The sequence below is a fragment of the Glycine soja genome, chromosome 18 (genome assembly GCF_004193775.1).
Source record: "Glycine soja cultivar W05 chromosome 18, ASM419377v2, whole genome shotgun sequence".
In the NCBI taxonomy this organism is placed as follows: Eukaryota; Viridiplantae; Streptophyta; class Magnoliopsida; order Fabales; family Fabaceae; genus Glycine; species Glycine soja.
In genome coordinates this window covers 2,910,451-2,981,244 of record NC_041019.1, presented here as the reverse complement: position 1 = coordinate 2,981,244, position 70,794 = coordinate 2,910,451, and the positions used below count along the sequence as shown (strand labels likewise).

The 70,794-nt window shown below is 33.5% G+C and overlaps 7 protein-coding genes and 1 pseudogene across 13 annotated transcripts; 2 read left to right on the top strand and 6 right to left on the bottom strand.

The window, feature by feature from the left end:
* Positions 1-1,308: 1,308 nt before the first annotated feature.
* LOC114396371 (probable E3 ubiquitin-protein ligase RHC2A) lies at positions 1,309-3,466 on the bottom strand. The gene has a single exon (XM_028358300.1). It carries the CDS (start codon positions 3,022-3,024, stop codon positions 1,891-1,893), a length of 1,134 nt encoding a protein of 377 aa, XP_028214101.1. The 5' UTR covers positions 3,025-3,466; the 3' UTR covers positions 1,309-1,890.
* A 13,120-nt stretch (positions 3,467-16,586) lies between these two features.
* On the top strand, positions 16,587-23,702 carry LOC114394649 (anaphase-promoting complex subunit 2-like). Of its 2 annotated transcripts, none has more exons than XM_028356315.1 (17): positions 16,587-16,968; positions 17,037-17,129; positions 17,225-17,459; positions 18,004-18,296; positions 18,451-18,522; positions 19,288-19,532; positions 19,948-20,364; positions 20,472-20,673; positions 20,823-20,937; positions 21,048-21,130; positions 21,514-21,633; positions 21,762-21,850; positions 21,934-22,015; positions 22,307-22,498; positions 22,671-22,739; positions 22,863-23,036; positions 23,191-23,702. In XM_028356315.1, exons 1-16 carry the CDS (start codon positions 16,738-16,740, stop codon positions 22,983-22,985), a joined length of 2,661 nt encoding a protein of 886 aa, XP_028212116.1. In that variant the 5' UTR covers positions 16,587-16,737; the 3' UTR covers positions 22,986-23,036; positions 23,191-23,702. The 2 variants fall into 2 exon arrangements, with proteins under 2 accessions (XP_028212116.1, XP_028212117.1); XM_028356316.1 differs by having other exon boundaries at positions 16,588-16,968; positions 17,228-17,459.
* A 2,669-nt stretch (positions 23,703-26,371) lies between these two features.
* On the bottom strand, positions 26,372-28,536 carry LOC114396219 (annotated as a pseudogene).
* Positions 28,537-29,471: 935 nt separating this feature from the next.
* LOC114396356 lies at positions 29,472-33,352 on the top strand. 2 transcript variants are annotated; one of them, XM_028358281.1, is made up of 5 exons: positions 29,472-29,624; positions 29,933-31,746; positions 32,231-32,432; positions 32,529-32,725; positions 32,807-33,352. In XM_028358281.1, exons 2-5 carry the CDS (start codon positions 29,949-29,951, stop codon positions 32,884-32,886), a joined length of 2,277 nt encoding a protein of 758 aa, XP_028214082.1. In that variant the 5' UTR covers positions 29,472-29,624; positions 29,933-29,948; the 3' UTR covers positions 32,887-33,352. The 2 variants fall into 2 exon arrangements, with proteins under 2 accessions (XP_028214082.1, XP_028214081.1); XM_028358280.1 differs by lacking the exon at positions 29,472-29,624 and adding an exon at positions 29,669-29,695.
* LOC114396357 (L-type lectin-domain containing receptor kinase S.4-like) lies at positions 31,176-36,734 on the bottom strand. 3 transcript variants are annotated; one of them, XM_028358282.1, is made up of 3 exons: positions 34,479-36,734; positions 31,495-32,408; positions 31,176-31,392 (listed from the first exon to the last, which is right to left on the bottom strand). In XM_028358282.1, exons 1-2 carry the CDS (start codon positions 36,476-36,478, stop codon positions 32,387-32,389), a joined length of 2,022 nt encoding a protein of 673 aa, XP_028214083.1. In that variant the 5' UTR covers positions 36,479-36,734; the 3' UTR covers positions 31,176-31,392; positions 31,495-32,386. The 3 variants fall into 3 exon arrangements, with proteins under 3 accessions (XP_028214083.1, XP_028214086.1, XP_028214084.1); XM_028358285.1 differs by having other exon boundaries at positions 31,176-31,635; positions 34,475-36,734; XM_028358283.1 differs by lacking the exon at positions 31,176-31,392 and having other exon boundaries at positions 31,867-32,408; positions 34,475-36,734.
* Positions 36,735-40,069: 3,335 nt separating this feature from the next.
* On the bottom strand, positions 40,070-44,012 carry LOC114395739 (ribulose bisphosphate carboxylase/oxygenase activase, chloroplastic). Its single transcript, XM_028357585.1, has 7 exons — positions 43,883-44,012; positions 42,665-42,999; positions 42,366-42,468; positions 42,166-42,251; positions 41,255-41,727; positions 40,415-40,711; positions 40,070-40,311 (listed from the first exon to the last, which is right to left on the bottom strand). Exons 1-6 carry the CDS (start codon positions 43,925-43,927, stop codon positions 40,422-40,424), a joined length of 1,332 nt encoding a protein of 443 aa, XP_028213386.1. The 5' UTR covers positions 43,928-44,012; the 3' UTR covers positions 40,070-40,311; positions 40,415-40,421.
* Positions 44,013-54,353: 10,341 nt separating this feature from the next.
* On the bottom strand, positions 54,354-59,294 carry LOC114397693 (probable phosphoribosylformylglycinamidine synthase, chloroplastic/mitochondrial). Of its 2 annotated transcripts, XM_028359869.1 has the most exons (3): positions 59,277-59,294; positions 58,898-58,964; positions 54,354-58,734 (listed from the first exon to the last, which is right to left on the bottom strand). In XM_028359869.1, the coding sequence occupies exons 2-3, from the start codon at positions 58,937-58,939 to the stop codon at positions 54,544-54,546; spliced, it is 4,233 nt and encodes a 1,410-aa protein (XP_028215670.1). In that variant the 5' UTR covers positions 58,940-58,964; positions 59,277-59,294; the 3' UTR covers positions 54,354-54,543. The 2 variants fall into 2 exon arrangements, with proteins under 2 accessions (XP_028215670.1, XP_028215669.1); XM_028359868.1 differs by lacking the exon at positions 59,277-59,294 and having other exon boundaries at positions 58,898-59,190.
* A 7,432-nt stretch (positions 59,295-66,726) lies between these two features.
* Positions 66,727-68,622, bottom strand: LOC114397660 (AT-hook motif nuclear-localized protein 15-like). Of its 2 annotated transcripts, none has more exons than XM_028359812.1 (2): positions 68,364-68,622; positions 66,727-67,939 (listed from the first exon to the last, which is right to left on the bottom strand). In XM_028359812.1, exon 2 carries the CDS (start codon positions 67,917-67,919, stop codon positions 67,011-67,013), a length of 909 nt encoding a protein of 302 aa, XP_028215613.1. In that variant the 5' UTR covers positions 67,920-67,939; positions 68,364-68,622; the 3' UTR covers positions 66,727-67,010. The 2 variants fall into 2 exon arrangements, with proteins under 2 accessions (XP_028215613.1, XP_028215614.1); XM_028359813.1 differs by having other exon boundaries at positions 66,727-67,936.
* Positions 68,623-70,794: the final 2,172 nt, after the last annotated feature.

Below are 70,794 nucleotides of genomic sequence, written 5' to 3'. Positions count from 1 at the left end.
ATTTTATCTTTAACTAATGTGAGACTTTTTTTACAATAGCAAATGCAATTATTTTCATTTCTCACTTACTCTCAAATCTCAACTTCTGAGAAGATGTGTACCAAATTCTGGTTCCAATTAAGTTACATGACAACCCTTTTGGCCAGTCCACACCAGAACAGAACTGAAACCATGCAACTTCGCCAATAATAGTGCTGTCCAAACGGGTACAACTCAGGAACTCATATTTGGCCAAAACAAGTACCATCTCTATAACAATGGCATTCAATCCCATGAATATCGATTGTCCATTCGTTTATTTATAGTTTTCTTACAACCGTAACGGGTTTGCACGTTGCAAAAGGCTTCCAGGAACTGCTATAGAAAGAAAAACATGAGCTTCTTGGCACATCAAATAAGTTCTTTTTTTTTTTCATATTTAAACTGTTAACTATCTTTTCATTTTTAGTTTATCCGTTAATTTTACTAAATACAACCAAAGATGAAGAAAACAATTACCATACATCTTGTCTGTGGGTGAAAAAAAAAATGTAACTTTAAGAAACAAGTGAGCTAATATGCAGGGGGGGTTGCATACTAGTTGTCCTAACTTGCATAAAAGGGCAAGAGACCAAAGCTGATTGGCTTGGTAGGAAGGGTCAGTAGGTTTACTTGGTTGGCATGCTACCTTTATGATAATTGGCAAATCTTCATCTTCAAAATATACAGAGCCAACTACTCATTTGACGCAAAATAGTACGAATTCATAGATGGTAGCAAGCACTATCTATATGAAAAGAATGCGATATAAATATCCTAAAAGCCTGTAAATTTGTACGATAGCAGATTCATGACTCATGAGTATTGCTATTGCTATTTTATACTAATCACAAGTCGTGCACATATAAAGGTTGAGAAACACTCAGATGCCTAAATCCTCTCACCATAGAAACAATTTAGAAAGAGAAAAGAGGACCAGATGTGGGGCTGATTATTTTTTTTTTTTTTTTGCCAATACAAACATGTAAGAAATTGATGTACTGTAAATAAATGTGAATAAAAAAGTTGAAGGTTTCACCCATTAGAGTTTAAAGCTGCCTTGGGTTATTGACTCCCGAATCTCAAGTTCTTTTCACCCAGAATTGCCATGAAAAGAATTCAAGAATGTGGTTTATACTTTGAACTACAATAGCACTATAGTAATAAATTTTTGGACCATAAAAAGATAAAAACTGCTACATGATCAATGAAACACGAACTAAACCAGAAGGGAGACAAACGCAAGTAAAGCCATACAAAATGTTTGTTTAGAATCAAAGAATCGATCGATTGGCTAATAGGAAATTATACAAATTTAGCGAGGTAAAATAGCTCAGCATCAAACTAAACAAGTCATCATCATCAACACAATCAATTCAAGGCAGCAGTATGGTAAAAACCAATGACAAATAACGACACCATGAATTTAGAGGATCATATACCAATGACGAGAAAGATAAAGCATGGAACAAAATAAACAATACGAAGGTGCTTCAGTTCATTATCAAAGTAAAATGAAGTTCATGATCATCATCACATCATGTCCCCCCTCCCCCCAAAAATTCCAAAGATAATACTTCACAATCACGGCCCGAGTCCCTCCTTCAACCTCATTCCTCCCCATTGGTTTCACTTTCTCCCATTGTTGATGCCACTCCCTGCCCCAATCCCCTATTGCTAACACAACGGTTTCCCCATCCAACATCCTGAAAATGTGAGAATCAATCACAAGACATTGCATCCTCGACGACTCTCGATCGATCAATCCCATTATGTACACTTTGACAATGACACGGTACACAGAGGAACCCAGAAACAAAGTTGAGATTTTTAGCCTTTTACCCTCATCAGTCATCGATCCTATTACTACTACTACCACGCTCTCATCCCACTGTTTACATCCATAGACCAAGTCCTCCGAGACCGCAACGAAGGATCCATAGTACTAGAACGAGAGGAACTCGCCCTCATAGACTCTCTACTAGAAGCAGAACGCTGAGTACTACTTCCTCTGAAGCAACCAAACAGATTGCGGAAAAACCTAGTCAACCCTCCACTCTCCCTCCCTCTATTCCCTCTGGACCAAGAAATCCTCCTCGGCTCACCCCCCCCATTGTTAAACCCACCATCCATTTCAGTGTAAACCACAGGAAGCTCTCTCTCAGCACCTCTTCTCCCACCGGAGAATCTACCCACCGCAAACCCTCCACCAGGCAACCTCCAAATCGTCAACCCCACATTCTCCTCCTCGTTCAAGGCAACATTTTGAGACGGATTTTGATTTTGATTTGGATTCGGGGTATCAGCGGGTAACTCGTGGCGACAAACGGGGCAAGAGTTGTGAAGTGCGAGCCACGGTAATATGCATTCAGGATGATATATGTGCTTGCATGGCATTTCTCTAACTGCAGTTCCTAATTCGAAAGCTTCCTTACAAACCGCGCAGTGTGACTCCATGGCTAAATGGGTGTCATCAATTTCGATGGTTGGTAATGAATCAATGGCTGCTTTTGAAGCAGGAGGGTGCTCGTACCGTCCAATACCGTTGATCTCAATCTGAGAGAGTTGTTCCAAGAGTCTGTCGAAGCCAGATCCGAGGAGAAACTCTGACATGCTAGGTGGTAAGGGTCGGAGGCCGGAGCCGGCGCCGTCGTCGTAGAAGAGTTCAAAGCCGCGACTTTCATCCTCCGCGGTGGCTGCGCCGCCGCGGAGGACGATGACGGGGTTGAAGGGGGAGCGGTCGCCGCCGTTGCGGCGGGTGCGGCGGAGGGCAGCGGGGCGGGAGGGGTGGTCCGAGGAAGGGCGCTGGCCGATCATGTACATGGCGGCGGCGGGGAAGCGTTGGCGGCGGCGGGGGTCGAGGTGGACGGAGCGGGGCGGGTGTTCGATTTCTTCGATGAAGCCGCCGTCGCAGTCGGGACAGACGATGGTGTGGTGGGGCCAGACGCGAACGAAGCGGCTGCAGCGGTAGCACCAGTACGAGGATGTCCCGGAAGACATCATCATGATGGGAGGGAGGGACCGTGGATCTCGAAGGAACGGAACAGAGATCCGCACCCCGGATTCAAATTTATGAGGACCAGATTCTCGTACCAAGTACAAACAAACCCACAAAACACAGTTTAAGGATGAGATCGTGGATGGCGTGGTGTTGGGCTTGTTTTTCTTCTCTATGTGAGGGTTTCAGGTTCCTTCTTCCATGAGAGGGGGAGGGAGGGGCGACGGAGCAGGCTCATGTGTCGCGTGGAACAAAGATAACAGCGAAACCGCGTAGTCATGTCTTAGCTTGTCGCCAACCACGTGGCTCTATGTTATTGAACATCTTCGAAACGGCACCGTATTAATGATGAAACGTTGTTTATGAATTATGAGCCGTTTCGGGAGTGAAGCATGGTGGGAGGGAGGGAGGGACTTTTTGTTTCGGACGGACTTTATGATTACGCTCTCTCTGCCTCAACATGGACACATACTAATCATTCATTCCTTCAGTATTTAAAAAAAATATTATACACTGTAATAGTTTTTTTAGAACTAATTTTTCAATTAATATATATATATATAGCAACAAAAAAAAAAGTAGTATAAAGAAGATTCTGATACTAGAATTTAATATTTTAGATAGTATTATTTAATTCAAAATTAAGTATTGTACTCCTTCGTTGTTCAGCAACAATGGATTCCCTCATATGCAGGCCAACCCTTTTAGGATGCTGCTAGATAAGCATCTAATTCTTAGTCAACGACCTTAATTGCTTGCGATACGAGTCTGGTGATCTCCAAACAACAAATGGGATCATGTAAGAAAAATAGATTATATTTTATATTTGAATGTTCTTAGAATAAGTTTCCTTATCCTAAGCCATGACGTGGTTATAAAAACAATTTTTAAATAGAATTTATATTATTAATTAATTAAAAAATATTTTGAGTATTTATTTTAAATTAATTATTATAAAATTCTATGTATTGTCTATATATGACAAATTTTTATTAAATGAAAGAATAAAATACTTTGCATTTAAATTAAAATATTTTCCATATTAAAGTTAATTATTTCCTTAAAGAAACTTTAAAAAATAATGGCAAGATTATCATGGAAAAGTATTTTATATAAATGGAAAAAGAAAGCTATAATTATTAAAAATAATATTTTTCGTAACAAGAAAAAACAATCGTTCTAATTTTAAATAAAGAAAATGAACATTCAAATAAATAATAATAATAATAATAATTTATTATCGAATCCACATTTGTTTTTCTCACTCCCTCCCGGCTCCCATGTCTTACTTTCCTATAAGGAAAAAAAATATAAAAAATGTGAGATTTTTGGATTTTAATACCATATTAACTCTAATTTTAAAAACAAAAAAAAAACACCATATCAACTCTTGTCCTCCCATTTTTGTAAATTACAGCAAATAAATGAAAGCTGCGTTATTTCCTTTCATAAAAAAAATGGCAAGCAGATTAGTTAGACATTTGTTTTAAATATTGTTAAATTATGTGTTTTACTAAAAAAAATATGCCAAATATATTAAATTATTAATTTTTATGCATTGTTAGAATAAAGTATTTTACTTTATTAATCAAACAAAAATCATTTTACATGAGTTTTAAAATAATTATTATAAAAAAACTAAGAACTTGTCATACATAATAACCTATAATTGAATGACAATAAAAAAATACATTAACATTGCATTTAATTAATTAAATTAAAATATTAGTTAAATAATCTTTAATGTATTTTATATAATATTAATATATCAAATATTTTTTATTTTAATACAATAAATATATATTTTTTAAAATTATTTTATGACATTGTTAACGTTCCGTTAAAAATATACATCCCTTATTCAAATAAAAATGATTATTGTTTTGTTTTTTTTCTCTACAAATGGAAAAATGATTCAGTCATTTTCGAATGTAATGGGTCAGGGGACACTGTTTTTGTCAGACACGTCATTAGTTTTATTCTCAAAGGAGCGTTCTGGCGTGCATTTTTTTTCCCTTTCCATCTTAAGGCCGTGTTTGGTTGGTTGCTAGACTTTATTCAAATTTCAAAATCTATAAAACTAAATGTAGAAAGAAAATTGAAATTTATTTTCTCTTTGAAGCTTAGGTTTTGTTATCATAGGCAATACTAGTAATAATTGAATTTGAATTGATTGTCTTAAACTGACCGACCATCTGACTTTACATTACCAAATTATGGAACGTAGTGCCACACACTGCCCTAAATAAACGCTCAGAGAATCTTTTAATACATGTTTCGGTAATGAATGTTACTACTTGTCCATGTACAGATTCAAAAATTAATAATTAATAATTTGGCTCAAAAAAACTTTTAAATAAATAGACAAACAAAAACAAAATTTTCTTTTAAAAGTAAAAAATAATAAAGCAAAAACATTAGAAGTATTTAATTAATTTATTAAATGTTTAGTTTTTTTATTAAATCAAATACTCTTTTTAGTTGTTATCTTATCCTTAAATAATTAAAGAATTCATAATTTTTACTAATAACCAAGTAGAATACATGAATAGTATTAAATATTAAAATATTATATTTTTAATTATTCTTAAGTTAATACTATTTATTAAAATTATACTAAAAATAATAACAAATACTTAATAGTATATATTTTAATTTAATAAATAGTTTTAATAAAAAAATCTCATTTTATTTTTTTAACCAATGTCTTAAAATTAAAAATTAAAGGTATTCACATATCAATCCAATCTAATAAAAATTGATAGACAAAATCACAACTGAACACCTCAAAAAAATATTTTTTATCGGACTAGTCAAATTTTATATTTGATTTTGAAGATTGATTTAGTACAACCCAAATTCAACTTATTATAATTTTGTTTATAAATTTATAATGTGACATGTTTGTATTTGCATTTCTTATATGTTTACATGATTTATACTTATTTGTAAAAAAATTAAGGAAAAAATTGTATTAATTATTTGAGTAAAATTATATAAATATAATTATTAAGTTGTGAAATTTTATTTTTGATAGTATATATTTGAAGGCTATTATTAACTATATAATGAGTTTTAGATGAGATATGAAATATTTTAAATTATATTATAGTTTGTTTAATATTTTTTCTAAAAATAAAAATAACATTAAAATTAAAAATTATCTAATTCAAACTATTTTACAATTAAAGATGTCTATTACTATTAGTATGGATGTTAATAAATTGAGGAGCTGCCTGGAGTTCTAGTTATAAAAGAAAAGGCCTAATATTTTTGGGCACAATTTAAAATGTATAATTTATAATTTATTTTGTAGCATGTGTGTATGAAAGTGGACGTTCGAATTTTTCGTGGAATATTCTGTGTAAGCTGTCAGAGACAGCCTTCTTTATACTTCTTTATATTGTTGGTTTTGTTCTTATCATTGTTTCATTTCACCCATCTCCTCTTGGAGAATTGTGATAAACAAAAAATAATAAAATGAGGAGTCAGGAAGGATGCATAATAATGTGATAAATGAACACATGTTTTTATTATATTTATAGCAGAGAAAAAGGTTTCTAAAAAGTGTAAATAATTTTATATCATTATAAATTCATAATATATAATAAATTTGTTAATTTTTATGATAATAATTATCTTTATTCTTATATATAAATATTTAGATTTAAAATAATGTTTGTTTTTTTCATAAGATTATACTTTTTATATTAATTATTTTTAAACTATAAATATTCTTAATTTAAAGAAGAGAATAAATATATTGATAAATAGTTAAAAAAAGATAAATATTAATTATAAATATTATTTTTTAAAAAATTACGAATTTAAAATAAATTTATTGATATCAACTGAACTAACTATTTTTTTAATCTTGATAAATTAAGTAATTAGATCTTATAAATAGACATGAAAAAAGTATTTTAAATGCCATATTAATAATTATTTGTGATTGAATAAAAATATAAAATAGATCTTATAAATAGACATAAAAAATGTATTTTAAATGTCATATTAATAATTATTTGTGATTGAATAAAAATATAAAAGTATTTTATATTATTAGGGCATACGCATTAAATTCTTTATAGGAACACCTTTAAAAATCATACATTGATAAAGGATTAAATTTTAAAAAAACTATCCATTTTTATATTCTTTATTTGTATGTAACTTGCCCATTCAAATAATTATATAAAAAAAATTATGTATGCAAATAAAACCATCAATTCTACAATATTTATAAGTTTTATAATCTCTAGTCTCATTCTTTTACTTTTTAATTAAAATATTTATTTAGTTTATTTTTTGAATATTTAATTTATAACATATTTTAATTTTACATGTCAAAGATTTTATAAATATATTAAATAATATATTAATTAGAAATTTTGTATAGTTTGAATATGATCAGATGAATTTTTAAATTTTGAGTAAGCTCAAGTATCTTAAATATCTATAAACATCTTGGGAAATCTCATGTACACATGTTTGCAGGGGATATTTAGAAATTTTGAATAATTTACTTATAAAATATATGAGACGTATATAAACACATGTACGCAGAAGCATGTAGCTTAGTGAACTATAGCATTGCATTTTCCTTCAAGTATACATTTTCTCCAACCTTTCCGGTTAAAATTCTACAAACAATAACAAGGAGAAGGTTTTTAAACTTTACAAAAAATAATAATTGGATATTTTATAGGTGATATAAAATCATATACATGCTTTATGCTTAGATATACAATTTGATAATCAATTTCTTTCCTTCAACTTTTTGTGGTCCTATAAAGCATATTACCACTATCAATCTTGGAACTCACTTATCGGCTGCGGTTGCTTGAATGCTCAACTCAATCTTTTCTTTTAGGATTAGTGGGGAGCTCATTAACATATATCGAAGTTTCCGTTACCTAGCTAGCTTGTTAATTTACAAACCACAAATATCTAAAAAGCTGCTATTCTAATCAGGCATACCAAATGAAAGAATCAAGCAAATTAATATCATTAATTTGCAATTACCTATCTATATGATATTTTATACTCAATGTTCATTATCATTTGCTGAGCTTGAATATTGTAATTGGGTCTAGTCTACATCACGTGCTAAAAAATGGTTTTAAAAAAAATATGTAATAGAAAACACGCGGTATAATTGGCAATTCATCTTTGCATAAAGTTTGATTTGACACCAAGAATATTTTTTTTTGCTAATTAATGACTATAAGTCTATAAGATTGTGTTCCGTTGTGGAGAAATAAAAAAGGAAAGAAAATAAATCAAAGTGGGGTTATTTGGTATTTGATAAAAGAGAGCCAAAATGAGTAGAAAGACTTGAATTAAAGTGATTTAAATTTCTCTTTTACTCTTGTGTGAATTTTTTATTTACGCTTGTACTTTCTTTTTTGTCCTTGTGTTCTCTGCTTTGCACACACTAGGATAGTTTCGGGAAAATCGCTTTGTGTTTCTTTCTTCACAAATTCGCTCAATTTTGTGAAGAAATAAAAGCCCATGAATCTCACCTCATTCGTACAAAAATTTATTGTTTATTTCTCCTCCTTCAACCGTAACAAAAAGAAGAAAGTTTCAATTTCTTTCCTTTTTATCAAGAGACTTTCTTTATTCTCATTTGATTGCAACCGGACACTACCTAACTTGAGGATTTCGGCAACCAATAAACAAAAAATTGAAAAAAAAGATAAAATAATTGAAGTTACGGGTGCATGTTGCACCACTTCATTGTTTGCTAATTCTTAATTGGTTTGACAAATTAAAATAGACTTGACTACTCCATTGATTGATCTTGATCATTCTGTATTTGGTTAACTTCAGAAATGATAATTTGTTGTATTCAATTAGAGTGTGTTTGGATGGGAAAATTTAAAATTCTGAAGAATTTTAAATTCTAAGAATTTCAAATACTTCAATTGAAATTCTTTTATTTTTAAAATTTTATGTTTGGATAAAAAAAATTAAAGTTATGAGGGTGAAAAAAATGAATGAAAAAAAAAATATGATTGGTGTGTTAGTTATACGTGTTCCTCTACGCTCACATCCGATCGATATTGCACGAGCTCAGACGGTGTTTCTTGGAGAAGATTGTAAGAAAAAAATTTCAATTTCTCATTTTTTTAGAAGGAAATTGAAATTCCAAATTTTTAGTTGTTTAAAATTCTGTTTTAAAATTCCAAAATTTTAAATTTCACAAAAAAATATCCAAACAATGAATTCTATATTACAGAAATTCAAATTCTCTAATAAATTACTTTCCTCAATTAAAATTATCTATCCAAACGCACTCTTAAGAAAATAAAATGAATACTTAGTGGACAATTAAGAAATGAAGCCAGACAATTTTGTATTTGTTGGAACAAATATTGGGTGGACAATTTAAGTTCTTTCTATATCAAATACTAGTATTTGTTCTACAACCACTGAACAAGATCATCAAGCTGGTTAGCACAATAATTGCCTTCTCTATATGTATGATATATCTATGATGAATATGAATCTCAATTTATTCCTCTTAATAGCAATAACAGTTGCTTTAGAATCAATCTGCAAAACTATATTTTGCATATTTGACTGGAGTGCTAGCTTCAATCCAAGCAAAACTCCCGAAAGCTCAACTACAAACACATAAGATCTCCCTATGCATTTCACAAACCCACCCTTCCAATGACCATTGTTGTCTCTTATTAGGCCACCACAACCTAAAATACTACCAATTCATTTCACTGCTCCGTCAGTATTTTAGCATTACCAACCTTTTGAAGGAGATTTCCATTGGACATAAAGCTAGATTCTCCTTATGAATGTTGATGAATTCCTGCCATTAGTTAAATACATGTATCTAAGCATATGAATATTTCATACCAATAATGTTTATGAAAAAACATAAATGAATCTAATTTATTTATTTATCAATTTATGAGAGGTTCACCACATAAATAGAGAGCAACGACATTGTCGTTTCTCTTAGAGTGTAATGGCTATTAAGAGTCATTGATTGAATGACTGTAGTTGTATCGATTATGATGATTGTTGTGTTAGAAAAAATATTAAATAATACGATAATGTGACTCATGTAAATTAAGGGCCTAAACTTGATTTAATAAAATAAAGAGACCTATTGGCAAATACGAGAAGTTAATAAACTTATGGGAAGTTAATAAACTTCTGATAACTAACTTGATAGAAGTTTATTAATAAAAAGGCAAAGGGTTCTATCTCTGCGATAAGAGTTTTTTGTCCTCTAATTATCTATCAAGAACGTGAGAGGAAAATAAAAGAATGAAAAAGATAGATTGAGACAAAAAAGATTGAAGAACTTATGTCTTTCATGGATTAAGGTAAATTCTACTTACTTTCAAACTGTATGAGGGAATCATAGATTCTAAGATCCTTACAATATGTAATAGATTCATTGAATATAAATGTATGAAATCTATAACTAACATGTGGTATCAGAGCATTAGGTTATTGGATTTATGATTCTCCATGAATGATGTTTCTTCCACACATTGTATGAATCTGATTCCAATTGAAAAATTATTCAAACCATTTTTGTTTTCTGTTGTGCATATTATAATTGTTTTTGAGTTTGGAATGCCCTGAATCCAATTTTTGAATGTCTTGAATTGAAATTCAACATCTTTCTCTTATGTCAATTTCAATTCAAAAATTGATCTTAAATTTACTACAATTTGAAATGAAAATATGCCGAATGCCTTCATATGATGAATGTAATATATTGTTACCCCATATTAGGAATGCCTACAAAATTTGATTTTGGAAATAAAAAAAAATTGTTATTCAAAATTGGATCAAGTAAATGAATTGTAGTAATTTGGATTAAATGTATGATAAATTTGTAATCACCAAAGTGGTCAAATCTTTATGTTTTGTTTAATTCCAAATTAGACACAATTTTATTTCAATTACCCATAGAATGGATGCTAAATTATAGATTATTGGTTGATGGGTTAATTGAAGTTCATTATTATAAGACATTTATGGATCACCCAAAGGTTGATTAGTTGTTCTTATAATTTATGAATATGAATGTTGGTAGTATGTATGCATTATTAGTTTTATTTATATATCCAAAGATAATAAGTATTTCTAATTAATGAATATGCCTTACTAAATAATTTTAAAATTATTAGCATCGGTATGTTTTTTTGTGTATTAATGTATCACCCAAAGAAGAACATTAGTATACATAGAATGTTTATTTGTTGTTTGAATCTGTATTGTATGTTTAATTTATGACTCAAAGTATTAATGTTAAGCATGTGTTAATTGAAGCATCCCTTCCTGTATCTTTGCATTCTCTTGGTATGTTTGTTCCGGTTTTTAATGGGTTAAATTTCTCTGATTGAAGCGAACAAGTCCAATTTCACTTAGGTGTGTTGGATCTTGATTTGGCTCTTCAAGTTGAAAAACCTGCTACTATTACTGATGCTAGTAACAATGAAGAGAAAACCCATTATAAGGCCTGGGAAAAGTCAAACAAAATTTGTTTGATGCTTATGCACATAAGCATAACAAATAACATTAAGTCTGCTCTTCCCAAAACTGAAAGTGCAAAAGAATTTACGAAATCTGTGGAAGAGTGCTCCTAAACTGCTGATAAGTCTCTTGCTGAGACATTAATTAGTACTTTAACCACCATGAAGTTGGATGGTTCTCGTACTATACATGAACATGTCATTGAGATGACAAATATTGCAGCAAAACTTAAGTCTCTTGAAATGGTGGTGAATGAAAATTTCCTTGTGTGATTCATTTTGAACTCATTATCGTCTGAGTATAGCCCCTTCCAAATGAACTATAATACCATGAAAGACAAATGGAATGTGCATGAATTACATAGTATGTTAGTTCAGGAGGAAACCAGACTTAAGAATCAAGGAAACCACTTCATTCAGTATGTGTGGATTGTATTAAAGGCAAACAAACAAAACACACAAAGAAAGAAGCCACAAGAAGCACTCAACTTCTTGAAATTATACACACTGATATATGTGGACCTTTTGATGTAAATTCTTTCAATAAAGAAAAACAATTTATCACTTTTATTGATGATTTTTCACATTATGGGTATGTCTATTTACTGCATGAGAAATCTCAAGCAGTGGATGCCTTAGAAATTTTTATAAATGAAGTGGAAAGACAATTAGACAAAAAGGTGAAAATTGTCATATCAGATAGAGGTGGTGAGTATTATGGAAAATATAGTGAAAGTGGACAACATCCTGGTCCATTTGCTAAGTTCCTTGAAAGGTGTGGTATTTGTGTTTAATACACAATGTCAGGTACACCACAACAAAATGGTGTGTCAGAAACAAGTAATCGAACCTTAATGGATATCGTTAGGAGCATGTTAAGTAATTCATCTTTACCTGTATCATTGTGGATGTATGCTTTAAAAATTGTCATGTATTTGTTGAACAAAGTTCCTAGTAAGACAGTTCAAAAGACACCTTTTGAACTATGTGCAGGTAGGAAACCCAGTTTGAGACACCTACATGTTTAGAGTTGTCAGGCAAAAATTAGAATATATAATCCGTAAGAAAAAAAATTGGATGCAAGAACAATCAGTGGATATTTCATTGGTTATCTAGTAAAATCAAAAGGGTATATATTTTATTGTCCTACCCATAGTACAAGAATTGTTGAAACTGAAAATACTAGGTTCATTGAGAATGGTGAAACCAGTGGGAGTGAAGCTTCACAAATTGTGGAGATTAAGGAAGTTAGAGTACAAGTTCCTTTAACTAGTGCTTCTACTTCAAGAATTTTTGTTCCTTATACTGTTGAACCACACAACAATCAAGAAGAGCAACAAATTAATGATCCCGAGGTTAACAATGAACCTATAGTAGAACAATCACAAGAAATAGTATTAAGGAGATCTCAAAGAGAAAGGAGATCTACTATTTTGAATGACTACGTGATTTATCTACAAGAGTCAGAAAATGACTTAAGCATTGATAATGATCTAGTTTCATTTTTAGAAGCCATTAATGGTGATGATTCAAGAAAATGGTTAGATGCTATGAAATATGAGCTTAAATCAATGGCACAAAATGGTGTATGGGATATTGTGGAATTGCCTGAAGGATGCAAGACAGTTGGGTATAAATGGGTCTTTAAGACTAAGCGTGACTCTCATGGCAATATTGAACGACACAAGGCTTGACTTGTTGCTAAAGGTTTTACTTAAAAAAATGGCATTGATTATAAGGAAACATTTTCTCTAGTTTTTCATTATGATCTTAAGTTGCATCAAATGGATGTTAAAACTGCCTTTTTGAATGAGAATTTAGAGGAAGATATTTATATGGACCAACCAGTGGGGTTCATTGAAGAAGGAAAGGAACACATGGTGTGTAAACTTAAGAAATCAATATATGGACTTAAATAGGCTTTCTGGCAATGGTATCTTAAGTTCAATGATACTATTACGTCCTTTGGATTTAAGGAAAACACTATTGATTGATGTATATATCTGAAGGTCAGTGGGGGCAAATTTATATTTCTTTTTCTGTATGTTGATGACATCTTGCTTGTAACTAATGATCTTGGTCTATTAAGTGAGACTAAGAAGTTTTTCTCTAACAACTTTGAAATGAAAGATATGGGTGAGGCAGGCTGTGTGATAGGAATAGAAATATTCCATGATAGATCACAAGGACTGTTAGGCTTGTCTCATAAATCATATATTAATAAAGTTTTAGAGAGATTCGGAATGGATAATGTTCAGCATCTCCCATTGCAATACAGAAAGGAGACAAATTTAGTCTCATGCAATGTCCAAAGAATGATCTGGAACGGAAATAGATGGAAAATATCCCTTATGCATCTGTTGTTGGGAGTCTGATGTATGCTCAAACATGCACAAGGCCAGATATTAGCTTTGCAGTTGGTATGCTTGGTAGATACCAAAGTAATTAAGGATTGGATCATTGGAAAGCTACAAAGAAAGTCTTAGGATACTTGCAAGAGACAAAAGATCACATGCTTACTTATAGGAGATCTAGTCATCTTGAGGTGATTAGATATACAGATTCAGACTTTGCTGGTTGTATAGATACAAGAAAGTCTACATTTGGTTATGTGTATCTTTAAGCTGGAGGAGCGATTTCATGGAAAAGCGCAAAGTAGTTAGTCATTGCTGCATCCACCATGAAGGCTAAATTTGTGGCATGCTTTGAGGCCATAGTTCAGGCTAATTGGTTGCAGAATTTTATTTCAGGACTTGGAGTAGTTGACAGTATTGCTAAGCCGCTGAAAATTTGTTGTGATAATACCGCAACTGTCTTTTTTTCTAAAAAATGACAAACATTCTAAAGGTGCTAAGCATATGGAATTGAAATACTTTGTCATTAAAGAAGAAGTTCAGAAACATAGAGTGTCAATATAACATATTAGCACTAATCTAATGATTGTTGACCCTTTAACAAAAGGGTTACCGCCCAAATTATGATGTGGATGTTGGATGTTATTATTATTAATAATGTTTATTTGACACTTTGAGCTCATTATTGTGTAAGTTTCTGAAATTTGTGTTTTCTACTTTATGTGTATATGCATGCAAATTATGATGTGGAAAACATATTATGTTTTTGTCAATGAAAGAATGACTTTTGTTTGAACCCATTATGAACTTCTCATTTTATAGTCATATTAAAGAAAAATATAATATAGTAGTATACGGAAGGGAATGTGTTGATTAAATGACATGTAACCGCCATGACTCTTATTATTTTTTATCTTTAATTATGATTAATGATTGAGCCAATTTATCTAAAGTCTTTTAATGCGCATTATGATTTATGTAATTATTAAATCATGAAGTGTTATGGCATCACAAGAGTCAAGTGAGAGAATGTTAGAAAAAATATTAAATAACATGATAATGTAAGTCATGTGAATTAAGGGCCTAAACTTGATTTAATAAAATAAAGGGGCCTATTGACAAATATGAAAATTTAATAAACTTATGGGAAGTTAATAAACATCTAATAACTAACTTGATGGAAGTTTATTAATAAAAGGCAAAAGGTTCTATCTCTGCGATAAGAGTTTTTTTCCCTCTAATTACCCATCAAGAACGTGAGGGGAAAATAAAAGAAGGAAAGCGATAGATTGAAACAAAGAAGATTGAAGAACTTATGTCTTTCATGGATCAAGATAAATTCTACTTTCAAACTGTACGAGGGAATCATAGATTCTAAAATCCTTATAATATGTAATCGATTCGTTGAATATAAATGTATGGAATCTATAACTAACATGTTGTAGTTGTTAACCAAAGCCGTATTCATGTTCTTGGTGGATTCATGTTAGCTTTTGGATACTTAATATGACAATTGGAGATCAACTTTTGTCCGAATACATGAAATATTACATAGCAATAACTGAAATTAAAATAGAAGAAGAAAATAATATCAATAAAATAGATGTAAAAGCTTGGAGGAAGAAATCAGCTAAACCATATAAGGTTGTTATATTATCATAACTAGTATTTTTTCATGGGTGCTATAATACCGTTGTTAGCAACTTATTTTCTAAGAGACTATAAATAATGTTTTTAAGTTGACCATATATTCTAATTAGGTGCTAGGTTAATGAGTCAATGATTGAACTCATGAGTTAATGATTGAATCGAATAAATAATTTATATTAATAAAGTAAATTTTATTTGTAAGGTATAATATATAAATTATATTTGACAATACATGCACTAAATATTAACATTGGTTTAGTGGTCTTGTTCATTTGAACAACCCCAAGGACTTGTGCTTTAATCCTATGTGTTTTTATATTCATATTTCAATTTCAATTCTGGTTCTAATTTGAATTTTATAGTGCATGCAACTTATGATTTCTAAGGATGTGTGAATTGCAACAGGTCAGTCCTCGTTGGAAGACGGGTCACAAAGTTAAATCGATATACCAAGTCGTGCATTTTGTTCGGTTAAATACCGGATTGATGATATTAACACTAGATTAAGTGCACATCCAATATGCATACCTAATTAGACTAGTTATTGATTCAATTTCCGATTTGAACTGTTCAAACCTATCGATTGAATATGAGTTTAACAACATTGTATAAAATTAGGATAATTTTTGTTGTTTTTTTTTTTTGAGTAATTTTTGTCATTTTGATGTCTAACATGACAATGCTAATATTTATGAGGAGTTAAGGTAAATCTAAATTTATGAAATAAGCTCATTTTTCTTATAGGTTTTTAGCTGCATGATTCATATATATTAGGTAGTTGTTTACTTTCTTTTTTGACGGAAGTAAGTTGTTAACTTAAATATAAAAAAATCATATTCATTTATTTTGTAATTAAAGAAATTTTTAAAGAAAACTAGTATTTTAAAATTCACCAAAAAAAATTGACAAATTCTAGGGTGGGAAAGATTCGTTGGTCTCCCACCGTGCCAGAGGAACTGTAGCCGTTAGATCTATTTTTATAAAAATGAGCGGCTGCGATATATGCATAGGAACCGTTTGAAAAAAAAAAAAGAAGTGTAATGCTTTACCTGTTGAACTTGAACAAGCATTGTTGCTCGAAGACCTTTGTTGTCGCTCCAAGGAAAGTGGTGTTGCGTTTTTGTTTTTACGAAAACCCAATCTGGCGCCCAAATTGAGCCTTCTGCTGCAGTGAGCATTTTTTAGTTGAGTTCACTGATCCATGGAGGAACCAAACCCGTGTATATTCAACCCTGCAATTTTGGATTCTCTCACTGATGATGCGGTGCAAGAAATCCTCGACGGCTACAATGGCTTCTGCAACGCTACGCAATCACTTCTCGTCGGTAACGGCGATCTCTCCGTCGCTCCCGACTTTGTTTCTCTTGTTCACGTTCTCTGCAAACACCGCCTCCGTTCCCTCGTTCAAGACCACTTTTTTCGACTCCTAGAGGTACCCCACAATTTATTTCCCTAATAGTGCTGCAAAGTTCGAAAATTTATGGTGTTTTTCGGTCGCAGGAGACGTTTGAACGAAATGGGGCATCGAGATTTTGGCGCCATTTTGATCCTTATTCTCGTGTTGCAGGTTTGAACAAGAATGATGACCTTGATGTGAGTGTTTTTCAACCTTACATGACATTTTTTTTTCTTTTCCTCTTTCGTCGTGGTGATTGTTTAGTGTGGATTGTGTGTGTGAACGGTTGAAGCAGATTGATGAGGATGAGATTCAGAGTGTGTTGTATAAAGCTTTGGAAGATATTACTTTGGAGAAACAATATCAGGAGAAGTGTCTATTGATGTTGGTGCATGCTTTGCAATCTTACAAGGACCAGGTGTCAGAGGATAAGCATGGTTTTGAAGGAGACAGAAATTACCTTACCTCTAAGTATCAATGGATTGTCTCTTCTGTACTCATGGCCTCACTTCCTCGGCATTTCCCTGGTTTGTTGGCTGTTTATTTTTTTTACTATGTTAATTAATAGGGGTTTGCGTTAAGTAAATTGATTGCTTTGATTATAGAATCTTGTTGAGACATCATATGTGTAATTCTACATCAAAGTTTGCTGTGGTTAGCTCTAATATACCGATTAACATAGGTCGGTTCTTAATGCAATATTTTCATCATTGAACTTGACTCCTCTAAAGTGAGTACGTGTAAAGTAATCTCTGTTGTTGATAAAAAAACCAACGGTTGATAGTCCATCATATCCATGATTTGTTAAGCATGTGCGCGTAGCTTTGACCCCATCAACAATTGAGATTTGTTATTTACCCTCAGAAGTGGGATGCTCTTTTTAGAGGAGCCAAATCCTCCTCTTTTGACCTTTGTAAAAAATTATAGTTGCTTGAAAGTCTTATTATGAATACAGTTATTGTCTTTCCTGCTGGCATTAATTTCTCTTATTTGATGTTCTTTTCTTGAGGAGCTTACTACATCCTTTCTTTTTGGCCTTGTATGTTTTTTCCTGTTTGCTGCTGCTATTAGTTATACTGCATTGGTATTTTAAAAGAAAACTGGAGGAGTTGAGTACCATTATGGATGGAGAGTTCGGTGATGATGCATCTCAAAATAAGGATTGCATGGATTTAGATGAAAAAGGAAAACTATGCAACAAAGTTGGTGAAATGGATGTTGATGAGTGCTATAATGACCATAGGTTCTCGGAAAACTGTAAACTTGTGAAGAACATTGGAAAAGTTGTTCTTGATCTTAGGAATCTTGGATTTACTTCCACGGCTGAAGATGCTTATGCTTCTGCTATATTTTTACTACTGAAGGTGAGCATGTTTGTTAAATTCAAAATCCTGGCTTTTCCTGTTTTCCTCAATCTCTTTTTTGCCAATTTTGCTCTCACAATTTTGTTGCATTTATGTGCCTCTTTGTGAATCTAATCTTTGGATGACATTTGTTTTTCTCTCATCTGAATGACAGGCAAAAGTACATGATGTAGCTGGTGATGATTTTCGGAGTTCTGTTTTACAATCTATCAAAAGCTGGATACAGGTTTGTTGTGCATATAGAAGTACATCTCACTGTGGCATGAATGCAAATTAACTGCAGTAATTTGTTCTTTTGCTAATCCTATTTATGTTTTAAATTTCAATTGCTGTTTTAAAAATTATGGTGAAATATAATTTTGACTCATTATACTACAAATGTGTATTTCTATCATATTGTAAAAATTAATGTTGTGGTACTTCTCATCATTCAGTTAGCACTCAGCGATTTATCAGCTTAAAAGGGACTGGTCACTGGTTGATCAAATGATGACCAACCCCCAAAAACATTTCCAAGTATCCAGTCTTGTCAAAATTGTATACCGCATACAAGTTTCACTTCACTTGTTTTCTAATAGCATTTTTTACTTTGTTATTCCTGTTGCATTTTAATTGTTACATAACTATGATTCTTTCCTTGGGAGATATATTAAATTCATTTACATATATTGTATGGATTCCATTAAATAAGATTTTTTATGATGCTTTGCTTTGGCCAATCATTTGTTTTCACAGGAACAACTTAAGTTACATGCTGTATAAAAAAATATCAATGTTCATATGCAGCAAGTCTAGTAGGTAAAAAGTATCTGCATAGTGCATACGAGTTCCAAAGTTGTTAATGGAAGAATTTAATACTAGACCCTAGTTTTATTTATTTCTGAAAATTGGACAGTCACTGAGGCACTATATCTAAAATATACTTTCTCCCCATAGTAGCCCATAGTTTCCATAATTCTAACACAGTACGCTTATAACTGGAATCATTCAGGCTGTTCCTCTTCAGTTTCTTCATGCGCTTCTTGTCTATCTTGGTGATGTCGTTAGTTATGAGAGTACTTCATCAGGTCTGAAATCACCTTTGGCACCACAGCCATCTTCATGCTGTCCTGGAATTGATACTCCCTCTGAAGGGCTTGTGAGATGGAAGTTGCGGCTGGAATATTTTGCATATGAAACACTACAAGATTTAAGAATAGCCAAATTATTCGAGATAATTGTTGATTATCCTGAGAGGTACTTTGTTTTTAATTCTCTGTTTTTCTTCCAAGTTTTCTGTTAGAAAATTAATTACCCTATTTTATGTCTTAGCAAATTGAAGGGCTAGATCAACACCCTTGACTGAAACATGTTCAGGGATATAGCTTCCAGCCATAGCAGAGAGATTGACAATTATTCTAGGCTTTATCATGTTCTTCTGGAAATGTTGTTTCTGTTTGTCTGAACAATGAAGCTTCAATTTGAATTATCACCTCTTTCTTGTCACAGTTGCATGCTTTAACCTTGGTCTTGAATAACTCTCAAACTCCAACATTAAGCACTAGTGCCATTTGAGTTGTCATAACATTAATTCTTTGCTAGATTGTGGCTCGTTTGTTCATGTCACTTCATCTGATAATTTATTTTCCTTTCTCTCTACCAATATTGGAAGCTCTCCTGCAATTGAAGACTTAAAATTGTGTCTTGAATACACTGGACAACATTCAAAGCTGGTGGAATCATTTATTTCAGCACTGCGTTATCGCTTGCTTACTGCAGGCGCCTCAACCAATGATATATTACACCAATATGTTTCAACTATCAAAGCACTTAGGACAATAGACCCTGCAGGTGTTTTCCTTGAGGCAGTTGGTGAACCCATAAGAGATTATTTAAGAGGAAGGAGAGATACCATAAAGTGCATAGTAACCATGATGACAGATGGGACTGGTGCACATTCAAGTTCATCTGGAAATCCTGGAGATAGCCTTCTCGAAGAGTTGAACAGAGATGAAGAGATTCAAGAGAATGCTGGTGTTGATGATGATTTTAACACTGATGATAGGCAAGCATGGATCAATGCCATGCGGTATAGTTTTATTCTGGATGATCAGCTGTTTTTAATTGTTCTTTCCGATTTGGTCTGCCTGCCATATTATAAACTGATGTTTCTTTTGATTGGGCTTTTCCAAGCAGATGGCAACCTGACCCTGTGGAAGCAGATCCATTAAAGGGAAGCAGAAACCAAAGGAAGGTTGACATCCTTGGGATGATTGTTGGCATAATTGGTTCAAAAGATCAATTAGTTCATGAATATCGAACTATGCTTGCCGAGAAACTTCTAAATAAATCAAATTATGATATTGATTCAGAGATACGTACTTTAGAACTCCTCAAGGTATTCATTCAAATAAAAAATCAGTAAACCTTTTTATTTGATGGGTATGGAGTTAATATTTATTATTATTATTATTATTATTTTGTGTGTATTCATTCTTGATTTTGTATTGCAATCTAAACATTTGTTTAATGCTTTTATTTTTGCAGATACACTTTGGAGAGAGCAGCCTACAGAAATGTGAGATTATGCTCAATGATCTAATTGGCTCAAAGAGAATCAACAGTAACATTAAAGCTACCATAAATCAGCCATCTCAGACCAGTAATTTCCAAGTTTATAGTTCCCACGTTTGTGATTATTGCCCATGACAATTTTAACCATTATTTATGTTTTAAGTCTTCTTAACAAAAAAATTGGTGATGCACCCTCAGGTGTTGAATTGGGAGACAGTGCAATATCCATGGATGTAATTTCTGCTACTATCATATCTTCTAATTTCTGGCCTCCAATACAGGTTTGCAGACAAGATTCTTTTATTGGTTCTTTTGAATTTTAGTGAATGAGCAAATAAATGATTATGTTAAGATACAATATCTATTCCTCACTGCTCAGCTTATATATTATATTTAGGTTCGGCAATAAGGCTTCTCAGAAAAAGTACAATACTTCTTATTCTTCTTCTTCTTCTTCTTCTTCTTCTTCAATAAGGCTTCTCAGAAAAAGTACCAATACTTCTTCTTCTTCTTCTTCTTCTTCAATAAGGCTTCTCAGAAAAAGTGCCACTACTACTCTTCTTCTTCTAATATGATATCATAATGAATTGTTGGACCTGAATAGATTTTTAATGGTTTCATTGTTGTACTGCAAAACTGTCTCTAACTTTGAAGAGAATTACAGGATGAGCCCCTTAACCTGCCTGAGCCTGTTGACCAGCTCCTATCTGATTATGCAAAGAGATTTAATGAAATCAAAACACCACGTAAGCTGCTGTGGAAAAAAAGTCTTGGAACCATCAAGGTTAGTTGCTCCTTGCCATCTGCAGATATTTGACAGTTTTGACTTTGATGAATAATGTTGCCCCTTTCCCACCTTTTACTGTTTTACCTCTATATTTTCTCCTAAAATTATCATTTTCAATGGTTTAGCTGGAGTTGCAGTTTCAAGATAGGGAAATGCAATTCACAGTAGCACCTGTTCATGCATCTATCATTATGAAATTTCAAGATCAACCAAGGTATCCTCAGCAATCTATGCATACCTTTAGTCTGGTTTTTGATTGTATAATAATATTATATCATATTATATTTCTTCTTTCAGTTGGACCTCTAAAAAGCTTGCAGCTGCTATTGGGGTACCTGCAGATGTTTTAAATCGGAGAATAAATTTCTGGATAAGCAAGGTATCACTATCTTGCAGCATGATTATATTTAGTATGTGTGGAAATATTATTATTATTATTATTATTATTATTATCTCAGAGTTATCTTTTCATAGCAAAAAAATTCATCTAGTTTACTTAACAGTCATGTTTATTTATGTATGATGATTCTAATCTTTCGATGACATGACTTGCTCAGTTCAATTGAGTATAATTTTCAAGGCTGTGACTTTTCTTGTTTAAAACTGCAGAAGTCTGAAGTTTATAAGTGAAGTTGAAACTAACTACTCTCACTGTGTTTTTTGTACACAGGGAATCATTGCAGAGTCACAAGGGGCAGATTCCTCTGACCATGTATACACCATTGTGGAAAACATGGCTGAGCCAAGTAAGAATGGAGCCAGTACTGGTTGTGCTCAGGAACTTCTAGGAGGTGAAGAGGAGGAAGAGAGATCTGTGGCATCTGTGGAAAATCAACTTCGTAAGGAAATGACTGTATATGAGGTATGTGAGATAAAGTAATGGTTAGTTGATACTAGTGACTTGCTTTCATATTTTTAGTTAATCAATAATTAAAAAAAAAACTGCCAAGACTTGAGAATTCTTGCAATGTATGTTATTTAAAATTTTATCCTGGTGATTAAAAAGATATCTAACTGGTGTAGCTTCATGGCAGAAATTTATCCTGGGGATGCTCACAAACTTTGGTAGCATGGCATTAGATCGAATTCACAATACTCTCAAGGTAAGAATGGTTTTAGTCTTGTACCCCCTGAAAAAAAAAAGAACAGTTTTACACCTTCACCTATATAAATGTTTGGACACAGATAGCACGATCAAGATTAGTTACATGATTGTATTGTCACAGATGTTTTGCATTGCCGATCCCCCATATGACAAGTCACTCCAGCAACTACAAAGCTTTTTATCTGGTCTAGTTTCTGAGGAGAAGTTAGAACTTCGGGATGGAATGTACTTTCTAAAGAAGTAGTTTGACTTCAGAGTTGAAATGAAATCAATTTGATCATGAGTGAACAAAAAGGTGAAATTTCTAAATGTTTTCCAGATCCCGAATTTCATGAAAGTTTTGCATTTTTTTTTAAATTAACTTAGTCGTCATCAGTTAGCACAAAGTTCTTTCATTGCATCAATCCTAATTATCGATGGTTTTACTGATGTGTTCATTACCACATCAGGTTCATGAATAACTTCATCTTTGGAATTCACTGAACCAGCAGCAGCTTGAGCTCCATTTTTGGTGGCATCTTTGTGTTGTCCTGAGGAAACTGCTTACTCTTGGCGAGAGTTTGTTTCAGACTTGCCTATTCATTTTATTAGTACCAATATGATGCCTTCAAGAAGTTGTTGGAATAACACAGTTCAATATATGCTTCCACTCTTGGGATAACACAAATTCAAGCACACCAAAGATCATCTTTGTTCCAGGAGATGTGGATTTGAAGACATTATTGGCTCTTTTGGCTTTCATGGTGTGCTACTCCTGCTTTTGCTAACCCTTTTCCAAAGATTCCTCTTTTTTATTTTTATTTCTTATAGTATCTATTCTTAATGAGTCACCTACTGCTATGTAAATTTGTATTATTTACTGCTAATTTAGTGTAGTGGATAAATTAATACTAACTTAGTGTAGTGGATAAATTTATATTGAATAGGAAAAAAATATTTTATATGCCCCATGTAGTGTTTACATCAAATAGTGTAAAAGTTAATTCGTATGAGCAAACTAAGGGAATTGGATTGGGTTAATTTGCCTTGCATATAGAACAAACTCTTCCCAATAAATTGGGGTTGCATCGTTGAAATTATTAAAATTTTAAGAAATTGAAGTTCATGGGTTCAGGTCGTGTTAGACCAAGGGGACGACTGGACTTGATTAATGGTATCATTAATTTACAAATTTTAATAACTTTAATAACTAAATTTAGTGTCCTGCAATTTTAGGCATTAAATTGGTGAGTTACTTGTATTGAAATCCTTGATTTTAATTCTTTTTTAGGATCATCAAAGTGTTTTTTTTTTTAAGAAAGTTCAAATTGTAATCTACTTCACAATTTTTTTTTTGTTTTTTATGATAGATTATCAATAGTATTAAATTAAATAATGTTAATTACTGGGGGTATATAGTTTCCAATTTTATTCTTTATTATAAGATTTTATTTCATCTTTTGTATGTTAATTATTTTTAACTAAAACACTTATTTATTTTAATCTATCATTTTAAACTGTAACTTTCTCTTTCATATGAATATTAGTGTTAAGGATAAATTTAATGTCAATATTTGACTAATTTTTTTAATAAGCCTAATTTAGTTAATTATGCTTATAAATAAGAATAGAGGGAGTATGAAGTATTATTTTTGCATGAGGAGAAAATCCTAATCAATTTGATTTTGTCGACTTGATTATGAAAAAACAAAACATGCATTGTTGAATTGCAAGTTACCAAAGTTCCCAAGCTGGCTTTATTGCAGCGGAGCTCATTGAAACGAAAGATATAATTGAGAAATGAAGTTGACTTTATATATTGATTAAAGAAAATGAAAATGTTCATTAGAAAAGATTGGTTGACTTGTTTATTCCTGCACCATCCCTTCAAATATCCGACAATTTTGCCTCCATGTACGTCCTAATAAAAGATATTTGAAATTGAATTGCTTCAGAGCGTTCAATTCAAACTAAGATGCTTGGGATGCCTGCATAATTAAAAGAAAGGAAAATTTGCATCATAAATTTCATTATAATTAATTGATAAATTACATGTTAGTGTTACGTGGTTTGAGTGACTAAAAAATACATCCTCCCATTTTGTTGAAAGGGATGAAATGTTAAGAAAACCTACTACGCAAATAAAGATAAATTTTTTCATAAGCACAAAAATAAGAAAAAATGAAAAAAAAAATTCCCACAAGTTAAAATCAATTTTTGAAGAAATTAAAATGCACTCTAGATGAAAATGCGAGATGTTTTCCACCCATATTAACATGTAAATTAATGAATGTATATAATAGCCAAAAGAATATGAATAATAAGAAAAAAGAGCCAAAAGAAAGGTATGGAACCATAGCAATGCATGCATGAGAGAAGAAACAAAAGAAAAAGAGACTTAGGCAGAAATGAAATTCATTTTGTTACATCTTAAAAGCAGTAGTAAATACCTCTCTTGCATGATCATATATCCATGTTTTCTGAGAACTTATAATCAGGAATTGGAACACGCCCTGACTCCATTCTACTAAGATCTTCTAAAAGAATTGCATAGTGTCTCTTCACTTCCTCCACCGATTTATTGCCAACTTCTTTAGCTATATTTTGCCACCGATCTCGGGTGTGTTCATCGTACAAGACCAATGCCTTTTCAAATTGTTTGTTCTGCAATCTGGTCCAAGAGGGAAAATGTTCTTTGTTGTTACTATTGTTCAAGGAATTTGAAGCCATTGGGTTGCGTACTTTCATTGAATTTATAAGAAGAAATATTGAAGTATATATGGTACAATTGTTGTACTTATCCTTTATATATATATATATATATATATATATATATATATGGAGGTGTTAAGATTTACGTTGGTTGTGGCTTGAGTATAGGTCACTCGTTGCTAACTTATATATAGATTAAACGTGTGACATCAATTCTGTTTATATCTCGAGCTGATCGTGTTTCGTGGTAAAGATAAATATCAGAAGTCATGCTAAATGACACCAATACTAGATAACACTAAATGATTTGAATAAATCTGATTCGTTATTAATTATATTTACAGAATTACAGCAGTGCTATTCAGCACGAATTATAACAATTATACTAAATTAAACATGTAAATCTATACGTGGATGAATATATATTGCTTTTTATTTTATAAAATAAACATTAATTATAAAATTAATAATATATATAGCATTATAACACATGGTGGATGGTTTTGACGGAATACGTTTTGTGACGATTTAACGAAATTATTTTTATACAAATTAGCATTACTATTTAAATTGTTATTAAAGTGAAATTGTTATTACTGTTTAAAACAACATACTATACACAACTTTGTTTTTGAACTAGTGTCTTTTTTTTATTTTACAGTTGAACTAGTGTTTTTATTTTTGTTATTTATTACTAGTGAGCAGTGACATGTTTCTCTACCTAAGTAAACGGTGAGTGATAGCAACACAACAACACCTAGCAGGTCCATGAGGATACAGAAGAGGCCCACTTGCCTTTGTGACTTTGTGTAGTCCACGTGCAGATGAAGCCACAACAATCCTAGCAATACTATTATGCCTGATATGGATTCTCCACTCATTCTGTTATTATCCCTCCACCAGCTAATGATTAGCTTATCTTCTTTCTCCTGTAATCATTATAAATACAACAATTAGTAATGAAAGAGTAAAGAAGAATTATCCAGTAGCTTAGCATAGTTTGGTTCCAAATATTGAGTGTTTCGGTGGCTCAGGGTCATGCATGAAAGTCTAATCTGAAACACAAAGTTTATGTTTATACCTGATTTTGTCAAGAATTTGTTTCAACACATGTTTTTGTACTAAGCAACTTTTTTTATTTTAGGTAAATTTTAGCACACAGGAGACAATATAAGCTATATAGATGAAATTTAATTGACATGCTAAATGAATTAAGAAATTCCACACTGACTGCAACAGTAAAAGACTCAATTATCAATCTAATAATTGATATAATTGGAACACAATCAGTTAATCACAACTCCAGATGATAGAATGCAACTGTAAGAGACTCAATTAACAATCTAATAATTGAAACAATTGGGCATAATCGATCAGTTTATCACAACTCCAAATGATATATAGAGTACTGGTAAGATCATAAATTTCTACCTTCGATAAAAGTGCCAAGTCTAAAACAAAAAAAGAGAGTCACAAGTACTTCAGGCTGAAGAACAACAAATTAAAAACACTGAAAACACCACAAACATGATCAATGTGCAGGGCAAAATATAATGACATAGCGAGGTGCCACACAAGTCTTGACCACATAAGCATAGCTATAAGAATTAGGGCAAATGATCTTGAAAAGATGAGCAAACACAGTTGGCTTGCACCTCCCAGCAAACTCACCAGTGCAAAAATACCTATCAGACTTTGCAGCCAAGCAAACACTCTTGCACCCTACAACCTTCCCATTCCTCTCCACAACCAAAGAAGAAGGGCAATAAACGTTCAAGTTAACCTCACACGCCGCAATACCGCAACCTGCACCACCACCACCCGCAGGCTTCACTGACGCTGGAAGGTTAAACCCATCAACCAAACTAACATCATAGAAATGCAATGGTGATTGAGAGGTTCCAAGGGTAATTTCTACTAGTGTAGCTGGAGGGATTCCACCAATTCCATTGCATTGTAAAAGGCCTCCACAATCACCTATTGGACATGAACCTTTTGCTGTTTTATGGTCGAAGGAACAACCTTGTCTGCCTCATATTCTCCCTGACCAACCCTTAGGGACTTGGATAACAACCTCTTCGCCGCTTCCAAGGTGGAATCCACCATGTTTAGGTGAAGGGTGTCCTCCATTGCTGAGAACTCCTACATATTAACACCACAAACCATACACTTAGGAACATACTTTTTTTTAATGATTGTTTTTTTTGGCTTAAATACATTTGTCTTACAATTTAGTATATTTTTTTTGTAATTTTTTCATTTTATTCATTAGAAAATGTGTTAATTTTATTTTTCAACCTTAAAATACTTTAAATAATATTTTAAATAATAAAAAAATATTTTGAATGATGAAAAAATATTATCTAAAAGTACTTTAATAACAAAAAATAAATTTTAAAAGAAATAAAACAAAAAAATTATAAAAAAATATATTTAAATATTTTCTTTTTGATTTTTCAAATGCTTTGTCAATCAGGCATGCAAATGTGAGTAATAAATTCCTCATACCATGATTTTAAATTATTCTCACATCTTTTTGCTTGAAATTTCTCCCAATATCAAATATCACAAAAAAAACCACATTGAGGATTGAGACTGCAATTTAAAACCATACCTAATACTATATCATGAACTAAATATCACAATAGTTTAAGTAAATAGACAAAGTTAGTTTATTTAAATGACACGTGTAAGTCAACTACAAGAAACTAATAGAATAGATCGAATAAAAATAAAGAGCATGAAACGTAATGTAACGCAATGCAATGACTAATGAGACAGTTCAGTTCAAGTAGTAATGAAGAAAAATGAGTTGAGAAGCTTAATTTCATGGGATAAGCATGCGATTGTGCGAGGGAGATGGAGACTAGAATGCAGAAGAAAATGAAGTAATGGGAGGAAGTAGCCATTGAGTTTAGGAAAGTGGAAAACCGTTTCTACCCTTTCCTTCTCCAATTAATTAATTGTGGATGTATGTTTCATATCACAGGGCTGCATATACAAGGAAAAAGCATGGGGAATGAGGTTCCTTCTTTTTAGCCATTTTCCACTTCTGTTTCAAAACCGTTTCCCACTACCTTCATTTCTTAGTTTTTACCCTTCATTACTTGAGCTATTAATATTTGTAAAACAAAAATTGGGAGTAGCGATTTTATTTATTTATGTTATACTAATATATTTTGTTAGAGATGAAATAAACATAATATTGGTATTTTATACTCTTGTTTAGAAAAAAAAATCACGAACAAAAGATCTTCTTTTTCAGCTGATGTGAGACGCAATAGCATTCTATTGTCACCATTTAAGTTTTCCCCAAAAACCAAAAGGAAAACAAAATGCTTTGGCTATTATTTACTAATAGTATATTTTTATCTATGCTAAATTCAGTAAACTGCTAATAAGCATGAAGCTATTAATACCAAACCAGAAAAAAGGGAAACTAATAAATGAAGTAACTTGTAATCCTTTTTTTTTTTTTTTTGTAACGTGGAATCCTTTGACTTAACAAAGTAGTAGTAAAGTTTTAGTATTACAACTTACAATTTAATGAAATTAATAATAGTTTATATTTGAAATTATTTAATATTTTATTTTTAAAAGTATTTGTTAATATAATATTATTTATAAATATAAACAAATTAGATGAACTATAAAATAAAATTATATATATTTTGTTTAAATTGACTTGAATATAATAGATAAATAAATTATTTAATTTTAAAAAATTAATTAATATCCATTTAATAATTAGTTATACATGAGTATATATTTATTTATTTGTGAACCAAAGTATTGTTTGACCAAAAGGTAATGAAATGATTGATAGTCTGAGATTCATTTAAAATATTAATATTATATCTAATCTCCTATTAAGAGACAACTATTTAGAATAACATTATATATATTTCAATGCTTGATGGCTTGATTTCTAATTAACAGAAAGAGTAAATATACATACACCCAGGATATTTAAAAATTGAACTCTAATCTAATTATCTAATAATAAATAATAAAAGCGGTAGAGTTGGGCTCTGGAGGAGAGAATCGGCACGAATATCGGTTTTCGCATTGCTTGTGGCAAAACAAACCGGTCCGGCCGAAACCGGATCCATTCCAAGAGAAGGCAACTCAACCGGATCCCTCTCTCTCTCTGCCCTAACCGGTCCGGTTCTCTTCTCTTCTCTTCTATTCGGTTAGTTCTCTCTTCCTATTCCTCCTCTCCTCCTTCAATTAAAAAATAAAAAAAGCGATTCATCAAACCGGGTATGCACTTTTCTTTTTCCAACTCTCTCTTTTTTGTTCTTCAATTTTCATTTTTTTTTCTTCCTTAAAGAAACCAGTCCTAGAAGCTGTAGAGATTTGATTTTGAATAATGATGGAAACTTTGTAACAACTGAATACAGATTTGGGTCATGAGAAAGTTGTTGTCTTTTTGTTGCAGTCACACTAACATGGCTGTCGTGTTGTTATTAATGTCCAAAGTGGTTGATGTGATTATAGGAAAAAGAAAAAAAAAATGGGTTCGAATCTGGAACCAGTGCCAATTACATCCCAGAAACATGACCCGGCATGGAAGCATGTTCAGATGTTTAAGAATGGGGACAAGGTCCAGCTGAAGTGCATATATTGTCTGAAGATGTTCAAGGGTGGTGGGATTCATAGGATTAAGGAACACCTTGCTTGTCAGAAAGGGAATGCTTCCACTTGCAGCCGTGTCCCCCATGATGTCAGGCTTCACATGCAGCAGAGTTTGGATGGGGTTGTGGTGAAGAAGAGGAGGAAGCAGAGGATCGAGGAGGAGATTATGAGTGTTAATCCTTTGACCACTGTTGTGAACTCACTTCCCAATAATAATCAGGTGGTGGATGTGAATCAGGGGCTGCAGGCCATTGGCGTGGAGCACAATTCAACTCTGGTAGTGAATCCTGGTGAAGGAATGAGTAGGAATATGGAAAGGAGGAAGAAAATGAGAGCTGCCAAGAATCCTGCAGCAGTTTATGCAAACTCTGAGGATGTTGTTGCTGTGGAGAAGAATGGATTGTTCCCCAAAAAGATGGACAACCACATTTATATGGCCATTGGTCGGTTTTTGTATGATATTGGCGCACCTTTTGATGCTGTGAACTTGGTCTTTTTTCAAGAAATGGTTGACGCAATTGCTTCAAAGGGGACGGGTTTTGAACGGCCCTCACATCATGAACTTCGGGGTTGGATCCTGAAGAATTCTGTGGAGGAAGTGAAGAATGATATAGATAGATGCAAGATGACTTGGGGGAGGACTGGCTGTTCCATTTTGGTTGACCAATGGACAACAGAAACTAGTAGAATACTGATAAGTTTTTTGGCATATTGTCCGGAAGGCCTAGTGTTTTTGAAATCCTTGGATGCTACTGAGATTTTAACTTCTCCTGATTTTCTGTATGACTTGATAAAACAAGTAGTAGAAGAAATTGGAGTTGGGAAAGTGGTGCAAGTGATTACATCAGGTGAAGAACAATATGGTATTGCTGGTAGACGGTTGATGGATACTTTTCCTACCCTTTATTGGAGCCCTTCTGCTGCTCATTGCATTGATTTGATACTTGAAGATTTTGGAAATCTTGAGTGGATTAGTGCAGTGATTGAACAAGCTAAATCTGTAACAAGATTTGTGTACAATTACAGTGCAATTTTGAATATGGTTAAAAGGTATACCTTAGGGAATGATATTGTGGATCCCTCTTTCTCACGCTTTGCGACAAACTTTACCACATTGAAACGGATGGTTGATCTTAAACACAATTTACAGGCCTTGGTCACTTCTCAGGAGTGGGCGGATTGCCCATATTCAAAGCAAACCGCTGGTCTTGAAATGTTAGATTGCTTAAGCAATCAAACATTTTGGTCTTCATGCGACATGATTGTTTGTCTAACAGCTCCTCTCTTAAAAGTTCTGAGAATAGCTGGTAGTGAGATGAGACCTGGAATGGGATACGTTTATGCTGGAATGTACCGGGTAAAAGAAGCAATTAAAAAAGCACTTGGTAAGAGGGAGGAATATATGGTGTACTGGAATATTATACATCATAGATGGGAAAGGCTGTGGAATCATCCTCTTCATGCTGCTGGATTCTACCTTAATCCAAAGTTCTTCTATAGTATTCAAGGAGATATACTCGGTCAGATTGTCTCTGGAATGTTTGACTGCATAGAGAGATTGGTACCTGATACAAGAATCCAAGATAAAATTATCAAAGAGATAAACTTATACAAGTCTGCTGCAGGAGACTTTGGGAGAAAGATGGCAGTCAGAGCTAGAGATAATCTGCTTCCTTGTAAGTTTCCAATGGCCCATTCTCCTAGATAATATTAGTGTATTCAGTTGCTGTGTTGTTGCTTAACTTTCCCAACATTAAGTAATTCCATTGAAAAAATAAATTAGAAACTATGCAGAGTATACAAATAGTTCTAAAAGAGTGTTGATTTCAAAACTGATGATCCGAAAGAGGACAAAAATTGACTGTGTCAAGGATTTATACTTTTGACATGATGACCAATGCTATAGAAGTTGAAGTTGAAATTTTCTGTCTGTATTTTCTTCACAAGTAACTTATAGGTTTAGAATCACTGCCAGCATAATTGTTTTCTGCACTCATGAATTATAACCTGTCTGGAGTTACACAAACAACAGTTGAGTTCTAAATATGTGACTTTTATGCAGGAGAATTTAAAATTTCATCGCATAAGACATCCACTTGAGTATTTCCTTTCTCTCATGACCACTTGTTAATTGTCTTTTAATTTTTTCTGTTTTTCTAGCTGAATGGTGGTCAACATATGGAGGGGGATGCCCTAACTTGTCCCGGTTAGCAATTCGAATTCTCAGCCAAACATCTAGTGTCATGTCCTGCAAGAGAAACCAGGTTCCTTTTGAACAGATAATCAACACAAGGAATTACATAGAGCGCCAACATCTTACCGATCTTGTCTTCGTTCACTGCAATTTACGATTAAGACAAATGTGAGCTTAATCTGTTGTATATTGAATATTGATAAATTGTTTCAATGCAGTTGCCAGTTGAAGGGAACTATAGTGTATTGTTTGATTTACTTTCAGGTTTATGAGTAAAGAGCAAAATTTTAGTGATCCCCTATCATTTGACAACGTTAGTAATGTTGAAGAATGGATTAGGCCGAGGGACTTATACGTAGACGATGAGTGTGGGAACTCAGATTGGATGGCACTGGATCCATCTTCAGTTAACACAATGCTTTTAAGGCCTTTAAATGATGAAACTGAAGATTTGGGTGAAGGTAAGCTGCATGTACTTAAACGGATATGGAAACTGTGCGGTAGAAAATGCCATTAAACTAACATGTTTTCAACTGTTGCAGGTTATGATGATTATGAGATTTTCAGTTTTGGGAAAGACAGTGAGGATGAAAACACTGGAGACAAGTTGTTAGACCAATAGTGTATGATCAGAAGAACCATGCTTTTGTTTGTGGAATCTGTGCTGATAGCTTTCCACATTATTGCCTGCATAAAAGGTGTAATATCAACGTGTTTCCATTGTTTTCCCAAGTAGTGGTTGGAAGAAATTAATTAATCATGGAAATAAATGGAAGGAAACTGAGTTGTGGTATGGTGGTCCTTTTTGGGCAAGTCTTGCAGTGTTTCTGTACAGTTTACATGTACTGTATTTAATAGTTTTTTTTTTCTTACACAACTAGAGTGTACAGCTCTTGGAAACTGAAAATAAATGGATAATCGAACCTTCAATTTTTCATTTTTGGCTAAGATTCGTCTTACTGTGATAAATGATCACAAAAATACAAGCTGATGAGTGCTGATGATGTGGACGTGATTGTATTATAGGTGTGTTTGATTTGCTGTCAAATCATGTCCAACGTGAATGTTACTAGAGAAATGGATTTATTGATTATGTTCGAGACAAAGTAAAAGAAAAAAAAAGAGAGAAAAGTTGAATGTGTATTTGTCCAAATAATGGCCTATTTGATCCGATTAAACATTTTTTACAAAAGTCATTGTAACAAAGGTCCTGCAATTGAACAACGACATCGTTTATATTTAAAAGTTAAAACCGATTTTTGCAAGTGAACTAAAGGGTGTCCAGAAATCAGTCTCTTGGTTTATTCAGGTTGTTCCTTTTCTCGTTTATACTTTATATACACTTGATACAATATGTATGGTGTTTTTGTTTGATATTCCACCTTAACTAATTCCCTCTCATTTACCAGACGAAATTATTCCAACGCCTTCTTTTTTCATCATCAACAGATATATTAAATCTGTTCGGGGTCATCACGTGTCAGTTCGACAATAATTGAAACTTTACTCTCTCTCTCTCTCTCTTTTTTTTCACTTTTTACTCTCTCTTTCTTTACATTTTCTCTTCGTGTTGATTTTGTTAATGACTGTACATTTACACGTAACCCATGATCTAATTTACATATAAACTGAATTCGAGATTAAATACTTCAATTACGGTCAAATACACAAATAAATTCAATTAAACATTACAAATCAAAATCAAATAATTCCACGTTAATTTAGAGGAAAAAATAATATAAAAGTGATGTTTGAACACTCAAAATTTATAAAGATCTCACCAACACTTCTCATATCTCTCATATTTCTCTTTTGTTATGTTATATTATCTATTTTATCAATTATCTCTCATATTTTCTTATTTCTCACATGATGTATATACCTAAATGGTGTCAAAGAATTATTTCCCAAAATATAATTAAAGATAAAAAAATAGAAAAATTAAGCTTGGCCTGACAAAGAGAAGAGAATCTAGTGAAAATTTAATCAAGTGATTAATATATCGGTATTAAGATTAAATCATTTGATAATACTCAAGTTTGATAATTAATAAAAATAATTATTATTTACACTTTATATAATTTTGATTGAATTTTAAATTAGTCTGGTTTCTTTTCTTTTTTTTTACAAGGATTAAGTAAAAAAAATTAAAAATCTAGTGCAAGCTTTGGAATAATAAAAGTTGAAACTGTGTGACAGTGTCCTCTTACCTACCGGCCACCGGAAAGTGACAGAGACGACGCAGATGCACTCTCCACGTCAAAAAACGACGCCGTCGAATACGAATGAACATAACCCTTAAACTCCCCATCTCCCCCGCCACCTTCTTTCTTCCCATCCCCCACCTCCGGCGGCGCCACCTCCCTCTCCATGTACCTCACCACCTGCCTCATACTGGGCCTCTCTTCCGGCGCCTCCGCGGAACACAACAACCCCACCTTCACCACCAACAAAGCCTCCACCTCATCAAACACCCCACCCAACCTACGGTCCACCACCGCCAACACGTTCCCCACGCGCCACCGCTCCCACACCCACTCCACCAGCACAAGCTCCTCCGGCTGCGCCTTCACCTCAATCGGCCTCCTCCCACACACCACCTCCAACACCAACGCCCCGAACGCATAAACATCAGAACTCGTCGTTGGTTTCCCCGTCCGTGTGAGCTCCGGCGCAAGATACCCCAGCGTTCCCACCACACGTGTGGTGCCAGGGTTCGCACCGTGCTCGTAAAGCTTGGCCAAACCAAAATCACCCAACCTTCCGTTCATCTCGTTGTCCAACAAAACATTCCCCGCTTTCACGTCTCTGTGAATCACCGTTTGCTCCCACTCCTCGTGCAAATAAACTAACCCTAAAGCCACACCTTTTATTATCTTAAACCTTTGCTCCCAACTAAGTATTCTCCTCGGTTGGTCGAAGAATAGGTATTTGTCTAAGCTTCCGTTTCGCATGAAATCGTAGACCAACAATAGCTCGTTTTGTTTCCGACACCAACCTAGTAACTGTACGAGGTTTCTGTGTCGGAGCCTTCCTATGGTTGAGATTTCCGACACGAACTCCTGCATGCCTTGTTTTGATTCGTGCGAGACTCGCTTCACTGCGACTTCGATGTGGGACTTCGGGAGGACACCTTTGTAGACACGACCGAACCCTCCGAACCCGATGAGGTTCTGGTCTTTGAAGCCTTTTGTAGCTTTGTGTAGCTCCTTGTATGGGAATCTGTGTGGCCCTACAACTTCCATCTCCCAAGCTTCGATCAATTCGGTCTTTCTCATCTTTCTGTAATAACATGCTAGAGCAATTGCTGCGAGTGTAATTGGAATGATCAGTGCTAACATTAAGCGCTTTTGAGCTTTGTAGGAGGCGGAGAGCGAAGGGAGGTTTTTCAAGGAGAGAGTTTTGGCGTCTCCGTTTGTTTTGAAGCTCCAACCGAGGATGTAGTGGGAGCTCGCGAGTAACCCTGTTGAAGAGGAGAACCCAACGTACATGGAATCTTGGAGAATCGGTGAGAGATCTACTTTGTATGACAAAATTGGTGAAGTGGGTTTGGAGGAAGTTGTGGAGAGTCTAACTTCTAAGTTGTTTTTTAAGGAATCGTAATCAACCCATGCTTGAGTCACTTCACCACTCTTCAAATTGAGGTTTTGCTTATTATTTCGGGAAAAAAACGCAGCTTCCACGGATTTGTTGGATGCCATGTTGTTGAGGTTGATGCCGACATGGTTGTCGTTGATGTCTCCGAATTCGAAGTCTTGGACGGTGTCGAATTCCACTGCAAATAAGTGGTTTGAGAAATTCCCCACATCGTTTGGGTTAAGGAGGCCCAAGTACTGGCTAGGGTACGCATCTTTAAGCGATGTGGAGCGTGAAATGGTGAAGGCGAAACCGTGGCCACCGAGTTTTGGGTACTGTGGGATGATTGCAAACGCAAAAGCGGTGGAAAAGGATACAACTTTGGCGTTTTTGTGCTTGAACTGAATTGGTGTTGGATAAAACGCGTGCCCGATTACTCTCTGATTGTCGTTTGTTAAACGAAGTAGGCCCTTGTGCTCAATCGCTGCTCCTCCGTTTAAGGTTATGTTGGAGGCACCACCACCACCAAACCCGTTGAAGAAAAACTCTTCTTGCTGACATTTTCCAAGGTTTGTGGCCATAAGGGTCAGAACACAGAGATGAAGCACAAGCACAGGTGTTTTGGTTTTGGCCATCATGTGAGACAGAGCAAAACTCTATTCACATGTTACATACTTCATATTTTTTTTGTTTCAATTATCAAGAGCAAGCATTAAGTAATAAGCATAAATAATGTGGTGTTGTGTTTGTGGGTTATAAACTGAAACGTGGTTCTTACTTGTTTGTTTGAATTCTCTCACATGTTTAGTGTTTACCATGGATTGTGACTGAACCTAGCTCTACTACCATTTTTGTATCTCATCATCATCGCCCACTTCCACTTCCACTTCCTTTCATTTTTTTAAGTCAGCTTTATACCATTTTATTTTATGTGTTGCTGTCTCATCCTATTGTTCTTTTCCTTTAAAATGTTATTCACTATGCATATGCTTGCATGTAGGCCATACTTGGAGGGTTGTATAGCTGAACGTGGATGGCATGTGATGTCAAGTGTTTCTTTCTTTACAATTTATATGGATGAGACAATTTTTTCCTTCTTTGTTTAATTTTTAAATTCATGTATTACTGGAATATGATGGAAAGTTAATTAATTTAATATTATTAATTTGATGGGCAAGAGTTTCATTCTGGATTATACTATATGTTTCACAGTGTTTCAGATATAATTAATTGAGAGTCAGCGTCAACTCAGCAAAGAAAGCTGTCATTTTCCACGCCTTGTTTTATGTTTTAAGTGACAATAAATGTCTGAACATTCAGGTAAAAATAACATAAAATATAATGGTGTGGATAAGTTTGGCTTTTGAAATATCAAATATACACCAATTTTTATTAGCTTGTCAAAACGGGAAACCGACCTTTAGGAGATATCGATATGTTCAGACATTAGTAATTACATTTTCTTTCAAAAAGTTGTGATTATCAATCTTTATATATTTAAATTGAATGCAGTAAAAAAATATTTAAATTGAATACGCACTTGTTAGGGTGAACTTCTTTTCTAATTTGCTTTCTTTTTTATATACACAGTACATTTTAATAGTAAATATCTCATATTTTGATTTCTTTTATGTTTTTATTCGTTTAAATATTATCACATAAAATTAGTGTAAATTATAATTTTAACACTTTATATCTTAATAGATAAAAAATATGATGTGTCTTAGTTTACAAAACTCATTTTCATGATTTTACCCTAAATTATAATAAAATAAAATTATCATTATTGGTAATGTTAACATTTTTTATTATCCTTTCTTCTTTTTGACAAAATAATTAATTACCTTGTGGTATGCTTGAACGTCTGCTATATAAAGGTGCACAGTTAAAAATGACACATAGTTATTAAAACTAATAGTAAGAGATTTGGATAGTTTACAAAATTCTAGGTTCAAATTTTATTATTGTCACTGTATACACACGCACCAAAAAAAAATAACTTACAGAATAAGACTGTATGTAGATTTATCTAATACAACAAAAAATTAAAAAAAAAATGAACAAAAAAGATTAAGCTCAAAAAACAAAATATTGAAAATAGGAAGAATAAAATATCTTCAATGTTGTTGATATAATCAACTGATTTATAACGCCCCAATCTTTAACAACTCAATTAATTTTCTCTCCAATAAATATTTTTATTAACAAGTTACTTAATTCATAAATATTAGATTTTTCTCTTGTATATTTAATACAAAGTTATGCAATTCATAAACAATAATTTCTTATATAAATAATTTTATTTAATTTTAAGTAACTCAAAATCATATATGACACAATTTTTTTTTTTAAACAACCTATTAAGCAACTCCCATTATAAATACTCTTAAATCCATTTCTAAATTAGATTTTGGAACTTGATTTAATTCAAACCAATCAAATTTACAAATATATATGTATAATTTTATTTTTGAATTAAGCGTATCTTCTAAACTTATGTGAGTTAAATTACAATACTAGTACCGCATAGTTATGAAAGTGCATGTATAAAAAAAAGTTATGAAAAGTGCATTTGAGTGAAAATCGATTTTTAGTGAATCTTTGTGTACTCTACGAACCCAAATTACTAGCCCAAAAATATATGCGAGTTGTAGCAAAATGCACGTCTTGTCTATTCGTGGGCTCGTGGCAAACTTGACTACCTCCACCCAAAGTTTAGTGCTAGCTCTAATGCTCCTTCACGTCATAAGTGAAATGGAGAAAAAGAATATAAAAAAATAGAATGTAAAAATGGGCTTAAATAGAGAGAAATAATAAAAAAGATAAATTTCTCTTCACTTATTTGAAAAAGTAAAAATAAATAAATAAGTTATATGAATTTTTTTATATTAATTAAAATTAGTTATAACCTAATTAAATAAATTAAACTATCACTCTATTATTTTTTATTAACATTAAAATATTTTTTATTTTTTTAAAAAAATTGTTATTAAAAAATATCAATTCTTTTTTTTTTTTTAAAAAGAGAGAGTTCATCTTCCTTATTTCATGACAATTTAAGGGGAGGAGAATTTTTTTTAATGGATCCCATATAAAACTTTTTTTTTCACATTTCTCATCTCTAAAAAAAAGTGAAAAATTAATGAGACTTTTTTTTTAATATTTCTCCTCTCAAACAAAAAGTTAATATTTCTATCGAATCTCTATTCTTCCATTTCTTTTTTCTCTAATTGCATAGACACAAATAAAGAGAAAGTCACATTAGTTACACCCCACTTAAAAATATATTGAAGTGCGTTTGGAATAAAATTTGCATAAAAAATTTGAATCAAAAGTATGATGTAAACTCAAGTTTGATAAAAAAAAAAAAAAAGAGTTTACTATAATCTAATTTACGTTTGAATAATTTTTTCAAAAGTATGTCGATAAAATAAGTTTAGTTTCGATAATACTAATAAAAAAATCTTTTACTTGTGTTGTTGAATAAATACTGCCAACGAAAAATAAATTTTCAAAAACAACCCATATATTACTTCCAACACATAGACACAAACTCAATTTAGTCACAAAACGTAGGTGCAAAATTTTTTTAGGGACAACCAAACATAATAGTAAACTGAGTTTAGTAAGGCATAAGTATCTTGGACTCCCCAAACGATTATCCAAACATAACTAGGCTCTCCACTACTCTCGAGCGATTAGAAAGACTACGAACTTTACTTGTCTCATCTAATCATGATTTATATGTTCCTTAAGTCCTCAACCATATAAATAGCCTAGCCCCACTCTGGTCATATATGCATTATGCATAACATTTTCTTGGTGTTATTTCTTTTTTGGCGGGGGGTCAATAATTCATTCATGAAAATGTCCATCGACACTTACATAAGGGTACATATGCTAAAAGAACATTACAGTGTAACATATGAAAAATGAAAGATCACGTTAAAAGAGTGTTATCAGTGCAACATCTGATGGGAGTTATTTGATAAGTGGTTTGGGTGCTCATTTCTTTTTGGGCCTAAAGTAGTTACTGTATATAAGGAACAATTTGTAATGTTTATGATTTGGTGGCCGCTTGCCATTCATTATTGAGCTCTGAACTTGACCTTTCTCTCCAAGTTCTTCAGATCCTTAGCACTTGAAAATGAAGCTATAAGGGCTAGATATGTACTAATATTTGTACGTCAAACAAAAGAAATAAATTTTAAAAAAATAAATCAAGAATATAGGACAAAAGGAAAAGGCACCAAATTCAATTTAAGTGGACACTGTAACTCAAAATTATAGAGGAAGACGGTCCAATATGAAAAATATAGTAAGATCATCTCAAACTTAGCATCTTCTCTTTGCACCTAAGACATTGAGAATGCTAAGAATGTTACACGCAAGTTCCATCACAACTTCTAGCACTTGGATTAGTACAACAACCTTCACGAACAGAAATATTTACTTGCCAAGTTTGCTTTGCCTGCACAGAAAAAAAAACAATTCAACAATTTTAGACCAAGTGATATTGGAACCTAACACTATAATTAATTGCAAGTTGAAGGAACATTAAGCTAGATACAAACCTCCAATTCAAGACTGGAAGAAAGTTCCCCTCTGAATAGCATCCTCGTTAGCATTTCCAAGAGCAGCCTCGTTCAAGTACTTGTCAGCCAATTGGACTCTCTTGACATTCTCTTGTTCTTGGACAAGCATGTTACCATACAGCAAGAGCTTCTCCAGAGTCATCTTGGGCTGCTCAAAGGTTGGAGGTCCATCTTTTGAGTTCACAAGCTTCTTCCCAACACTGTCAACACCAACACCAGAAATCCACTTCCTCACTTCATCATCATATACTCTGGCCCTCAGTGCACCAAAGAAATCTGCAGTACAACATGGGATGGGATAACATTAGTATTTTCTCTTTAGTCATTCTTGTTTTCACTAGTTCTATACAAATATTTGAAAATAAGATCCAAAGTGAAAAACAATGGTGATATTATTGCAAGAGTTTAATGGCTATGCACTATTAGAATAAATGTCAATCAATCAGGATTTGCTGTTACGACTTTTAAGGTAGTTATTGTAAAAATCAGCAAACTTATTATACATGTAGTTTGTAAAAGTCAGTGCATAGCCTACTATACAAATCCTTAGTTAACATCTTATAAGACAGGTCTGATACTAGGTTAGAATTTGAGTTTGATTCTAATTCAATATTAAAAGTATCTCATCAGGTGAGGATGGTCTTCTATTTATATAGACTATTTTGAGTATATCACTAGTCAATGCGAGATTTCTAACCGTGATGTTCTATTTTTAGAACATATCAAACATTGAATAGAATTTATATATTATGTTTTGTTCCATTTTAGCACATGTACCACCAAATTCTACACCTTAGTGTTGTAGTGCTTGGTTCTTACCAATGGATTGGCCAGGGAAGGTGTCAACAAGCTTGACAATGTCCTGTTCAGGAATACCATCAGTGCGGAAAATTCCGGTGCAAACACCAATGCGGTCTTCCCTTGTTGGTGCCCAGTAGAACTTCTCCATACGCCCATCACGGATGAGAGGTGCATAGAGTGTTGAGAAATCGTTACCGGTGACAATGATGGGAACACGGGGGTTCTCTTCCTTGTTGTACATACCTGGAAGCTGCACATTGGTGGGGTTATCAGCAATGTTCATGAGAGTGGCATTCACCATCTGGTTGTTCACAGTGTATTGTGTGGTTCCACCAAGACGACCAGCTCCTGCATCAAGATCGTTGATGAAGAGAGCGCACATCTTTCCCTTCTTGATCATGTCTGCAGCTTCACGGTATCTCTGCCTGATCAGTTTTGCTGGCTCTCCTGCATTTCCACTTTCCAACTCTCCAGCACTCATCATGATGGGGCTGTAATGGAATCAATCACAATACCACAAAGGGGTTTAAAAGTTAAAGAGTGTTGGATTTTTTAGTTGTGAGGTTCAATAATAATTCAAATCTTTGATGCAGCATGAGTATAGCAAGACATCAGTTCTTTCCATTGTGTGTGTTTGAGTGAGCTTTTGTAAAACTTATTTTGAGGTGAAATGATTTATATTTAGACGATTTTATTTTAAAATTAGCAAGTTAACAGCCCAAATTTACTATAAAATTTTGGACCCAACACACAAAAGTTACTTTTAAAGCCGTTTAAAAGTCAAAATCAATTCCTCAGCATGACATCGAACAAGTGATTTTATATATAAAATTACATTAGCTGAGCTGATATTTCAATGTGGTTTTGGATGAACTAACGTGAATCTAAAAATGCACATAATGGAGGGGCTAGTTCAGCTAGAAACTCACTTGATTCCCATCTTGGCAAAGACAAGCTCACATTGGAAAGATTTTCCTTGTCCCTTGCCTCCCCAGATACCAAGAATGAGAGGAACCTGTTTGCAAAAATTGAAAAAAAAATAAAAAATGAATGTGTCTCCCAATTTTGCAAAAAGCTAAGATCAGTAGTTTGATGCAGAGAACGTGTTTCTTTCTAGTAATTAACATGCCTTGATGTTGGGCAGGGTCATGAAGTTCTTGGAGATGTGAACAACAAGCTTGTCCATAAAAGCTGGAGCAATGTAGAATCCATCCATTTTGTTGTCCAAGTACCTAATTTAAACACCATCATATCATAATTAAGGGTCAGGTTCATAACAAAATAGAAGTAAACAACACTAAACTAGTGGGAGATATATATAAGGTGGGTTGGATGGATAAACGAGAAGCGAAGAGGGGAAAAGTTGCAAATTCGATATCTTCTGCTAACAAAACTAACAAAAAAAAACAATAAATAGTGACTACTTACTGGCGAAGTCCAGTGCTGAGGTACTCGTAGGAGCTCATGACTGCATAGTGAGTTCCAGCATCCTGTGGAGCTTGGAAAAGGGAGTCAACCAAACCCTTTCCTCTTGTGATGTCTTGTTGGTCGTCTGAGATATCATAGGCAAGACCCTTCCATCTGTCCTTGTCGGTCTGCTGGGTCTCTTCAATCTCTTTCTTCTCTTCTACAGCAACAATCTTGAAGCTTCCACCGGAAACCTTGCTGTTGGGGACCCTTGAGGCAATAACCTTCTTCAAGCTGGTCCCAAAGAAGGCTGAACTGGGAGCTGAAGCTCCAGCTCCAGAACCATTCAGGTTCAACTGCAATGTCACAGTAAAATAAATATTCAGTACTTCAAACATTTGCTCTCTCTTCTCCTTAATTCTTTTTAGAAAATATGTTTTTGTATAGTATCTTCGGTCAAATATAGTGAAGAATTATGCACTTTTATATTAATGAATTTTATTCTCAAACTATAAATGCCATGTAGATTTTGTCTCTTCTAACTTTCTATAACATGATAAAAAAAAAATTTAAAATGGATTAAATTCGTAATTTTTTCAAAATTTAAAAGACTAAATTCATTAATATAAAAATATAAAGACTTTGAACCATATTTGATTAAAAGTACAGAACTAATAAAACATTTTTCCAATTATGGGGTGTCATCGTTAATTTTTTAAGATTTCAATATGTTATATCATGCAACAATGATGAGTTGTATAAACATGCACACGAAGCCACTTGATAGCTTCAATCATTTGAACTTATCATGTAACTATGCCACTATGACACGTAAAATGAAGATAAAGTAAACAACTTATTTGAAAATGGCACAAGGCTACATGCCTACATGAGGTATATTCATTCATTTGAGCCTACTCGTTTTTACATCCCCTTACACTTTTTTAAGTCACACTTTGAATTTTAGCTATTCATCATTTAATCATTACCATTTTTAAGGTTTAAGCATTGATGACTAAGTGGGAAAAAAAAGTGTAAGGGAAATTAAAGGAGAACAAAAACATGATCGTAATTTTTTTATTAAAAATATCATGGCATCATTGACATGTAAAAAGAAAAAAAGTAGGGGAGTGAAGTACTTGCATTGAAAAACATGCATATGAAATAAGACCTTAATAAGGGTAATTGTAATTAAAAAAAGTGCAAGTGTAACAAATTAAAGTGGGAAAGGCATCATACAAGAGCTCTGTTGACAGCTCCGACAGTGGAGACGGAGGCAGCCATGGATGATGATGTCTTTGTGTTTGGAGTTGTAGGGAAGGCTAAGGCTTTTAACTTCAATTGCAAATTCAATGCTAAGTGGCTTGTGACCAGAGGCTGTGACTTATAGTAGTTGCTTGGTAGAGTGAGTGTACACAAAAGGATTGGTCATAGAAGCCTTACATCCACACATACAGGATGGATCAGCCGACACGTGGCAGCATACTGTGCCTGCAAGGTTTTTTGTCACTCTTAGTCCTTCACTTTGCGGTTGGTATTCAAGCTTTTTCTATCTCCACCAGTATTAAGGAGATCTTATTGCCACACAAGCCTATGAGGACTTGTGTCGTTTATTCAAATTCAAGCATCGGTTATTGTCATTTCAGTGCTCTTCAATCTCGATAACCAATGATAATATTATTAGTATTTTTAACCAACAACTACCATAATATTTGAGGTGGTGTTTTACTTACGTAAAGATGGTGCTAATTGACCCCACATAGTAGCCAACAGATCCAATTTTCAGTTTTCATGAAATTATGTTAACTTAGAGTCTTGGAGTATTTTCAGGCGGAGAAAAATTCAACATGGATTATTATGAATTTAATGATAATGCACTGAAAATATAAAATAATAATTTTATTTTATATTATTATCTAATCACAAAAATGTATTTGACCTTTAACATAATTTTATAAAAATTTATAAATTTATCATAAATAATAATTTATTGTATAAAATTATTTTACACTTTAGGTACATAATCCTTCTTCTCAGTTATTGTCTAATAGAAACATAAATTAATTCTGGTGAGTCGGATAATAATCTCATGAAGGTGATTGCACCCCATTACATCCATGGACCCTACGATGATAACAAGCTCCTTGTTCTTCTCCTCTCTCTGCCTCTTCCTCTGTCTCTCTCCTTGTCTCTTCTACGTGTTGCATGTGGTTCTAGGAACACAAACATTCCTCATGCTGCAATTAAAGGAAATTCCCAACTTCACCAGTTTCTTCAGTGTTAAGCTTCAGAATTACCGAAAGATTCAAAAAAGAGAGAGAGAGAAGAGATTATTACATCAGTTCAGATTGCTACTTAATTATACATCCGTATAAGCAAGTTTAAAATTTTCATTTTTGCTTCCAAAAACTTTATATATTTAAATAAACCAAATTCATCTCTCTGTCGTTGTTTTCCTTCATTTTGCCAAACTAGTCAAAAGTTTTTTTTGGAGGAATATATTAATCTCTCTGACTCAGAACCAATTTGGCTATCTGATCGATCCAGTTATATCCTAATCAAAGAAACTCAAATGTATTGCTTAGTATTTTTTTAGTCCTTTTCATAATAAAGAAATATCTTACTTATGGCTTGACACGTGTATATCTTAAGGTACACATGTGGTTTAGCTGCAGATAGAGAGAGGGAAAGTTGAATCTCTGCCCTATGTTTTATTTTCCAAACATTACAAAATTAATGAAATATATGAAGTTCTTGGATTATGACCGCAGACAATCCAAGTCCACACAACATCTAGTTAAATTATCAAATAAGAAAAAAGAAATAGTCGACGGTTAAACTTAGAAGTATTGGATGCATCAATAAGCATGTTATGCTTTCAGGAAAAGATAAAAGTTCCAGCACTAAAAATACTAGTTATGCATAGGGCTAAGGAAAAATCTGGAAATTCCTTCACATCTTTACTAGCAAATACAGTACTTTTTTTTTTTGGAGCTAAAGCATACACATAACAATAAATATAAGGTGCGAGGAAATTGATTGAAGTTGCTGCCATTCAGAGAGTGCGAGTTTTGATAATTGAAGAGAAAGTTCTGGAGGTTTTTGAATACCTTCCCAGACCTCATTTCTTCTGCGCCAAAAGACTCCAGAAAACTAATACTAATTAGTAGTTTTAAAATATAAATTTTGGCAGCTAAAAAATAAAAAACAATTTATGACAATAAAAACCGTGACAAAGTATCAACAAAAGACTAAAAAGACAATTTATCAAAATTCAAGAACTAAAAAAAATATTTTTAAATTTCAAAGGTTAAAACAATAATTAAGTCATATATGGTGAATTTATGAATTTCATTTCTCTAAATAAGACGTAGACCTTCATCTATGCATACATAGAGTAATTCAGATAACTTGGAAACAAGTACGTAAAACCTGCACATGAATAAAGTAATGATCAGATGCAATAATTGACAATATTCATTTATGATAACGTGATCGCACAAGACTCAAATAAGAATCAACACGGACTTTTTATCCAAGTTGAAAAGGTTTGTGACTCTAACTGTAATATAGGATTATGGCTACTGAAAAACAGATACCTCAGTAGAAGTCACCATCACTAGAAACAGCTACTGCCAACACCGTATATAATACCAATTTGACTAAAGAATATTTCCTGCTTAAACAGCATGAATAGTTTTTGCTCAAGTTTATTTTTTTGACAGCAAGAAACTTATAGTATTTCATTCAAAATAATAGAGTGAAATACAAGTTGGAATAAAATCAAAATGTTGCAAACTAGCATATAATCTAGACACCAGCAAGAGTTGATTTGTTTGTCTCGGACTCAACTGAGTAGTTGTGAATATGATGAAGCTTCTCACTATCATGATTATTAAACTTTCGAGTTAACTCGCTAACTCTTAAAAGTTCACTTGTCATCTGCGTGAGTTGACTCTTAAGTAAACTCTTTTTTTAATAGACTCTGAACAAACTCTATAAACTTTAAGTAAACTTGATAGACTCTCGAGTTTACCATTGAGTCAACGAGTTAACAAGTTAAAAAAATTGACCAAAATGTAAATCATTTTTTAGTTTTTTGTTTTTATAGCATTCATCATACCTTCATTTAGTGTATTATTCTTAAATACAAAATTCCCACCTTTAATAATATCTAACTCTTATTTTCTAATAACATCAAACTCTCGATAAGAATGATCTACTAGTACTATAACCTCTGCAAGTTATTATTTAGTAGTGATGTATTATTATTAGACTTGATTATTTAAATATTCTGAACATTATAATTTATTATTTTGCTTTATTATATTGTTAAAATGTTTAATTAGTATATTATTTATAGATATTTTGTTATTATTTTTACATGAAGTAGACTCTTACGAGTTTACAAGTTGAGTCACGAGTCGAGTTTATAGAACTCTCACGAGTCTATGTAAATTGTCAAATTTGATAACCTTACTCACTACATACTACATTGTGTGAAAGGATGAAACCAAACTCAGAAAACATTTGTTTTTTGGCATTCAAAACATCCACAATTCGCTTGCAATATGTATCAAAAATTATGTTGGTTGACCCTGATTCTTCAATCCACTTCTTAGTAGATAACAGCCCTATAGCCTCAGCTTCACGTGGTGATGGATTACCAAAACACCAAGTTGTTCTGGCAGAAGCAAATTCACCTAGGTAATCACTAATGCATGTAGAAACACCAAAAATACCGAGGTCCATGAATAAAGCAGCATCAACATTACCCTTCAGGTAAGCAGTAGGAGGACGGATCCACTTGGCATTGCATAAGGTAGTTGAGCCCTTCAAGTGATGCGAGGATATAGATTGAAGTTGCTGCTATTCAGAGACTGAGTTTCGATAATTGAAGAGAAAGTTCTAGAGGTTTTTAATACCTTCCCAGACCTTCTCATTTCTTCTGTGCCAAAGACTTCAGAAAACCACTACTAATTACTCACATTCATCACTGTTGATAGTTTTCAATAAAAGAAAAATGAACTCAGAAAGTCCTTGTGCATTGTTCGTTAACTGATGAATTTTATGGCAAAGAATAGATATGCACCATAATACCTTTGCATGTTCGCAACCAAAGAATATGTGCCAGTCATAACTTTTGCTTAAGTTAAACAAAGAAAATAGGAACTAAAAGATAAACGTGGGCAACTTAGCATTTTCATTAAAATGATATTAGAACTTTGAAAGAAAAGTTAAACTTTCTAAACTTTGAAAGAAAAGTCAATATAAATTGATGTCAAAGGTACCTACATTACAAAGAGTCAAGTCAATAACATTAAAAGTGTTGCTCACATGATAGTTTAGTGGTAAATCAATTTTATATGCATTATAGTTAATGCGCTCTAAAACTTGAAAAATACCATCTCCGATTTATTAAAGTTTAGATTTTCTTTTGGAAGTAAACTTATTCTTCCTCAACTGAATGCAAACCCAATCACCCGGTTTAATAATCATTTTCTTTTTCCCTTTATTGGAATATATAACATATTGTTTAACCTTTTTTTCAATTTGTGCTTTCACCTTCTCATGCAAACTCTTAACAAAATTGACTTTAGAAAGTTCATCCTTATTCATCATAGCAGGAGTGTTAAGCAAAGGTAACAAGTTAAGAGAGGACAATGAATTAAAATCGTAAACTACCTCAAAAGGAGAATAAGTAGTAGAGTTTACTACCCTATTATAAGAAAATTCAGCATAAGGTAGGGATTGCTTTCAAGCTTTCAAATTCTTATCTACCAAGCACTTTAGAATAGAGCTGTCAAAATGGACCAGCCCGGCCCATGTGGGCAGGCCCGCAACGGGTTAAGCTAAAAGTGGGTTAGCCTAGCTCGGCCCACTTTTGTGTGGGCTAACAAAATGCCAGCCCGACCCGGCCCACCACAGGTTGGTGGGTTATGCGGGCTGGCCCACTTTTCTGCCTTTTTTGTAAAAAAAAAATTATTCCAAACTACTTAAAATAAAATCCAATATTAAAACCAAACTAAATCAAATCCAAACATTCAATATTAAAGTGATTGAAGTCTTCAAAATAAACATTCAACATTAAGATAATTGAAATTTAAATGTCATAAAAAATAAACTTCTAAACTATTGAAATTAAACATTAGAGTCAGTCATGGACTGTGAAATCCAAAACAACCTCCTCTTCTTTCTCAACATCACCATTAATTTCATCTACAAAGACAAAAAAAAAATAAACAATATCATTAATAAGTCAAATAAATAAAACAACACACCAATAACAAACTAAAAATGATGGAAAAAGAAATGTAAATTATCAATATCTTCAAAATCATTTATCCAATTTTGGGTTAAAATTAGTGCTTGAACATTGGAAGGAAGAAGACTAGCGTGATACTTGTTTAGCACACGAGCACCAATGCTAAATGTCGATTCACTAGCAACAGTTGTTATAGGAATGCTTAACACCTCACATGCCAATCTACAAAGATTTGGATAACGTTCTTGGCGATCCTTCCAATAACTCAAAATATTCAACTTTGGGAAAAACTTTGGCTCAAGTGGTGTCTCAGCCAAATAGAGATCTAATTCAGACTTGCCATTGACATTAACATTTTGGCTCACATAATTGATATATTCCTATGACAATATAAGAGAAAAATTAAATTAAATAAATTGAATCATAAAACAATTAATTAATTAAACAAAAGAAAAGACTAACATTATATGGATCATCCATCTCTTGACAATTATAAATTTATAATAATAATAAAATAAAATAATATATTATTTAAATTTGATGGGTTGATGGGCTGGCCCACCAACCCACGGGTTGAGCCCACCTAACCCACGGGCTAAGTGTGCTGGGCTGAAAAGTTTCCGGTACCAATTTTTTTTAAAAAATTGAGCCCAGCCCACCTCTAGCCCGCAGTGGGCCGGACTGGCCCACGGGCCGAAACCCATTTTGACGACTCTACTTTAGAAGTTGAGATAGAGTTCAATTTACCAAAATGATGGGCGTAGCACATGGACTCAAACTTTATCTAACCCATCTTTTTTCCATCAAGCTCTCCACTTGTCTTTGGCTCTCTTTTATTATTTTTTTGGATTACTTCTATATGCTGGCCTATTTGATATGGAAACTCTCGACATGAGATCAATTTGGTGTTCTATCTCTCTCAAAGGAGGCAACCCTTGAGGGGACTCTTTGGGGAAGACGTCCCCAATCTTCTTCAGCAATTTTTTCGCACCTAGAGGAAAAAAACTAGCAATAGAAGACAAACAATAATCATGAGGCATTAGTAAATACATAGGTTTCTTAGTTAGCAACATTCTCTTCGCCTCTTTTTCTCTCATGAACTAGCTCTGTATTTTTCTTTCTTGATTTTCATTTTTTTCACTTTTTTTTATCCACTTTTTTTTTCTTTTCTCTCCTTTCAGGTTTCTCTTTTCATTAATTTTGTTTTTCTCTTTTTTTTCTCTCTTGTTCTTATTTCACTACCATTTTTATTTGATCCTCACAAACCTCACTTGGAGACAAAGGTTTAAGGGTAACGTTTTGTTCTTTATGTACAAATGAAAATTTGTTTGTGACACCATTATGGACAACATCCCTATCATACTGACAAGGCCTTCCAAGTAAGAGATGGCTAGCCTCCATAAGGATTACATCAAACAGTATCCCATCAACATATTTTTTAATGGAAAAGCATATCAAAACTTGTCTATCTACAACTAGCTCTCGATTCTCACTTAATCATTGTAGTTTGTAAGGCCTAGGATGAGGGAAAATTTTCAAAACAAGCTTTTTAATCAATCTTTGGCTAGCTACATTAATGGAACTACCTCATCAATAATCAAAGAACATATTTTTCCCATGACCATGCACCTAGTATGAAAAATGTTCTCTCTTTGAGTTTCATCTTTATCCTTACACACATTCGCCATTAACCTCCTAATCATCAAAAGATCACCTTTCAGGGGTTGTACATCGCATTTACTTTCACTCTCACTAGAAAAACTAGAAGAGCTAGAAGAAGATGCACTAGTGATATCCCCATTATCCAACACAACCATAGCACTTTTGTAGGATATTGGGACGCAATGTAACCCTTTCCCAAACACTTAAAACATTTAATAGAACTTTTTTTTGAATAAGTGGGAGTAGGGTTAGAATTATTTTTACCAAGGACAACACCTTTTTCATGAGATTTGAATGAAAATCCTCCCTCCTTCTTGAATGTCTCCTTATCTTTCCAAGTTGAAGAGTCATAGACGGATTTCTTGTATATTTGTTTCCTCTTGTTGCTCCACCTTGATAGCTTGATGAATGGGATCCTCCAAAGAGGCATAATGGTGTAACTCTACAATGTCTTGCATCTCCCTATTGAGACTATGCAAAAACCTTGTCATTGTGGCCTCTTGAGACTCCTCAATTTGAGCAATAATCAAGGAAATCTCCATCTCTTTGTAATACTCATCCACACTCGTATTTCTTTGAATTAGTCTTTGAAGCTTGTTGTGAAAGTCTCTCCCATAATAGGACGGCACAAATCTCTTTCTCAGAACTTTTTTCATGTCTCTTACCATGTATTAATCAAAGGTTTTCTCATCCTCTCAACATCACTCTTCACTTGATTCAACCACACCAAGGCATATCCCTCAAACTTCAGGGAGACTAATTTGATCTTTTTCTCTTCATTGTAGTTATAGCAAGCAAAAGCTTGCTCAACCTTCATCTCTCACTTAAGATACACTTCTGAATCACAAGTCCTTTTAGGGATCTTCACCTTCACTCCCTCAATCCCTTCCTCTCTTTGTCTACCTCCATATCTTCTATGATTTATTTTCTTTCTATACCTCTCATTCCTCCTTTCTCCCTCATCCTCTTCATACCCTTCATCTTCTCCATGAGAAGAATTAGATGATCTTACCTCTTTTCTTCGTTCTATATTTTCAATTTTCACACTTAAAGTTTCACCACTCATGTATATTCTTCACAAACTCTTTTCATTCTCCTTTCTCATTCTCTTCATCCTTTCTTCATTGTCATAACTCATTCTTCTCATTTGATCGTCAAGTTTAATCATCTTCGCCGTGAGCCTTGTGGTTTTCGGAGATGGTGGAGTAGCATCTCCATTTGTAGAAGTCATACCTATAAGGAAAGTTTGTGCACAAGTAATCAATAGAATATGACATCACTACTCCAACTTAGTGTTTTCACTCAAATTTACTCGTGTATCACTCTTTCAAGGCTTTTTTTTTAATATACACTTATGTCTTACCACTTTTGCTCCTCTTCAGTTCTTAAGCAGAACCTTCAAACTCAAAATCAAGAAATATTCAATGTGAAATATGTTAAAGACAAATAAAAAAAATGAAAAAAATACTCAAAAGGAATGTCAAGGAAGACAAACTAAAAGACTCTAGAATGAAAAAAAGGATTGTCCAAGAATTGAACTATACTAGATATAAATAACCAACAAAACACAATTTTTTTTTTGAAATATATGTAAAAACAAGAAAGACTATGAATGTAATTTATTTTTTTTTGTGTTTTTTTTTTTGCTTCCTTTTTTTATCTATGAAATTTTCTTTATTTTTGACGCAAAATTCAAATTTAAATGCAAATATGTGATTGGACAAATTTAAATCTAGACTATAATAGAATTTGGGCTCCAAACCTAAAAACTGGATTTCTTTCTTTTTTACTTCTTTCTTTTCTTTTTCTTTTTTTGCACGAATGTTAATAGTATATTTATAAAAAAGATAAAAAGATATTAATACTATATATAGTTCAGAAAAGAAAGATAAACTCAAAGGAAGATAAAATAATATATAGTTAAACAAAAGAAAAAGAACAAACAAAGGAGAAAAACGCACAAGATAAAAGAAAACACAAAGGATAGATAACACCTAAGTACCAATTGATAGAACCCTAATTTGCGGATCCAATTTTTAGCATCAACAAGCTTGGAAACCTATTTGAAATCCTCTGAAATTGCAAAAAAATAATTAAAAAAAAGCAAGAATTATAAAAGGAGATAGAAAGAATAACACCTTAATCTTGAAAGATTGATAAATTAAGGATGATTCGTCACAAAGAATAAAATTATTTGATAAAAATCTACGGTTTCACATAAGAATCTCTTAACTGTGTTTAATATGAAATTTCATAAAAAACTATCAATTAAGGAATTTATTTATAATTCCTACTGTTTAATCCCAACTTAGGCCCAATAACTAATCTAATAATTAAAAAAAAATAACAATAAAAAGATAATAGCCCATTACAAATTCAAAAATAGGTTCAAAAATACAATTAAAAACAAAAATAAATTTTATTTTAAAAGTTGACAAAAATAAATGAGCTTCCCTTCTTTTTCTAGATATGGATACAAAAGGACGTAATGCTTAGTAGGAGAAGTCAGGGCTGCAAGTTCACAGGGTCCTGTACCACTACTACCAGAACCAATTGAATTTATATTTTTATGTATCTCTTTCTATTCATTAAGTATGACCACTATAGTTTTTTATCAACTCTTACTAGGAGGCATTAGCAGAAATAATGCTCACAGGGCACAAACAACTTTCTTAATAGTTTTCTCATTTTTGCCAAAATTAACCATAAAAGAAAAGAACAACTATTATCAACTCTTACAGAATACCGCATTACAGATCAATTACACCTGCTACAACCCAATTCACATCTTACTTCCTCAATGACATAAACTATGACGGAGTCATATTTGAAGTCCAGAAAAATTACAAGATAAATTAGAGGTATATAAACAACATCATGCAAGCATCAGACTTGCATTTGTTGAATTAGAGATATATCTTACCTAACATGATGAAAGAACCATGAAGCAACAAGACATACAGAGTACATCAACATGTTGAAAATATACAACACTCGAGATAAAAATAATCTCTGGTTGAAAAATCATAGCTGAACAATGGACAATGACATCAGTATATTGAAATAATCAATCAAGCATAACTTACCATTAACCACCTCACACCGTTACCATATTCATGTCCATCCAAAAGTAAAATTCACCAAAACCACTAAATCCAGTAATCCCAAGTAATAAACATACACCAAATCATTATTCTTGAAGCGTGAAACTACTTTAAAATCAAGCATTACTAGATATCATTATGTAGAAAAACTTAATCCCTAAAAGCATGTCTTAATCATCATGGACTAATCTAAATAACTCCCAGAAGGACAAAAAATTCACAAGAGAACCAGACCTGTGATGGTCTCAAACACTGAATAATATTCTTTTGGCATAGATGAGCACTTCTCTGTAGCATAACGAATATACTCATCTTGAAGTGCTTCAAGCTTCATGCTTCATTGCAAGCTACAAGCGCTCCTTTCTTGATAAAAGATCAAAAGTTCACTTATAATTCTTTCATTCATGCTTGAAACAAGTAAAATAATTAAGCATAAACTAATATAAGTAAAAGTATAAGAAAAACCAGTAAATGATCAAACATGTGGTAGGCACATAAATATTCTAATAAATTCAACTCACATTCCCAAGCAACTTGATTACCAGACGCAAAATTAAAGTGAAATTGAAAAAATAAACAAAGCAACGTAACCATTCAGCTATTCAAAAAATTAAGCACTCAATGGCAGTGCTCAGCTAGCATTTAGACAGATCAAGCAATAGACAGATAAAAGAATTGCTGAACAGCGAACAAGCATTAGATAAAAGCCCTTTAAACTGGTAATTTGACTCTAGTTGTATGTTATTGAGTAACCTGTCCATTAATTATGGAAGGAGGACATGGATAAGTTGTCAACTAAAGCAAGGACAAGTGCTTTATATGGGGAAAAAAGAAAGAAAAAGATAAGACAAGAAAAACATTTGATCATCTCAGGAACACCACTCTCTTGCATTCTGGAACATGCGTAACCAAGGACTAGGCCCCTTCTTCTCCACATCCCACTGCTTCGGATACCATGGGAACTGCCACATTAAGAAGCAACGCTCAGGATGAGGCATCATGGCAAGATGCCTCCCATCTGGGGAACAAATAGCTGCCACCCCTAAAGGAGAGCCATTTGCATTGAAAGGGTAGGCCTCTGTTGGATTTCCAGCATCATCACAATATCTTATAGGAGCCAACTCAGAATGAACTATACGGTCCAACACGCCTTCATCAGGGAAATAAGCTCTTCCCTCACCATGAGCAGCCCATATACCCAATGTACTACCTGCCATGCCTTTGAACATTATTGCCGGTGAGTCCTTTATGGTCACACTTGTAAAACGGCATTCAAACCGCCCTGACTCATTATGAATGAACCTCGGTTGTGATAGGTCGCCACCAGCACCATGCACACCCCCAACTTGTGGACCCGGTACCCATCCCAACAAAGCCATTAGCTGACATCCGTTGCATACACCAAGACTGAAAGTGTCTGGACGCTTGTAAAACTCCTGAAACTGTTGTAAAACGGACTCGTTGAATCTTATGCTAGCAGACCAACCTTTTGCAGAATCAAGCACGTCAGCATAGCTAAATCCACCAACAAACACAATTCCCCGGAAGTCTAGCAAAGAGATCTTTCCATTAAGAAGGTCTGACATGGTAATATCCCATGGTTCAAAACCAGCAGCATAAAATGCTGCAGCCATTTCTCTGTCTCCATTGCTCCCTTCTTCTCTAATCACAGCCACTTTAGGTTTTATAGTTGCAGACATAAGCTTTTCATCAGTGAAGGAAGGAGTAAAAGGCAGTTCCCATGAGGGTTCATAACGATGTTTTAGTCCTTCTTTCTCCATATCCACACAAGATGCCAACCTTTGGAACTTTTCCAGCTGAAAACTGGTCTCTTCCCACATGTCCCTAAGGATACTAGTTTTTTCAGTTAAATAAGTCTCCCCATCAACCTTAACTTCTATTGATGGATTGGCTGTTACTTGACCTATGATTTCAGCAGAAACTCCCACATTGCTCAATTTATTCACTACCAAAGCCAGATTTTTCTTGCTTACCTCAAGAACTAACCCAAGCTCTTCAGCATAGAGTGTTTGGAAAAGGCTGTTACCTTGCGATGCAAAGTCCAAACTAAGTCCACAATTACCAGCAAATGCCATCTCTAAGGCACAAACTAGCAGCCCACCATCACTGATGTCATGACCAGCAGATATCAGTTCATCAGAAAGAAGGTCTTGAACACCTTCAAAGACCTTTTTAAGGTAAGGAACATCATCAAGATCAGGACACTCATTCCCAACTTGGTCAAACGCCTGGGCAAGAGCAGATCCACCTAACCGCCTCTTACCTTTTGACAAATCAATATGAAGCAAAATACCATCATCCTTGAGTTTTAAATCTGGCGTCACTGTTTTTGTTATATCAGGACAAGTAACATAAACACTGATGACAAGATTTCCTGGAGCCTTGACAACTTCACTCTCGGCGTGGGCTGCCATAGAAAGACTGTCTTTCCCTCCATCAATAGCAATGCCAAGTTCAATCATTGCTTCAGATAGAGATATAGCAGCATCATACATGTCAGCTCCTTCCCCATCAAGCTTGGCAGCATACATCCAGTTACCACTAGCCTTGACATCAGAAAGGGAAGTGACCTTCGCCCATACAAGATTTGTTAGTGCTTCTCCAACAGCCAACCGAGCCATTGCTTTGGGGTCTAACAAACCTTTGATTGGTTGTTCTCCAATGGCACAAGCACCTCCAGTCACATCAGCAAAAGTTTGAGCTGTAACAGCAACATCAGCAATGGGAATCTGCAAAGGGCCAACAGTTTGCTGTTGTGCCACTAGACCAGTAACACACCTGTCAACTTTTGTTGTCAAGAAGCGCTTTGAACAAACAGACGGTAAACTCAATACCCTCTTCAGAGAATCTATCACTTCAATCCCAGGGACAATATCAAGTGGCTCCCGCTCATAAACAACCCGATTAAACTTAAAAGTTTTCTTAGGCATGTCACCAAGGACTTTCTCCAGTTCAAGATCCACAGCAGGGGGAGGTGGAGGGAGTCCATTTGAAATAGACTTCTGAGCTGCTACACTGTCAACTAAAACAACACGTCCATCTCCACTGATAGTTCCAATAACAGCCATTGAAACTTTTTCCCTGTTACAGATTGATTCTAGGAGATCACGGCTTTCAGGCTTCACTAAGATTGCATCCTGCTCCTGATACTCTGCACCCCAAATTTCTAGAACAGACATTGTATGATCACCAACCACAATTGCTCGGACATCTATCTCAGCACCCTTCGGATATATAATTTCCTTTACAACATTGCAGTTCCCACCAGCTCCCTGATCATGAATGCTGATAATTGGGTTTTTATCCCCCATCTCAATACAAGCACGCACAAGACGATATAGTTTTTGAGCCATCTCAGCATCCCCACGTTGCACAGCATTGAAATCAAGCTCTGCATCATTCTGCCCACTCACCATGCTTGAGGCTGCCCCACCTCCCATACCAATACGATAAGCCGGGCCTCCAATCTTAACAACCAGCATCCCAATGTCAGGCTCTCCCTTTGATATATGAAGGTGGTCAATCTGTCCTATGCCTGCGCTGAACATGATTGGCTTCAACCATTCTCGCCTCTCCCCACCAGGAAGTCTCATTCCGAAAGTTCTACAGAAACCCTGGATCAATGGCTCTCCAAATTTGTTCCCATAGTCAGATGCACCATTACTAGAATCTATCAGAATCTGTAAAGGTGGTGCCAAATTTGATGGATAAGTAAAGGAGGGATCTTCCCATGGAGCATAAAAGCCCGGTGTGTTGAGATTCCCAACGCAATAACCAGCTGTAGCTGCCTGGACAAAGGACCCCCTTCCGGTAGCGTGTGTATCCCTAATGCGACCTCCTGCACCCGTCTCTGCACCAGGATAAGGTGCCACTGCGCATGGAAAATTATGTGTTTCAGCTGTAAACAAGATATCTAACTCATGGACTGCAACTTCTAATGGACATGCTGAACCAGGCTGAACTGGTCGGAGCTGCTTCACTGGGAAACCCCTGATTGCACTAGAGTTATCCTTGAAGCCAATAACTGAGTTATTTGGGTTTGCCTGCAGAGTACTTTTCACAATCTGCATGAGAGTTCTATTCACGGGCTGTCCATCAATGAAAATCTTTCCAGTAAAAAACCAGTGTCTGCTGTGCTCACTGTTGGACTGTGCTATATCAAACAATTCCACATTTGTCGGGTTGCGCTTAATGTCTTCTCTGAAAAGTTTGGTGTAGTATTCTAAATCCTGGTCATCAAAGGCAAAACCCATCTCCAAATTAATCTCTTCTAATGCCTTTCGTCCCCTCTCCATGACAGGTATATAATGAATCTCCTCCGGAACAACACTGGTCTCAAAGGATGTTAGTTTCTGAATATAAACACATTCAGTCATCCTATCATGCACCATAGATGCAAAATCATTGATTTGATAATCTTGCAGTTCAGTGGTGGTGAACAACAAGTACCTCCTGGACCGTTCCAAACGGTTAACTTCTGTCAAACCACAGGCCTGGCAAATTGCAACAGCATTAGTAGACCATGCTGTGGTGAATGACAACCTGGGGCCAACTTCAACAATAACTGGAATCAGACCCTCCTTCCTCTTCTTCTCAAGAAAGCTCTCAGTTCCCAGATTCTCAGGCTCGAATGTTTCTTGAAGAAGCCATCCAAGAACTGAAAATTTTCCACCGGAAAGTTGCGAACTAAGGCCAACATTATAGCACTGCTCCGTTAGTATTTCCACGATCTGACTGGAGATTTTCACTTGAGCCTCCTTCAAAAGCTCAGCAGCTGCACTTTCTTGCATAAACGGGACACGGTACAAATGAACAACTTCGGAAGCGGGCTTCTCAAACAAGGCAGGTTGCTCCTCTACAGAACTGCTTACGCCACCAGAAACCACAGCTCTGGGATTTTCCTGAGTCTGACACCTTAAAGGCAAAGCTCTGCGAGTTGATCCCAGACCCCAATTCCGATTCCAGAGTGCACCCCAAAGCATGCGACTTTTCTGCCTCTGAGGCTTCTTCTTCAAAAACAGAGTTTGCCTGGAGGTACCCTGAAACCAAAATCACAAAAACCAATAAGCAAAGATGCATCGAAACATGTCACTGCAGCATCAAAGCATGAACCTTTTTCCCCCAACAAGAACAACAATTAATAAATTAACAAAAGGGGTGCAGCATATGAGGTTAATTCCAAGAGAGGAATTAAAATCAAACCTTCAAGAATTGCGATACCCCAAATTCCGTCGCAGTCGCCATATCCTCGATCAAGTGTGGGAAAGCTCTAAAAAAAGAAGAAGAAAAAAATATTCACTACGCAAAATAAGAAATGTGGGAATCAAGTAGAAGAAGTAGAATCGAAGAGTAGCAGAACAAAACAGAGTGAGTGTGGAAGTGACGTAAAACGAAGAGAGGGTTTTGGTGTGGCACACAATAAAACCCTACTAGCCACTTAGTACTCTCTTTCTCTCCCTTCAAATCAAACGAGTAAAAATATTAAAAGTTTTCACCCTTTCAATTTAACTATTGGTTGCGTTGGCGCTATTTTTATATTTTCTCTGTTTTATCGACGATTTCTTTGTCTGCCGATGCTTACCTTTTTTAGCCGAATCGGATGCGTAATCCAAAGTTCATAAAAGAAGCCTATATATAAACACACTTGTTTCTTTGTGAAACTCGAAGCTGTAAATTACTAAGATATTTTTAAATAAAAAAAAAAGTAAAAACTAGTGTTAGTTTGAGAAGTATTTTCAAGTATCGTTAACTTTTATTTATGAAAAAAATTATTATCTATGAAAAACTTGTTAAAATAAGAGAGGAGTCGACAACAAAATAAGAACATGATAAAATAAAATAAGAATGAGATTTTTTTAAAGAAAGATAATAAATCAAATAATAATATATGATAAATAAGATAAGAGCAAAATAGACTTTAATCATGTATAATATTTAATTCATATCAGATAATAATAAGATGTATATTTGGTGCAATGTAATAATTGTATGACTGTTTTTTTTTACAGCCAATTGTATGACTTTTAAACGCAGTGAAAAGTGACTTTTAATATTTTTAATTCAGAATCTCTTTTGTAATCTAGATTTAAAAAAAAACTTTTATTAAAAATGTGTGTATTTGATTTTATAGGAGGAAAAAAAATTAGAATTGGCTCTTCACTAAAACTCTAGGTAGAATTGGCCCTGTGGGAACTGTAAGTACAGTTTGGATTTTCTTTTTAAAGTTTTAACGTTTCTATCAAATTGCCTGTGGTTTATAAAAAGTTGAAATCGTTAAATTGATAACTAATGAGTTAAAATATCTCAATATAACTTTATCTTCTATAGTTATATAAAGTATAAGATTCATTCTTATATAATAAATTTAAATTTTTGCCTTTCAAAAAAATAATAAATTAAAATTTTTACTTGACTGAGATAATTCATTTGCATGTTATTATTTTCTTTTATAAGTAAATTTTTTCTATCTTGTCATGTGTCTACTTCAATAATAATCTTAACATCGCAATTGATATATATATATATATATATATATATATATATATATATATATATATATATATATATATATATATATATATATCGGTTCATTCTCTCATTTTAACATCAACTTCCCAAAAGACACAGAAACTTGTGAGTTGTGAGAGTGACTTTTGCATTAGACGTTTGATTTATTTTTTGATAACGCGTATTCAGACATATGCTAAAAATTAATTTATGTCCTTGATCTGCAAAGTGCAAGTCTTTTTTTAAAGTGCAAGTTATTATGTGTCATCTTTAAAAAAAGTTACTATATGATGACATTTTCTTTCGATCCAATTTTGTTATTGAAAACTTTGTAATTAAGAAAAATTAAATATAATGTTGTCATATTATAATTTAACATACGAGAAATCAATCTCAAAAAATTCAAAGAATTTTATTGGTTACAGAATGAATGACAATAAAAAAATCAATTGAAAGTTTCAATTTAAATATTGAAATAAAATAGATATATGAAAATCTCGTGACTTCTTTAACTGATTGATAAAATTGAGGCAAAATTAGAAATAATAATTAAATGATATTATTTTAAAATATTTTATTAAAATGAGACTGTTTTAAGACATCCTATCAAAATCATTATATGGCAATTTCACATGTCGCATTACTTTTTTTAAAAAAAATGGACTACGTGGAAAAATTGATAAATGTTTTTTTTTTATGCATGGGAAAATAGGAAAATTGTTAAATGTTAATCCACCTGACCTCACACATTCTTATAAAGTGGACTATAGATTCTCACATGATATGTTATATGGGATACAGTTGTTAAAAAAGCCTCCTACATGGATATTATATTACAGGTACATGTCAAAACTTTTTTAAAAAATAAAAAACAAAAAGCTTAAGTTGAAAAAACCATGATTAGATAAATAAAATAATAAATCCATATAAAATATAAATTTTATAAACATATCAAATAAAAAACATAATATAATATAATATCATATACAAGAAACAAAATATGCATAAATAAATATATATTATATAATAAAATAAATACCATAAACAAACAAATTTATTAATGCTACATTCATAATAAATAAATAATAAAAAAAATAGACAACCATAGTGTACAATATTGTATATAATTATATAAAATATTAATTATATATTATATTTGAATTATATAAAATGTTATTATCCATATAATATTTGAACATAATCCTTTGATGCCATCATTTGAATACAAAACCTTTTTTTATATTTTAATTATATAAAATGTTATTATCTATATAATATTTGAACATGATTCCTTGATGCCATCATTTGAATACAATTTTTTTATAGAAAAATAATACTTGTACGATAACTTTTAAAACAAATGAGTGAAAAAGGGAGAAAAATGAGAGGAGAGAAAAAAAAAATTGAAATATAATAAATGATATGATAGAGATAGACAAATAAAATGATGTTGCATAAATTGTTGTAAGAATTGTGGTACATGTATCATATTCGAACAACATCCTTTTACCAATTTACAAAATACTCTATCATGTATCATCTAATTCACCTAGAATTGGGCATCTGGGTTTGGGTCACAATATACCGGTTTTGATATTTTGATTCATTTAAATTGTGAACTTTTTAATATAAAAAAGTTAATACTCATAAATAAGGGATGTAAACTGTAAAAATAAGATTTTAAAAATATAGAATTTAAGTATTTTATACACAATATTAGTTGGTATAGAATTGAAGTAAATATGATGTAGAAAAATATTTTTTAGGTTAAGATGCAAATTATGTTATCATTTTGGATGAATAAATTTTTTATTAGAAAATTCATATTTAATTTTTAAAATAATTTAAAATGAGTCAAAATTTACATTTTAATTTAATTTTCTATTATTTAATTTTTTTTCGAATGGACAGGCCCGCTAAACTCATGGGCTAGTCAGGTACGGACTCACAAAAAAAATGAACTCATTTGAAATATAAACTTTGCAAAACGAGCTTCGCGAGTTACAGGCTTTGCGAGTGAAGTTACCCGCATGTCCATACAAGCTATTATACAAAAAAAATATGAGCATATTTAGAAATGTTGTTAGTGCAACTGTCTATGACAATTTCAATTCCCAGTAGATGTCATGGCTCGTCAATCTTGTATTAAATTTGATCACCAACACAAAAAAATATTAAAAAAAACTAAATGTTAGTTATTTTCATTTATAACAACAATAAAAATATATATAATTTATTTGAATTTATTAGAACTACATGACATCTTTTTTTGTCCTAAGTAAGAGAACGAATTTATTTCAACTGAATCAGAAACTAATCTTATTTATAATACATAGTTATGACTAAGCCAGAAAATTTTACACAAAAGAAAAATCAAACTTATATTCTTGTATTAGATAAATCATTTATTTACATATGATCGCAATATAACTTTAGGTCATTGTATAAATCATATGGGTTAAAAGCCATGGTGTGTGATGACAAGGAGTTAATGCAACAAATAAAATATTATAAAAGAATTTCTCAAATGCAATGTGAGTCATTATAGGAATTCTTTATCCTTAAGCCTTTATAGGATTTCACACTTGTATTAGCCGCACATCATTCAATGTTCTCACCTTTGTAGATCTACACCGTACTATCTCCTCTCAATTTCTACATCTAATATTCACACCTCTACGGATTCTACATCCAATACTCTCACCACTGAAAGTCACAGTTAATATTTTCACCTCCACAAATTTTCGATTCCATATTTTAAACTTTGTAACTAGGTTCTACCAACCCAAAGTATTATTTCATAAGTCTCTACAAACTTAAAATGCAAAGCTCAATAAGTGTAAAACTTCTCAATTGATTCATATGTAGTTACAAACACACTCCATAAGCATCAGTATTTTGATTGATCATCTGAGTTTTTTTCTCAATCACACACAACTAACCAAAGCAACTAAACGCCATGATAATAAATATTAATTTGCTTACATAAACAAAACATATATAAAGTTAAAATCACACATTTTGATAAAATAATTGTTCACTTTCTTTTTTATCTTATTTGCATTTCATTTTCTTTAAATATCTCTATTTCATTTATCATGTTTTTTCCGCATCACTTAATATTTATTATTATTTTTTACTTTTCCTCTTTTTTTCATTTCTCTTTCATCTTTTAATCCTAATCATTTCCATTTTATTAGGACTTATATCACAAAAAAAACTGTTAACAGTAATTCAATTCCCAATGATGACTTGCATGATTTAGATACTACTAGTTTTTTTTTTTTAGATACTACTAGTACATAGTACGAACTATCGAAACAATTGACACGATCAATTCGTATAAACAAGTTTTAATGGATTAAATGTACAATTTTAATCATAAAAACTTTAATTGCTTTATAAAATAATCTACATTAATTCATTCAAAAAACGAAAATCTTTTGTCAGAGGCATTATCTCAAGTTTTCTACAAGCCCAGGTGTTTGATTCGGCAAGAGGGCAAGCTCTCACTATTCTGTCACAGTCATTATCTTATCTCCAGTTTTCTAGCATGTCATGCCAGGTGTTTCATTTTAAGGGTTGCCACCCCAGGGACGAGTGTCAAGCTTGTGTGCATCAAATGGTCAATCCATGGATTGAACCCAGACACTACTTGAACTTAATTGGTAGTACTAGTATTATTTATTTATTATTTGTTACAAGGAAGGCTATAAAATAAACTTCAGTTTAAATGTGGATAACTTACTTCGACCACAATCCTATTTGTAACAGTGTAAATCTACTATTAGAATAAATTATAAATTATTTAACAACAATGACAAGCAAGTTGTGTAAATCAGAGACAAAGAAAAGCACATATTACGACAGCATATGCTGCATTCAAGCAGAAAACATAAGATTTCTTTTTTGGTGAATACAGAAAACATAAGATACTACAAGCTCAAATATATGCAATAATTAAAACTGAACTTCTTTTTAGTAAAATCGTTATTTTCATCATTGTAATCTCTTCCTTGGCCAGCTTTTATTACAAACTACAAATACACATTTCCATTGATAAAATGGAACGCAATTTCGCAGTTGATCCATAGTCAGGGACCTTTATATTGGCTAATGTGGGGGGCAGTTATTTTGTTTTATTTTCTTAATGCTACACGTATATTATGTGTGTATGTGTATTGTTCCACTGGGATTATATGGGTGTTATTATCCCCCTCAACCCAAAATTTATAGTCACTTGCATCTGAAAATCGTGTAGATAAAATTAAAAGCTAGTAGATAAACTTACAATTTTGATAGAAAATTGTTTATATCTAATGGTTTCCCCAAGCAGTGAATCTCCTACATCAATTTACTAAATGTTAACACAATGCTTTGTATGGTGTGTAACTGTATGCAATACAACAAATCAGTGTCCTAAATTTAGCTTTCACCACAGACATATATTTGCTAAATTTTGTTTAGCCAAGGGAGGAAGTATTTGAACATATAGTTTTCCTCTTCAGTGAAAAACCAGGCTGTCATCTGAACTGTTTTTATTAAGTGGCCTAGGGTTTTATTTGATCATATTATACAAACTTAACCCGACTAAAATTGCTAAATTACATTCTTGAATTTTCAATTTCAAGAAATATGGGTATCCTTCTCTGTTTCCCTTATCACTTTGATGCCCTAGGCCCACAAGGCTACAACAAAAACCAAGGAGGCTAGGATACATGCTATACACCGATAAAATTTTAATCTTGGCTAAATATTACTGATATCTCATGCTCATCAAGGAACGGTCATAGGCATACAATTACAAGAATTAAATTAAGATACCATAAGGTAATAATGATGGAATAACACCATTTAGAAGCAAACGAGAGGCCTTGTGAACAGCATCACAGAAAAATTGCAATTGTCACAGTCAATACAAATGTTCCTTTGCTTCAACTATTTCAGAGCACGACAAAAATATCATATACTAACAAGGAAAAAAAGGTTACTCCATTCCAAAATAATTAGTCTTTTTTAGTCTTTTGTTTTTGTTCCAAAATAATAGTCCTTTTAGCACTTTTAAGCTTCTTTTTTTTCAACAATACCCCTAGATATGATTAAAAGATAAATTAATACTTGCATTGAAAAGAGAGATGAACCATAAAAATAAGTTGGTGGATAGTAAAATGTATCTATTATTGGTGGATGTAGGACAATTTATGACAAGAGTAGTAGAAAGATTGAAGATATTTTTGTCTGCATTTGCATTTGTATCAATTGAATATTTTGTATGCCACAACCTTAAAAGACTATTATTTTGGAATTGAGAGATTATTTGTTAGGTTTGTATATCTTGGTACCAGATTTATCTGATAAAAATTAAACTATCTGTTAGTATGACCTAGCTGCAATTAATGTTTAGAGATGTATTATTTAACAATAACTCATAACAATATTTTTTGTCTCTATCTTTCCCCATTGCATCATTTATTAGATCTCATACTTCTCTCTTTTCTCTCTTAGTTATAAAATTAGTCGTACAAATAACATTTCTCTAATGTTTATATTAATAATTTACTTTTTGTGAAACAAAAACTATACCAATGGAAGCTAGCAAAGCTAATGACTAATATTTTTTCATTAATATATCATATATGACATTATTTTATAGTGAAAGTGTTAATGCACGTGGATTTCAACCACAGATGAAATATGCAAGAACAAAGAAGTCACGTTAAAATTTCTCACATTCAATATCATCCAAAACAAATGAAAAGGAGAATATAAAGTGTCAAAATTGATGAATGAATTGAACAAGAAAGCAAGCAAACCAAGGTATGAATACCTCAGGAGTCCAAGATGTCGACCACCCTAGATCCAATATCAAACAATTAAAAATACAGTGGACACAATTATGCTACCCCTCCCATACTTCATGTCCATCGATACCTATTATCTAACTTAAAAATTGATAAAAAGATGCATGTTGGCTAGCTAGACGAGTTTCTAAGCAAGAGTGACACAAACCAAAAGGCCAAGACCATAAACAATAATATCCACTATGGGGTCCAAATTTAACAGATGCAGGTTTTATTCCTAAAAAATACTAAAAAGCAAAACCTAGAAATCTAAAACAAGGGGGGGAACTACACCCAGACAACCTTTTTTGACACCACCTAGATGACGCAAAATAATGTTGACTCGAGTTTAAGCAGTATGGTCTACTCTAAAGTCCAAAACAGCATGATCAGTGATTCATTCAGGGAAAGGGAGATGAACCGACCGTATCACCATCACCCCTTCCCCTCTCTTGAAGAAAAAAGTTATTGTTCCATATCAATGTACCACGTGCAAAAATATTCAATGCGAAAACTGTCCAATTAATGCCATTTTTTTTATCACGCTAAAACTTTCCAGCAATTTCCTCAACTCAATGAAGTACTAAATGTTACTACATGGAAGCTTACCACAGATTCCAGCACCACAGCTCCATTCTTATTCCCGGACCATTTCAAACTCCATCCTTATTAAATACCTACACATAATCATAATCCAACTCTTCCACCAAAACAAGCAGATTGATTAGACAGAAAAAGAAAAAAAAACAATAAACAAACCAGTAGTACTACAAAGTATATTAAAGATAAGAACATCATCTACTTGACTCGAGTCTCTAAGAAGCACAAATTAACAAAACCATCCTAATAACTAACCTTGCTAGCTAGCTAGCTATGCTTGCAAGAAAAACCGTGAGAAATTAATTAACATAGTACTTAATTCGCAAGTCAGTGAGAGATTAAAGACATGATCATATTGGCAAGGGTGATCAGAAGGAAGGAGGAGGGCGAGGTGGAGCTCCCCAGAACACATCATGAGGCATGTTCTGACCATTGTGTAGCAAATTAGGAGGCAAATTATACATAGGCATTGAAACCTGTTCCCCCAAACCTTGAGATTGTTGTTGCTGCTGCTGCTGCTGCTGCTGTTGCTGCTGCTGCTGCTGCTGCTGCACTTGCATTTCCTCCTCACCTTGATCATCCTCCAGAGGCAACCTCTCATAAGTGGCATTAGCGAAAGTGGCGGCGATCACCATCACCGGTCCGGAGGCGACGAGAGAGCCCGCCACGTTGCCGCCGACAACCTGCCCCTGCCCGCCGGCTAGGTAGACGGTCAGTCCGGTGGCGCCGGACGGCGAGGGGGACGGCAAAAAGGCACCCGAGAGGGAGAGTATCTCGAACCTCCCGTGGAGGGTTATGACGCCGGCGGGGGCGGCGGGCTGGCGGAGAGTGACGTTGGCTACAATGCCACTCCCGCTGAGGACCGACACGCCACGGTGGCGGCGGTTGGCGAAGGCGGCGATGCTCTCGGCGACATCGCTGCCGGAGGCGATTTCCAGGACGTGGCTTCGGAGCGCGTTGGGGCTTTCCTTAGTTATGACTATGGGCGGCTTGGGCTTGTTCTTGGACCCCGCTGGCCTGCCACGTGGCCTCCGACCGCTGCTTCCGGGCTCCGACCCTTCGTGGCTGCCGAGGTTTTGGTTCTGGTCCTCTCCGTTATCCCTGCTCACCTCTTCCTCGGTCGTGTTGGTGTTGGTGTTCGCGTTAGTGTTGCTGTTGCTGCTATTCGTCGGTGTAGTAGTAGTAGCGTTGTTGTTGTTGTTGTTGTTGTTGCTGTTTTCCATCAACTCTTGCTCTCTTATCATTCCCACATTCCCAGCCCACCATCTATTCGCCATCTTTGATTTCTCAAAACCTTCTAGATAGAGAAACAAAATAGATAGCTTGAAATATTCAGATCTCTGTCCCAAAACCTTGTTTCAGGATGAATTAGACACGAAGCACATGCGTTTTTGCATGTAAACCCTAACCACACAAGTCACATCCACCTAATTGAGACTATGACACGAAAATTAACTCAACTCGCTGCCGGAAATAAATAAACAAATAGAAGCTCAAGGACCCGACACGAGAAAAAAAAAAAAAAAACACTAAAAAGTTGAAGAGAAGAGAAGTAAGAAAGCCCCGGTTGAAGTTTGACACAAAAAAAACGCAGTGTGTTTCGGGGTGTTGTAGCAGAAAGGATACGATACGGGTAATATGCTTTTGTAATTGTACCTCAATCTATGCCACTAAAAGGGTCAGACTAGTACGGGCATAAAATGGGAACAGTGGGGAAGTACCTTGAGAGTGAGGCCCAGTTTGTGTGTTTTATTTTATGGACGGAAAGATGATGATGTTAGCAATAAATGGGTTATCTGTGTATTGTTAATGGTGGGAGTGGTATTGGGTTGTTTCCCTGGTAAGCGGTTCTTGTACTGTGTTCAAAGTTTTCAACTTCCCAAGCAAACAGAGCTCCATCCACTTGTTGGTGTTGTGTCACCTACTCACTCACTCACCCCAGCTTCCTAGAGAGAGAAGCCAGAAAAAAGAGTTTTGAGTTTCGTAGGATGAAATTACCTTTATGCCCTCGTACTTGCTTGGTTGGTTAGTTGGTTGGTCAGTGGTAGAAGACTACTAAAAGTACTCTGTATCATCGTGGCTCGAGCGACGCGTGGGGTGGGGCTTCAACGGGCTCCTGCTATTTTGTCAAATGGATTCACTCTTGCGTTTCCCCAATAGTCGCAGCTTTTAGATTTACATCACAACAAATAGATCCTTCATCCTTGTCCTATTTTTATCTTAAATTATTTTATACAAATTAAAAATAATAATAAATAGATTAAAAATATATTTTTATAAAATTAATCTTATATTATTATTAATTTATTTATAATTTTTATTGTCTATCATTACTATTATAACATATATAAATCAAAAAATAATTAATATTATATTTAAATTTATCTAAAGATAAAAAAAATTCTAGATAAAGGAAGTATATATATATATTGCCGGAAAAAAATTTTGTAGTTAATTTTAAAAGGATCGTACTTACCCTTTAACATCAGAACGTTAGTACATAAAATTTCGTCAACCGTTAACTGATAATGCCTTCAGAATAGTACTATTAATTAAAGAAATAAAAAATATTTATAGAAAAGTATAAAATAATAAGAGAATACATAGTCCTTCAACTCAAAGACAACATAAGTGCACACTAATAAAACATGTGTTAAGTGAAATTTATCATATACTAGTACACCGAAAATCAAACAAGCACTTAATACTAGTGTTGGTGAGGTTGTGTATGGTAGAAGGTAACGTAAGAGACAATGCCTTGCCCGAGCTCCTCGTGGGAGGACTTTCGCGAAAGTTAGACTTCTATCTTTTGAGCAAAAGATTAATCAAAATTCGAAAAGACAATTTTATCCTATTGCCATGTCCTTAATTTTTTTTTCTGAAATTATTTATTTATGCGTAACGTTGATGAATGGAGAATTTAAGACCATTCACTAATTATCTACAGGCTCATTTATTTATGATCTTATAATTTTAACACCGTCTGTTTCTTGATGCGAAAAATGAATTACCAACAATAAAGTATAATATACAAAAGACAAATACTAACCATTGTTTAAGAACACTTATTAATGAAACCCTATACTGTATGCTTCAAAATTAAAAGTGATACTTATATTGTTTTTAATTCATTATGAAATTAACATACCCGGGACATTTTCTAAAATGTAAACTTTCTTTTTTTATATATGGAAGAAGACAATTTTATTCGGGTTAACATAATTATAAGGATGATAATATGTGTATTTCAAATATGTAATGCAATTAGAATTCAAAACTTAGAAAAATGTATATGGAGAAAAATGGAATAAAAAAGTTGTGGTGAGGGCGGCACGACCAGGGGTGGGACACATCAGTGTCTGCATACCGCGACAAAAGTAACGAATGCCAATGTCTGAAACATCACCGCCAAGAAAATTTCTACTTTCTAGGGTCGCGCTAACGCGTCTCGCAGGGGAATTAGTTGAGAAACTGATGAAGGATGATTAATGGGTGTTTGTGTTTGGTTTAGATTCACTTAATAGTATAATTGATTAAAAAATTACCGTCAGCATAAAATAACAAATGTTTTTTCAGCTTTTTTATATTGTTATCGTGATTTTATGGATTAGAAACGATTTTTACTTGCTATCGAAACATAGACGGAATCTACATAATGTAAGTAAAACATTTTACGCACGGTACGTAAGTTTGTTTTTTATTTTTTTTTCTTCTTTTTTATTTTACCTTTTTCTTTTCTTTTTCTCCTCCTTTCCTTTCCCCTGTTCCTCTACACGGCCTTGAGCATTCCTTTGAAATCGAACACCTGCTTCTCTCCCATGGTAGCCAAACACATGAAACAACGACGGCGCTAGCGTGAATCCTTCCCTCTCGCGCTTGCATTTTTTCATTTTGCCGGTGACGGTGGAGTCCTTGTCGGTGACAGCACAATAGAGGCCCCCCTTTACTGTTCCGAAAAGTATGTGGAGGTGTCGATGCAGCACGTTGCAACGTGGTGGTCGTAAATATTAGTGTTATAATTTAAAATTTATAAATATATATTATTTATATTAATTCTATTTTATAAAATAAAATAGTTATTTCAAATTTTCTTAAGATTTTTGTTTTAATAAGTCAACTAGTTTGTTATATTTGTTTTAATAACTGTAGATT

What these genes read in the sequence shown, in the direction of transcription:
- LOC114396371 (XM_028358300.1), bottom strand. Translation starts at nt 3,024, where the DNA reads ATGATGATGTCTTCCGGGACATCCTCGTACTGGTGCTACCGCTGCAGC.
- LOC114394649 (XM_028356315.1), top strand. Translation starts at nt 16,738, where the DNA reads ATGGAGGAACCAAACCCGTGTATATTCAACCCTGCAATTTTGGATTCT. An exon ending in GCATGGATCAATGCCATGCG is followed by an intron (nt 20,365 to 20,471) that starts GTATAGTTTTAT and finishes TTTTCCAAGCAG; the next exon opens with ATGGCAACCTGACCCTGTGG. An exon ending in AAATTTCAAGATCAACCAAG is followed by an intron (nt 21,851 to 21,933) that starts GTATCCTCAGCA and finishes TTCTTCTTTCAG; the next exon opens with TTGGACCTCTAAAAAGCTTG.
- LOC114396356 (XM_028358281.1), top strand. Translation starts at nt 29,949, where the DNA reads ATGGGTTCGAATCTGGAACCAGTGCCAATTACATCCCAGAAACATGAC. An exon ending in AATTTACGATTAAGACAAAT is followed by an intron (nt 32,433 to 32,528) that starts GTGAGCTTAATC and finishes ATTTACTTTCAG; the next exon opens with GTTTATGAGTAAAGAGCAAA. An exon ending in AACTGAAGATTTGGGTGAAG is followed by an intron (nt 32,726 to 32,806) that starts GTAAGCTGCATG and finishes CAACTGTTGCAG; the next exon opens with GTTATGATGATTATGAGATT.
- LOC114396357 (XM_028358282.1), bottom strand. Translation starts at nt 36,478, where the DNA reads ATGATGGCCAAAACCAAAACACCTGTGCTTGTGCTTCATCTCTGTGTT. An exon ending in CTGTCACTTTCCGGTGGCCG is followed by an intron (nt 32,409 to 34,478) that starts GTAGGTAAGAGG and finishes CGTAAATTGCAG; the next exon opens with TGAACGAAGACAAGATCGGT.
- LOC114395739 (XM_028357585.1), bottom strand. Translation starts at nt 43,927, where the DNA reads ATGGCTGCCTCCGTCTCCACTGTCGGAGCTGTCAACAGAGCTCTT. An exon ending in GAGCTGTCAACAGAGCTCTT is followed by an intron (nt 43,000 to 43,882) that starts GTATGATGCCTT and finishes GTGACATTGCAG; the next exon opens with TTGAACCTGAATGGTTCTGG. An exon ending in CTCAGCACTGGACTTCGCCA is followed by an intron (nt 42,469 to 42,664) that starts GTAAGTAGTCAC and finishes TGTTTAAATTAG; the next exon opens with GTACTTGGACAACAAAATGG.
- LOC114397693 (XM_028359869.1), bottom strand. Translation starts at nt 58,939, where the DNA reads ATGGCGACTGCGACGGAATTTGGGGTATCGCAATTCTTGAAG. An exon ending in GGGTATCGCAATTCTTGAAG is followed by an intron (nt 58,735 to 58,897) that starts GTTTGATTTTAA and finishes TTTTGGTTTCAG; the next exon opens with GGTACCTCCAGGCAAACTCT.
- LOC114397660 (XM_028359812.1), bottom strand. Translation starts at nt 67,919, where the DNA reads ATGGCGAATAGATGGTGGGCTGGGAATGTGGGAATGATAAGAGAGCAA.